The following is a 60,001-nucleotide window of genomic DNA, read 5'->3' as shown; positions in this document are numbered from 1 at the left end:
CGGAGCGCAAAGTTGCCGTTTCCTCAGGCGCCCTCTTTTCAAACAGAGGCCGGTTCTCACTCTCGTCCGTGGGCGGGGCGTCTGCATGTTGACGTCGCGGAGACATAGCATGCTTATTGGCCGATAGCCGGATCAGATGCGCTTCTTGCCACGGGGTGCCGCCACTTGCCCGCGCCGCACTCCTCAGTCTGCTAACTTTACACGGTAGCCGCACTCGTGCGTGTGAATCACAGCGGGAGAGCGATCGCGTTTCATGACGCGCGCTGACGTAACTTCTTACCCCCGTGCCATCCCTCCCTGTCTAGCTTCCAGTGCGCTCGTCGGCACGAGATAAGAGAGAAAGCGCTGAGAGCGTGCGCCAAACCCCCGTAACTCCGCTGATTCTTGACATATTCGAGAAATTTTTGCGGCAATCTATTCGGGAGGCAGTAAACTCCGATACTAAGGTCATTAGATCATTACTTGGAAAAGTGGTTCATGACCCCTTTAAGTCACTATGCAACTTCATCTTTTTTTTCTTTGGTGCAAGACTGGACACTTTTCAGAGCTCTCGGCTTGTGACCAAAATTTGCAATGGGGCCTGTTGTGGGGCCGTTTAAATCACTGCTGCAACATCCTGTCGCAACGTCCTCTTTTGTTGTGCTTTGGTGCAAAATTGGACACTTTGCACAGGTTCTGACTCAGCTGTGATAGTTTTGTTTTCTCATTTGAGAATGAGCAGCAGATTGAAATTAGACAACATACTCTATTTCTCCTTTGCCCACTCTTGGGTTCATGCGCTGCCTGCTTGCAACAGAGGAACAACAATCTAATTTCCCTGAAGCAACTAGTAGCTGCGACTTCTGGCCTCAAAGTGCCAGGAGGCTGCAACAAATGGCACGAACGTGCATGCCCACTGTTCCTCTACGCCCCATGCAGTCGTGTATTCTTTCCCCTGGGAATTGGTATCCTTTGTATTTGCAAAGGTAAAACAGGCCCAACTTAAGGGGGGATGAGGGTCTCGAAAAAACTTTTTTTATTTATTGTCCTATCTTAATGAAAACTGGTGTGCATGTGTATAATTGAATGGAGATTTCAAATCTGCAAACAGATTTCAAATATTTCATTTAGAAAGGAAGTTATGACAAATTTTCTCATTGTAATTAGGTAATTCCTTACGGGTCGTTATGGTAACTTAGAATACAAAAAGTTCCTTTTCAGGACTACGTGGTTCTGCTAAAAGGTCCACCTCACAGGCTAAAGCAAATTAGATGTCAAAACAGCTGTTTCTTTGGTCAGAAATAATTTTCAAACTTGGAAGACAAAAGTTAGCTTCCAGTAATTAGCTGGTACTTATCAAATAATTACAATTACATCAACGTTCAGAAAAAAAGAAAAGCTTTAGCCTGTAGTTCAGGTGCTGCTGAAAAAAATGATACCAAGTTTGTTTAAATATGTTCATAGAAACCTCCTCAAAATTTCCGTAAGGCAGATTCACTTCACAAAAATAACAATGCTGAGAAAATTGCATTTCAAGATTTAAAAACATTTTAAATTTAATTTTTTGAGCATGTAAGAAAAAGAAAGGCCATTTTGCCATAACATAGTATTTTTCCAGAGCATAATTTGGACTACAAATACCTGAAATAGTGATTTCTAAAAGTTGACAATTTTTACAATTTTTTGCTATTTTAAGACCCTCGTCCCCCCTTAAAGGGACTGTCTACCGCTTGGAAACATTTTTTGGATTCTGTTAAAAGGACTGTTTGTCACATTGGTGGAAATGACCACCATGCTCGTACCCCATAAACAAGGAATTATATTTTTAATTTGGTGCTGAAATTGGTTAAAAAATTACTGCAACTGTCACCCAGTAGCGATGTGTGTCAGCCAATCCATGTAGGAAGAAAACCCACACAGGTAGGCTCATTTTGATTGAAAGCAAAAAATGTATTGCTTAAAATTTATTTTGTGCCTTTCTGGCAGCTTTACTTTGCGCCATAGAGTAACTTTTGCTCTTTTATTTTTCACAAGTTGAAAGGTGATGCTGCCTTCGAGTTCGGCTGCCTGAACACGATCGTGAGACCCTGCATTAGTCGTGCATGTGATGCTGTCTTGTTTTTAGTATGTCTTTTGGCCCAAGCAATGGAATCTTCCTTACCTCAGTAAGGAAGCATTCATTATAGTGAGGGACCCGCGGTGAATTGAGGTTTCCATGGTGCTTCCTCGCCCGTCATGGTATTCTAGTGGCTATGGTGCTTGAATGCTGACCCACAGGTCGTAGGATCGAATCCCGGCCACGGTGGCCGCATTTCGGTGGAGGCAAAGTGCTAGAGGCTTGTGTGCTTAGATTAAGGTGCAGGTTAAAAAAACCCCAGGTGGTTGGAATTTCTGGAGCCCTCCACTATGGCGTCTCTCATAATCATATTGTGGTTTTGGGACGTAAAACCCAAAAAATTATTATATTATGGTGCTTCCTCAGCATTTCCTCAGCATAGGGTGCATGAGGTACCTTTATGTGCAAGCCCCTCCTGGACCTGAATGAGTTTGTCACCTCACTGCTGGCCCACATGATGTTTGCTTGTGCCTGCACGCTGTCGCCCACCTGCGAAGAAACGTGAGCCTCGCGAGTATGGCGCTAGGCACCAGCAGATTATACGTAGTCACGAAAAATAAGCATCTTGGGCAAACAGCAGCGCAGCTAACTTCACAGAATTCTCGAATCATGCCTGTGAGTGTACAGACGTTCATCTGCAATAATAATAATTAGGGGTGTGCAAATATTCGAAATTTCGAATATTTTTCGAATAGTGTTTTCTATTCGATTCGATTCGCACTGGAATTTTGCTATTCGAACTATTCGAACTTCCCAAAAACAAATACAGTCAACGCCCGATTGAAAGTGACCTCTTCAAATTTTCAATATGCTCCACCTCATCACACTCTCGTATTGCGGCAAAGCTGCCTTTCAAGCCCCGTTATGGTCAAACTTTGCCAAGAGACAACGTCCGATTGGAAGTGGTCCTTAGATATTCAATATGCTTCACCTCATCAAACCCCAGTATTGCGGCAAAGCTGCCTTTCAAGCTCCGTTACGGTCGAACTTTGCCAGGACACAACGTCCAATTGGAAGTGGTCCCTAGATTTTCAATATGCTTCACCTGATCACACCCCGGTACTGCGGCAAAGCTGCCTTTCAAGCTCTGCTACGGTCGCAAATGTATTAACTCAAGAAAACGCTGGTTCCAACATGGAGATGAAAGATGTGGCAGAGGTGGGGTCTCAATTAATGCTGTTTTGAACCTTTGGGCAGGAAGTCCGAAAAATTGGAAGCCGAAGGTTTTTAGCATCCAAAATTTCAGATGTTCTTATATATCGACGTCTACGAGGCAGGTTTGGAAATCCGGACTTGAAGGGAGCACACCCTTGTCCGCCACATCAGTTGGGCTTCCACAGAAGTTGAGAGAGGAGGAGAGGCTGAGGAAATGGCATCTATGCCTATCACGTGTAAAGTGTTGTCGACAACACTTTGGTTGCACCATAAATACAATTCGGCCTCTACATTGCCTCATTCTTGATAAGACAACTATGAAACACCACCCCGCCAGTGCTTCATCAACCTAGCGAAAAGAAACACTTTCATGTTGCTATCTCATAAGAATATGCTTAGGAATCCTCTCTAACTTTTTTTCTGCAGTTTTGCTTCGAAGTATTCGAAAAATATTCTAGGAATATTCGAAAAATATTCGATGAGATTCGCACTCACACTTCAATATTCGAATTCGCTTCGCACCCAAAATTTTGCTATTCACACAGCTCTAATAATAATATCTCGAGTTTAACATCCCAAAACCACGATATATTAATGTTAAAAATGAACTAACCCTGCAAAAACCACATGTGCTTCCAGTTTGTGTCTTACACCGGCACAACAATTGCCCTCACTTCAAGTAGCCAGTGTTGCGTGCCTCCCTACACAGTTTGAAGAGACAATATGAAAAAAAAAAAAATGCTGTTTTAAAAATTTCTTCCCTTGTTCCAGAGAAATCACTGCAAGGTTAGACACTTCAGACAGTATGCTTTCTATTGTGATACCCTTTGTTCTGAACTCCCGTAAGAGAATTCAAGCTGTAATTCTCCAGTGGCAGGCTCTCTCCGGCTGTGCAACTTCAGCTGGCGGATTTTAGAGCAAGATATTGTGAAATCGTTGCTTCAGAGTTTTCCAATTCGGTACACCTTGTGTCAAAGATGGTCACTCTCAGAGGCTTTGCATAAAGTTACCGTAACCGGTGGCATTTATGAACTTAAGAAAGCTGAAGAATCCATTTACGGCTGGACCTTGGCAGCTGTGCTTTCAAGCTGTCTTTTCTAAATACGCATGGGTGTTTGACCTTGAATTATTATGCTGAACATGCAATATGAAATTGAGCATTTGGCATGATATCTGTGCCAACTCTTTTGAAAAGCTAGGGTGCCGTAACTGCTCAGGTGACATGAACAACCAACCTAAGTCACTCCGACTGTTGTTTTTGGTGCCACATTGAGCATTCCTGTGTGATTATTCAGTATTTGAGTCTCTTAATCATTAGCATCCAAGTTGCATTCGGTAAAATCAAGCTAGCGCTTTGCCAAAGGAAGCAAGTGTACTTACAGAAGATGGCAACGTCGTCTACAGGCGCAGTGTTTAAAATGTAGGGAGCACTCAGCTCATGCCCGCATTAAATTTAACATGCGCATGTGTGACACCTTGCAACAACAGAAATTTTTATTGTAAATTTTTGTTGTTGGGATTGACCCTCTAATAAATTTTTGTTGACAAGTCATAAAATTGGGCTGTTACATTTTTCCAAACATTCTCTGATGTCGTAGTATGCCTTAGAATTGGCCACCGAGTGCAACATTTAAGCTGCCATGCGTTGTTGCGTTTTATCGCTCCTTTACTGGTTGTTATTGCTAGCGTCCACGCCATCTATTCATTGCTGAAGAACTTGAAGTACTGCCATGCATGCTGCAGGTATCCATTCGCTCTGGCACAAGAGCATGGAGGCCTCCGACACTAGATGCAGTACATTCTTGACAAGTAATTAAGACGAAAGCTTATTATTCTTTACGTTAAAGTAGCAGTTGCAGGGATTGCCCCCTACTCTCACTTATTCATTTTTCAAATTGTAATCTTTGTTCCTGACATTGCTTTCTGTGTCTCATCTTGTAGACACTAAATACAAATTAATTGCCAAACTCTGTTGGTTAGCTAACACTGACTTTTTGTGCCAGAGATTTTCACTTCTTAAAGTAATCGAGCTAATGTGACAGCACACTACTTTCTGCCGCAAAAGATCTTTAATACACTTGAAAAAAATTTGCAGTTGAAAAAATTGGTCGCGTATCTGCGTGCTGCGCTGCAAATGTTGTCGAAAGACGGTAGTCTTCTGCGGGCCATACTGCATGAGTCCTCCTCCTCTATGTTGAATGGCCGCACCTGGCTCATAGCGTCGCATTTGCAGCGCAGCCCAAGAAACACTAGCATTTTCAGCGCAGCCTAAGAAACACTAGGGTCTTTAGAATTACGTATCTATGTGTTTTCTAGTAAAGGAACACACCACCTAGTACTTACGTACTGATGTTGCGCCTCAGATATGCGTAATATTTGCTTTTTGATCGACAATGTTCACAAGTATGAACACAGCTACCAGTTCAAGATGGCTGGGCGTTCAGCAAGTGTCTAAACTTTGGCCGGGTGGCCGAATCGGGTGACAGACAGACAGACCAAAGTTTCTGCGTTTAAGTTCGCGAAGAAAGACTATCGTCTTTAAAAATAATCACCTAATATATTCACAATGTAATAGCAAAAAGTAGTAATAATAAGGATGGTGAAATGAGCTAAAAAGCTGAACTGCTCTTTCTTGCTTTCTCTTTATGCTATGGTTCACATTGTTCCATGTTTTTTTCATGTTTCTTTAACATTCATTGCTCCATTAATTTTGTCTATTTCCTGCAGGTGGCAGATCTCAAGCTGGTGCACTTGACCCTATGGTGATGCATTCCAGGATTCAGGTGAGGGTTGGCGGTGTGTTGTGTTGTGTAATTGACATGTTGTGGACACATGAAGGTGTTAACTTAAGAGCAATGGTTTTTTGCAAAGTTTGTTTTCTCAATTACATGAAACATGGACCTTAGTGGCATCCCTGTATTCTTTCATGTGGCGTTTATTTTATAACTAGCACTTTTTTTTGTGCCAGTTAAATGTTGCACAAAATATTTGCATATGTTGCACACTGATTTCTTTCTTTTCTTTTCCTTTTTTTTAAGGTTATGTTTTTTCTTGTTTATCAAGGTTCCTGAAAAATGTTCAACACAGGAAAAAGATCCGTGTGTTTTATGTTTCTCATTAGACGCTCCCATTTGTGATGCACAGTAATATTGAATGTGCGCAGTGAAAGTGTGCTAAAATATCAAGCCCACATACTTGTTCTGTGAGGGTTTCTGTTCCTTGAAATGGGTGACATAGTGGCAGTCAATAAAAAATACTCGTTTCTGAATTGTCGAGGAAATGTGTGCAACTTTGAATGGGAGCAGTGTTTTGCTAGACTGTTTCTTGTCTCTTGTCATATTTCAGTGCGCTACTACAAACCCCACCTGCCACAGTGGCTCAGTGGCTGTGGTATTCCACCGCAGAACACGAGGTCATAGGCTCAATTCCTCGCGACAGCAACAACAGTCGCATTAAGTGGACTGGTCAGAAATAATTCGGAGCCCTTGCGTCAGAGCCTCAGTGTTGCTTTGGGCATTTAAAGCCTGTCAGTAAATCCGTTTTCCTCATATTTTTGCACATCTGCAGCAAAGTAATAGTAGTGCATACAGTCAAACACGGATATATTGAACTCGAAGGGGATCGCGAATTAGTTCGATATATGAAAAAATCGATATAAAAAAATACAGGCCTCGAGACCTTACCAGTGGCGGACGATCACCTACAATTGGCGCATTCAAGAATGACAACTAATTCTACACACACGATGCAACAGAATGTTTTATTTGCGCGAAAAAAAAATTGCTTATCTTGGCCTGCTTCTTCGTCTTCGAAATGAAGTTGAAGACGCTGGCCTCAATCTTATTGAGACTGTCCAGGTGCGACAGCCCGGTTCACTCCATGTTGCCGCATAAACGGCGAATCGAGCAGAACGCTGCTGTCACTTCAGCGGTGGAGTATGCTTGTGTAGCCGCCACCTCGTCCGGACGATCTTCGTCACCACTTGAGCTGTCGGCCTGGGCATTTGAATGGCACCAAGCAGGTCAACCTTCAGCTCACCTTGCAGGACTTGATGATGCCCTGGTCGAGCGGTTGCAGCTTCGCTGTCATGTTGGCCAGCAGAAACTTCAGCTCGATGTTTTTGAGCTCGCAGGGGAGCACGCACGCAAAAGAGGAATGTGGTAGTATGCGACAACTCACTGAAGTGAACTCCGCCAACAAAGCGCTCCCGATCAGTCACGATGGCGGCGATGGCTACCCGGGTGCCCGGGCTACCTGCGAGGGCAGCAGTGATGTACGAAAGGCGCGAGCTGTGGTTGGCTGAGCAAATACGAAAGGGTCGGGCTGTGGTTGGCTGATCAAAACTCACAAAATAGCAACAAAAAAAAAGAAAGAAAAGGCGAAAGGAGGAGGCTGGCGGCTCCTTCGTTCCTGCTTTAAAAAAAAAACGAAAAGAAAAGACGAAAGCCGCCTGCTCCTTCGTTCCTGCTCTCCGAGCCGACGGCAACACAGAGAAAGCATGAGAGAGAGAGAGGGAAAAAAGAAAAAAAAAAGCCGTTCCACAAGTAGGAGAACGCACCCAACAGGAGTACAGTCCAAGCCCTCTCGCCCGCTTGTTTTTCGAGCGTTTCGGGTGTCTGCTGAGGTGCAGTGCCACGAAGGTTGCGGGGCTCAGCGAGTGCTGAAGTGCGCCTTCCAGCTCGCACGGCGTTCGATATATCCGATGACGGGTAAAAATACCGTTCGATATAGACGTGTGAATTTCTATACTTTTACAAAGGATTTTCAAGGGGATAATTTACGAGTTCGATATAGCCGAAAATTCGATATATGTGGGTTCGATATATCCGTGTTCGACTGTATTTGTAGCACACTTATAGCACAGCGGTCTCTTTTGATGAACCACGAAATTTGCCGACACGCATGGAAAGTGCTGAGGAACACCACTCCTTTTCAGCCGACAGTCAGTTACTTGTTTGTCGTTATTTATAAAGCGAGAGCTTGAGCACCTCCCCATTCTCTGTTTTGTGCAGTCCCTGTGGTCGGGACCCGGCCCCTCACCGCTCGAGCGCCTGCTTGAACAGCAGAAGCAGTGGAGAGATGGCGCTGCACAGTGAAAGCATTCGGTCCTCCGCCCCCCCCTTTCCATCTGTGAAGCAAAGCACTTGTTGGGAATGAGGCTCTTGTCACCGGAATGCCTATATGTTCAGTCGCCCAAGCAGTGTGGCAAGCAAGGCCGCTGGCTGACAGCAGCCAATGGAGCACTGGCCCTGCCAGCAGAAGGAAACTCTTTTGGCTTTCGGGAAGTGAGCATCGAGGTGTGACTTGAGTCAGCAGAGCACCCAGGCCTAGCTGAAGTGTGCAAGATTTGATGTCTGCATGCTTCTCAATCAGTCCTGGACATGAAGTGCTCGTGAAGGAGTGTTAATTCGAGTGACGGGCATCCTTCCTGGCCATCATGAGTAGTCAGTGTGGCTCAGGTCGGGTTTGTCATGTTTTATTTGCCTCCTTTTCCCAAAGTTTGTGCGCGTACAGCAGGGCCCATGGGCAGTCTCCATGGGGGTCTTGTGCTAGACCACGCGTGTTTGCCTGCTACGAACGAGAATGAAAGAAAAAATTTCAGATTTTCTTGTCTTTCTTGTTTGGCTTGGTACCTTTCCATGTAAGTCTCAAAAGCGCAGTCTTCAACACCATAGCTGTGCACATCAAAGACAAGATTTACTTGGTTTATGCTTATCATTTTTATGCCTTCCTTAAATTTCAAGTGCACTATATATTTTTTTTTACATTATTTGTGTGGTTCACTGTTTGTGGCTGCAGAAACAGGGTAAACAGGAAAGAAAGGCTAAAGTTGAAGGTGTTGTGAAGCTTAGCTCAGCTCTGCTCTGAGCAAGGCATAGCTGTGGCTCATGAAAATTGTTGCTCAGTTCTGCAGGCCAGTTCAACTATTGTAGCAGTACAAATCTTTAGTATCAGGTTTTAGCTATCTCACCTGAAACACTGGACAAAAAATGGCAAAAGGTTTTGTTCAGCCATGCCTTTTGTTTTATTCGAACCTGAACCTTTTGTGAATGTTTTTAGCATTTGTTACGCATACTTTCCTGTGCGTGCATGTGTTTGAACACTTGTAATACAGCATAACTGAGACGCCAGAAAGAGAGACACTGTTTTTTGTAGGCTTCTTTTTTTTTTTTTTTTTGCCTTCGAGCACAGTGGTACGGTTCAGTGCACAAGATTTAGGAAACATCGTATATGCCAAACAGTAAATTCTTTTTGTGCCATATCTCCATGCACTTGCTGCTTTTAAGACTCAAGGGTTGCCCTCCAGTTTTTCTTTCTTTCTTTTTTTTTTTTCCATAGGATTGGGTCAAAGGGATTCTTGTCATGCATGCACGTACAGATATACTGCAATTTCTTTTGTACAAGCAGCATTGCTGTTGCCACAGCTTTGTCTGCAATGTCCTTGTTTTCTGGTCAGCAGGCTTCTGTATTGTGTCTGTTATTTGTCTCAGTTGTTTATAAGGGCATTGCATTGCCTATGTGAGTGTATGCGTTATCTTCAGTGAGCTCGGAAAGCACACAGTGATTTGCCAGCTGTGCAAAAGGCTCTACATTTCAGTCCTTAAGGTTTTATGGCAAATGGTACTTTGAGTTTTTCATATACATAGGTCATTGCTGATCAGATCAAGTAAAGGGCAGCTGGTTGACATCTTTGTTTGTTTGCTAATTTTGTTGGTCATTGCTTAAAAAGTTATTCAAACGATTTATTGCTCATTTTCATCTGTAGATTACGTGGGCACAAGTGGGCACTTTTTGTGCACTTGTTGCTCATCTCGGACACAGTGCTTGGCCATGACAGCTCCAGCTTGATGTAAATTGCGCCACAATGCACCAAAACGAGCCTAGAAATTTTATCGCATCTGCAGTTCATGCAACCCTCACAGGAAGGTATGTTCTTACACACAAGTAGAGGTCAGCATCATACAATTGAAAATTGTGGTCACTGGCGTAAAGCAAGACAAACAAAGTATGAGTATTCTAAGATGGCTTTATGTTTTTCATAGTGTCGAATGTTATCTAATGTGTAAGTGAAAAGTGATTAATTATATGTACGTACTCTCTCCATATATGATTTTGTATGTTTTTGACTCAAAGCACTTCTAATGAATAGTGTTTTTGTGGAACAACAGATCATTCAGCTGTAATATGCCGACACCAGCGCATTGTCAAAAAGTAAATTTAATGAAAGTTCTATCCAGCTAGTTGCAAAGAGGTGTGTGTTTTTGGCCAAGTGTTGTATTCTTTTGGAATAAAGTATAAATTGATGGCAGCAACTGCAAAAGCCAATTTGTAATATTCTGTATACCTTAGTATTTTTAGACAGATTTACTTAAGGTGTATTCAAATGGTCGCTTTTAGATTCTTTAGAGCTCTTTGAAAAGTGGTGGTGTGTTTCGGTGGTTGAATTTAAGCGCTCCAGCAATGTTGGGTAGGTTCTCTTGGACTGTGAACCTCCAACTCTGAGTGCTCCCAACTGCTCCGATTTCAAATTGTGAGCATTTGCACGACCTGACTGAGGGGCTTGGGTAGCGTGTGGCAGCTTCCAATTGCTACTGCATTATTGCTGAGTGACACAGCATCAACTGCAGCAGCAGGAAATGGTGGAATCAGTCTTTGCTTCATCTCGCCTCACGTTGAGGACGAATTATTTGAACGTTTTCATCATTATATGAGTTGTTTTTATGGATCCGAAACACCTCCCCTGAAATTTTGTTTTCTACCTACCTGGTGACATGACAGCAAGTAATCTTGCAGCCGATGATGGCATATAAAACTAGATCTCCGGAAAAAACATCAGCCTGGCGACGCTTTTGCAATTTCTTTTATAACAGCGAAGCTGTTTGTGGCTAGGTTCTGGCAGATCACGTCCGCGGACAAAATGCATAGAACAAGATCTCGTCTGGTGACAAAACAATGCGCAGAACAACAATTTTCGGCGGCGGGTATATGTCGGTTTATAACACTTTCTGTGAAGGCTAGGTTGAATATTGTAGTGGAAAGAAAGACCTCTGCAGGACATGATGCAAAATCCCCCTGGTGCCCTCTTGTACAAGTTTCGCCACGTCAGTCAAGTCTAGGCACTGCATTGGCACGGTCGTCACGAACAAATATGGGACAGCCACGCATTTTGGAGCTCCTCGGGTGTTGACACAATGCGCGGCTCACGTCGGCGCTTTGAAGGACGCGGACGACAGCGGACAGGAGTGCGTCCTCAATATAGTCGATGATGATAATATAAGTTCACTATAGCAATATTCACTAAAGCAGACCCACCATAGTCACAGCTTTGCTGGCTTCGATCTTCACAGTAGTGGAAGGGCTCTGAACTTTTACGGGCATGTCATTGCAGTTATTCAGGCAGCAAAAAAACATCTCTTACATTTTTTCATGTCGCTTGCATGTAGTGGCACCGCAGTGCAACAGCGTGGGATTTATGAAGCAAAAGATCTACGACAGAGTTTGCATGTTGCATTGATGGTCATTTAGATATCTTGTGCATGCGGTTTAAAGAGATGACTGTGTTCACACATGTCTGAGCAGGAGGCTGCCATTTCTCAATTGTCGCACACAAATGTTTGCAAACAGTTCTGTGCCGAGCACGTCGTGGTGCTGCAGGTGCATTGCTCCTGCTGAAACTGTGCGTCTGGCACTCCTATTGCAGGCTGCCCACGCATCCACCTTCTCTGAACCAGAGCGACCAACCGAATACACCATTACGTCTCGCAAAAAAGAAAAGCTTGTTTGGTTCATACTCAAACTTGGCCACTACTGCACTTCACATAGATGCACCAGTCTCTTTGCTTGTGATATGTAGTTTTTTTTTTGTAGTTAACAAGTTTTCAGAGTGAAAGTGAGGGCACACCAATTTAGACTGGTCGGTAGACAGGGACACCTAAAAATATGACAATGAAATGTCAGCCAGCTGTCCTTTGTTTCATCTTATCCAAAATAATCCTCATGCTCCTCTCATGTGATCACTTAGTTGAGAGTGTGCTTTGTTTAAAACTTCAGAATGTAAGCACTATAACTTTTTTAGTCAACTAAATGAAAACCCATGTTATTGTTCCTGCAGGATCAGTCAGTCTCTATACCATTTTTTTTTTCTTAGAAACTACTGTATTTTTTTTTTCAATATTGTGGAGCAATGTTTCTGTTGAGCAGCATAACTAAAATGTTTTGAAGTTATGGTTCCTGCCTGATGTTGGGTTTCAAAGTACCCTTGCAACATCCAAATAAACTTTTCCTTCACTATAGCAGAGAATTTCTTGCAGTCAGTAAGCTGCCTTGGAAGTCTCATCTTCCATGTTTGCCACTGCTGCTGATATGAAATACTGTCTGTGCATGGTTTTCTTATTCATATTTGTTTTGCACACAAAGTAGTGTGAACTAGAGCACTGCACGAACCGTAATTCTCGGCCCGGGCCCGGCCCGGACCCGGAACTCGTTCAAATTTACCTGCCCGAACCCGGCCCGGTGACTCAAAATGAGTCCCGGGCCCAGCCAGAACCCGAGAAAAAAATCCCGCCTACCCGGCCCGGCCCGGCCCGACCACAGATCAGGCCCGACTGAGGCCCGAATCAGTAGTCTAGGTGGCGTTGCCCGAACATGGAATCGACAGTAAGGTGTTTTAAGTGGCAGATACCTACGTTTGTTGGCGTGTTTCGCTAACAATTATACTTTAACATACGGTAATTTCTTGTAAAAAGGGGCTCGCGGTGCAAACACTTGAGCGGACATATTGGATACAATGAATGTTTGTTCGGCAGTGGTATAGTGTACCCATCGTGAAGGGCGTTTTGTAGCAGACATTGTAGCAAGGAAAGTGATTTGCAGTACGAGTTCAGTTTCGATAAGGAGTGCAATAACAACAAAGGATGGATTGATGGATGGATAAACTTTATTATGGTCCATCAGAACACGCTCTAGCACATTGTGGGCAACTCGGACATCGGAACAGAAAGACCAAGTCTCTCTGCTGCGTCGCGGGCCCGTTGGACTGCCCATACAGCTGTTCTTCTAGCGCGGAGCTGGTAATAGCAGCCTCCCATTTAGACGGCATGATGACTTCGCCGCCACGTAACACGGAGCACCGCCAGAGCATGTGTTCTAGATTGGCTTGGCAGAGAACAAAACGCTCACTTCACTCTGTTTTTATTGCACTCTATAGCCTATTGAAATTTATAGCATGCTCTAACCACAACGCCAATCGTGCACCCTTCTCGATATGTAGCACCTGTTTTCACCATTGTAGCACCTTGCCACAGCAAGAGAAACAGAGGAAAAAAAAAAAACCAAATTTGTGACCGTATGCTTTAAATACACTAATCTAGGTAAAGGTATGGAACAGCGTGCACCACGTGTATGCGTATAGGCGGCCGAAAGGAAGAAAAAAACTATTTGTCATAGCATTATTTTCATATACCACATGTCATTGCTAGTGTATATATATATATATATATATATACAGTCTATAAGTTGCTTATGGCATAGTTTATAGTTTTTTTAATGGCACAAGGGGTAGTTTATAGTATACTTCTTCACATGTTATTGCGCGGAAAATCGAGGTATCAAGAGATTCAAGAGATTAAGCACGCCATGCGCTGTTGCATCACACATCCTGCCGCGCTAAAGCTTCTTGCACTGCTCGCGCTGGCCGCACGGGCGCACCACATCTGCCTTGCCAATTGCGAAGGCGTCGGCAGTCGTTCTTAACTTCGACCACTGTAGCAAATCTGAGATCTCTTTGTGGACCTCTGTAGAATGACCATAGCTGCCCAGCTCATCCCTTCACTTCTCTCGTTCTCGAACGTCGTGCCTCTCTTTGCCTCTCTTCAATGTCATCTATAAACCTCCTATTTGAAGGCTTTTCCTTGCAATTTTCAGCACTGTATGTTATGCACGGTTTGCACCGTGCTCGTTTTTTCCATATAATAATGGCTTATGCCTTCCCAGTGATGTTGTACCGGTAGAAGTTGGCCATTGGACTACGCGGTTAGGACTGGCAGGAGGTGGACGAAGCGATTTCGATATATTTTCGGGGTTTGTTCGAGTTTGGTAATAAAGGCGCGACTAAGTTTCTCGAAGCTTACTCACTGCATGCTTATGGTTCGAGGTAAGGGGACACCACGCGGCACGGAATCTGTCATTGTCCTTTTTCAAGCCAGATATTTCGTCAAGCGAGTATACTTCACCCCATGCATTGTATAATGGATCTATTCTATTCCTGCACATTCCAACGCTGTTGCGGCAGTATCATGTAGCTCTCGCAGTATACAGGGTGTTTCAAGAAATGTGTCCAACCTTCTCAAAAAATCAGGAAAATGCGATATTTGATTGCTGCCTTCAGAATTGGTTTTTCTGTAGTGGCAGGGATTTTAAGATGGTTAAAGAAATTATTTGGGACTTTAATTTAAAAAGTTAAATTAATTAGTGGAGTGAGGTGGTTGTGTCAAATGGGGGAATTGAAGTTCTTCATGCCAGAAACCCAACCCAACTTTAGGATTTCGAAAAAGTGGCATGTAGTAATAATTACGAAGTAATGAAATTCAACCACGTTCAATGGCGAAACCTAAACAGAAACATGGAAGAACGCAACTGCCATATTCTTCTGAGACGTCCAAAATGAGTGAATGACTTTTTCTGTAGCGCTAGGCATCTTAAGATGGTTAGAGACATGACTTGAGAGAGTAATTAAGAAAGTTAAATTAATTAACTTTTTAATTAGTGGAGCTAGGTGACTGCGTCAAATTCAGGAATTGAAGTTCTTCGTGCCAGAAACCCATCCCAACATTGAGATTTCGAAAAAGCGGCCTCTAGTAATAAATACGAATTAATGAAATTCAACCAAATTCGATGGCTTTCGTTGTTGAAAGCCTTTGCATTTCGTTGAATTTCATTACGCCACAACAATTACTAGAGGACGCTTTTTCGAAATCTCAAAGCTCGGATGGGTTCCTCGCATGAAGAACTTCAATTCTCCCATGTGACACAGTCACCTAACTCCACTAATTAAAAAGTTAATTAATGTAACTTTCTTAATTGCTGTCCTAAATTATGTCCTTAACTACCTTAAGGTTCCTGCCGGTACAGAAAAAGCAATTCTGAAAGCCCCGAGCAAATATCGCATTTTCCTGATTTTTTGAGAAGGTTGGACACATTTCTTGAAACACCTTGTATAGCACACTATATAGGGCCTCCAACACGCTGCTCGTGGACTTCTCGCTAGCGGACCTCCGCCCGCGCATAACTGTCTTCATCCCATTTTTTTCTTTATAAGAATGTTCTTGAGATACACGCATCACAGATCAAAAGCATGTTTTTCGTGAGGCACCCCCAGCAGTCACCGTGTGTTGATACATAACCGTGAAACAAAAGCTATATTTCAGAATTGGCGTCCAGATTTTAGTCATTATGGGTGATACGAAATGACTGGTTCCCCAGACGTGAAAGAGAAACGTCCGTTTAATGGCAATACTAAAGACGAACTGCTGCGCCGGCCATGTGCACGTGCCCTCGATGCCCCTCGGTTTCCTCTTCTTCGATAGAGTCTGGTGCGCTCCAAGTTGCTTCGTCCCACAGTATTATTGCGATAGCAATTATATGGACAGTCTCGACGGGTTTTTGCCGTCGCCGTTGCCGTCACCGCCATGTCCTTCCGGTATTAAGTCCAAATTGATAAGATCACCCCGCGCACTGTGCGTTCTACCGCGGGTAAAAGCGCACGAGCGGGGACGACGAACGCGGCCGAAGCAGAGTTCAAACGAGCCGCCCATTTCCGTCGCTCGGAGGGTGCGTGCGATAACATCACCCCGCTCGGGAGGCCTGCCGTCGAAGCAGACAGGAAACGCCCCGCCCGTCTTTAACGAGCCTTAATAGACGCGGAGACGCGAGGGGGAGCAACTTTCAACTTTGAATCTAAGGGCGCGGTCGCGATCACTGACGCGCGCGCTATCTCGAAAGCCATCACAGCGGCGGCTCGTACACCCTTCTACGTGCTGCGCTCCCAACCCGAAGAGACTATACTCGACGACAACTTATCTTGACATTGGAGCGAAGGCTACGGAGGCGGGGCTTCCGCACATTCGTGTTGCTCCGCAAGTAGTGCGGCAGCTTGCGGCTGATTTCGGTTTTGCTCGCTCGCATCATTAACGCGTTTAGAAAACATATTCACGAAAAATGTGAAGGGAATGTGAACGGGAGAGACATTTCGATTGTTCAGAGCACATTTTAGTGTCATATTACGAGTACATTTTTCTTGGGGAACTAAACGGTGCGTTTGCGGCCGCACACTGACCCACTACGTCACGGACGCCATGTTTACTTTGGAAAACGGGCATGCTGAAAAGGTGGTGCTGTCTAAGAAATGGAAAGAAAAGGAAGGCATTCTTGCGAGGTGAACAATAACTGTATTTTACCTACGACTTCCCGCAACTGTTTCAGTCTCATAATAAATAAAGCAACATTTATTTCAGCAAGAAAAACGAGAAAATTATCAGTAAACGTAAGTACTATTTCTTGGCGCGGTAGCAGGCAAGCACTTCGGTTCTGTAGCTTCCACAGTGCTGTCAAGGAAAGTTGTCGCCGAGTATATGCGGAGAGCATCTCTCCCTGGAGTAGCCGTATTTTCTTACACCAGCGTTTTGTAGTTACGCGAGATTGTATACAAAACAGTTAGCTGCCAGCCTCACTTCGTGTAACACTACAATTTGTTGCTATCGCATTCATTGTTTCGCCCTTACGGTGAAACTGTGACTTTTTTTGCAACAACGGGTATCGATATGTTGTTGGACTCCTGCCGCCAAATCCCCTTCAGAAATGATCCCGCATATGAGATATGGGAAATGCTGCTGTGAAATGACGGTAGTTTTGAAACCTGTTCCCCCTCCCAGGCTCTATACCTTCGTCATTGCCCTAGCCCGTGCGGGAGTAAATTATCGTGAATGCGGCCCGTTAGCTGAGGCGAGTTTGAGACCCCTGATATGGCGGAACAAGACGAAAGCTCAGACGTTAACAATGTGGGCACACAAAGCAGGCTGTGCATGTCCATCTCGCGCCACATGACCACTGGCAGCCGTCACAGTCACAGAAAAAGAATGTGCCTTTTATAGGGATTCCATGTATCAAGGGCCCGTGCGGTCCTTTCGTTTTAGAGAGGGGCTCTAACTTTCAACAACGTTTCCCTGCTTTGGAGCTCTGTGATCGCTCTTGCGATGACATCTCATAGGTATAATTTTTTTATATTACATTTATTACTGCGATTACAGAGTAACATTTGGAATATACAATAATAACGAAAGCAAATAAAGCACGGAATAGCGAGATGTTACATGTAAGCGCCCGGTCTATTTACTTTTAGCTCGCCCGTTTCAGATAAATCAAGTAACTCATATGCAAGAAGCAAAAGCAGTTCAGTACTTACCCCTCATAAAACTTCTCCAAATAGCTTACCCCACATAAAAAAGCGTTTTTTCGAGATAAAATGTGGGACTTATATGTATGCCAGCGTATGCGGAACAAGGCACATTAAAGAGAAAAACTATTTTTCTATTATCAGTAAATTACCCTTTTACCATTCCAAAAGCCCCACGCTCGGCGCTACAAGACTCTTGGTAAGAGAGAAAACTCGCAGGAAAATGCAGGTAACGACGCCAACTTGAAATTCACGCAGCAAACGCCGTGACATCATAAATTCTGACGGCATCTACGGGGCCCTATGTAGTTTATAGTGGGTAAAAATGAAGTACATTGACCTCTGAGGGGCCAAGTTTCTGGAAATTTCATTGAGCCAAGGTCCCCAAAACTCGACGAACACAGTTTGAAATCCGTGACATTACGTGCGGAGATTTCAGCGGGAAATTACAAAATGGAACTTTGACCTTGATTTTCTCCTTTATTAATAAACTCGTTGATGGTGAAATTCATGACGTTCGGATTCTCAGAGCACACTCTATCGGTCTAAACCGATTCAGTGTTTCACTTTAGTGACCCTTTAAGAACGGAGCAAAGTCCAAGCCCGGCCCGACCCGAGCCCGCCACCTCAAACCCGGGCCCGGCCCTAAGCCCGGAGCTTCAGACCCGAGCCCGGCCCGGGCCCGCCGTGAAAACTACTTTACCCGGCCCGGCCCACGGGCCGGGCCGGGCTCGGGTTTTCGGGTAGGCCCGAGCCCGTGCAGTGCTCTAGTGTGAACAAAAGTTATTCTTTTGGTCTTTAGGACCAAAAGCACTTGAAAAATATTTCGAGTTTATCGGCTGTGTTTTTGCCATATTTGCAGGTAAAGTCCTCGTTTGTCGACACCCATTTTTACCCTTTGAAAACATGAAATTTTTGTCGGAATGTTTTTTCTTTGCACTTGTGGAACAACGTGAAGCAGGATTTTGCAAACTGCATCTCTTTTCCTTACCTACATATTTGTTCGGTAGTGAAGAGGTTAAAGGGACACTACAGAAAAACGAATTTTCTCATGTTAGTAAAGTATTCACCAGGCTTGCCGCGAGAATACGCTTGGTAAGCAAGTGTCACTCTTGCTTTTCTCTTCCAAACACTTCCGTTTTATTACAAGAAGTGCTTGGAACACAAATGAATGATCAATACCCAAGGTTCAAAATATCAACGAATCACGATGAGAAAAGGCACCGCAAATGCAGACACGGCTTAGTCCCAGCCACAGGCTCGGCCACAGCCGCCTGCATCATGCCAGCACAATTGGTAGGGTGGCCTCCATAGAGTTACTGTATATGCTACCTTTTGGAAGCATGTACAGCAACTCTACGTCTCCCCTTCGTAGCCTGCTCTGCTGCAGCAGAGACGGCTGGTCTCCACCTGTCGGTGGACCTCCTGGCGTCAGAACCCCCAGGGTGCCCCGTGGTAGAGTTACTGCGCGCGCGCGCGCGCGCGCACACACACACACACACACACACACACACACACACACACACACACACACACACACACACACACACACACACACACACACACACACACACACACACACACACACACACACACACACACACACACACACACACACACGCACACACACACACACACACACACACACACACACACACACACACACACACACACTCACACAGTAACTACACCGTGGCTGTCGTGTGCGACTCAGGCGGCCGTGGCGAGAACGGGACTTCGGAGCCCAACTGCTCGCCACCGAGTTGAGTCGAGTGAGTCGAAAAAACTTCCGAGCTGAATGTCCTCCTTGCCACTGGCATCGATGTCTCCCTGCATTGGGTCCCATCTCACGTAGGAATCCAGGGAAATGAGCAGATAGACGCACTGGCAAAAGAAGCACGTCGCACCAATGCAGCGGTCTGCCATGCTGTGATCGGCTGCTGCTAAGTCGCCACCCTGACGAACGTGTAACCAGGATGGAACCATCGACCCGGCTGCCTTAGCGGGGACTCTCCAGGAATGAGCGGTCCCTCCTACTACGCCTGCGCATCGGCTGCTCCTGGCCTGCGCAGCCCGGCGCCATCGACTTGGCATTGCCCGTTCACTTGCACGCCCCGCGCTTCAAGCTCAACGACGTGTCATGGTCACTGCACTCCGTCGCCAAGGTCTACCAGTGGCTACACAGATGGCAGGGGCGTAGCCAAGGGGGGGGGGGTGCAACCCCCCCCCCGTATTTTTTCAATTTTGCATGTATATATATACACGCACACATACAAACGCACGCACGAACATACATAAAGTATGGTTGAACCCATACTTTATGTATTACATTTGTTACAGTGAACCCCCCCCCCCCCCCCCGAAAAAAATTTCTGGCTACGCCCCTGACAGATGGACCTCCTGTTCCCTATCCACAGCCACACCAAGGTCTTTAAAGCAGTCCTTCACTTCCTTGGCGACGTTGGACTGAAAAACCGGCTGTAGAGGCCGCCCGCCACGTCCTCGGCTATCGACGCCACTCTCCTCTCCTTACGTTCCTATTTTCACTTCCCATCTTGTCTGTCCCTTCCCGATCCCACTACAGACGCTGAGCCGTGCTCACAACTAGGCCTGTAGAAATAGCGTTTTTTCCTTTCTTCAATCTCCTCCTCTTTTGTTTGTCCGTTACCACCCGCTTGAGGGGCCAGTGATCGGATCCTACGGGGAACTAGTATGGCGTAAGGTTTGTGGGTATCGTGGTGCCTGTACTGCGCCTCGTCGCCCAGCTCGCACGTTGTGCCGGCCTTGAGCCATCTCGATCTCCGAGAACCGCCGTCCCAGCGGCAACATGGCAGGCATGCCTAGCGCGCTGGACCCGCGCAAATCGTGCTTCACGCGAGCCACATCCCGGGAAGAAACTACTGTACGAATGCAGTCGCGAGACAAGAGCGGCAGGTCCTTGCGGCCATAGTCAAGACGCGATCGTTAACCACCGCAGAGACAGTGGCCATTGCGATGGCCATAAACTATCCGGGCAAAAAAGGCGCACCTGCCCACGTGCCGACTCCCAAGCGGCGTGCAGAGCGTATCTCAAGGGGGTCCTGCCCGCTGCGGCAGCAAGGCTGTTCAGAAAACCTCTTCAACTGGACCACGGAATCGTATGGTGTCCATCGCCTTCAGGGAAACGAGGCGATAGACGAACTACTGAGCTGCGGCGTCGACCCACGGGTCCCCTGACAGTCAACTCAACGCTGATCGCCCAGCGGAAGATCCCTGCCTTCCAGAGGAGCGAGTGACGAATATATGCAAACACACGCACGAACATACATAAAGGGAGACTCTCTACTGAAAAAATAATAAATTCTGGCTACGCCCTTGCTGCAATGAGTTGGCTACTGGACCTTTGCTCCGTAGCATCTCGTTCGCGTGCTCGGCGTCCCTTTGGTCAGCCGATACAGCGCCGCAGGCGAGCGTTCTCGATCGGAGTTGCAATGAGCCTTCGTTTGCCCGCGATCCGAGAATGCCGCATCTTGGGCCAATAAAACCGTGTTCGTTGACGATCTGCCTGTGGTCCCTTTTATGCGCCGTGTCGGCGAGCCCGGCCCAGCGGCCCTTGTTCATTGCAGTGTGGAGTATAGCATGGCGTCCTTTCTTGACGCGCGAAGCGTTCGTATGGCAAGCCTCGCGCAAATTCGTTTGCACAGGTTTTCAATAAAATCGTAATGCAACGTGAATCGTGACGCATACTGTGTGAATAAACATCTTTATTCACATAGAGTCGTCTTAGAGAATGTGGGCTGCCAGTGTCGGTGGAATCTACTGGTTTACTGTGCTTTGTAAATAGAGCTATGGTACCCTGGCAAAATGGTCTTTAATATACTTATATTATTTAGAACTCACTAGCTCTGTTTACGTATACTCCACTCAAGCGGGTCGAACTGACCCGATCGCGTTTACGTGGGAATTGGTGATACATGTACTCCTGGTGGCGCCATGAGCGCATCACCAGGAGATCGAGCAGAGTCGGCACCTAGCGGCGAGCGGACGAAACCCCGTGGTGTGGATGGCTCCTTGCGTCGTCTGCTAGCCACAGCTAGCGTGCTCGCATGTGTGCGTACGTCATGCGCGTCCTCAGATTACAGCTTATTCTGTTGTGCTAGCACAGTATCAAATGCTTGTACGTATGCCTACACGATATACATAACCATTTCGCCCTACGAGACTTGTATGCACTCTAATAAGCGAGTGCATGCACGTGTCGGTATGGCGCTAGGTCTAACCATCGTACCCTCCATTCGCCAAAATCATATTAATTTGGGTACCACTTTGTCGTTCAAGCACTTCACATAGTGCATTTGGCATCGTCCTAAACGGCAAAAAAAGGTACTAAATGTCGAGGTGTCAATGCAGAATTTTAGCGACACCATCTCGTGAAGTGTTGGCGATTTGGAAATCCTTGTGATACCGCAAAGCATGAACTAGCGTGTGCAGAGGCCGGTTAGCGGTAAAAAAGACCTGGTGCCACGCATTTCTATAGCAGTACGCGTATTCATACAAATAGAAAGGCAGAGTGCACAAAGTTTCATTTCATCTAATTACGCTGAAATACAGGCTCTCTCTGTTCTGTAGCCGTAGAGCAAGAAGTAAATAGTTAATTGGCTCAGTCGCGCAACACTATTTATATTGCGGTGTGGGCAAAACACAATTTAAGCACGTGCAAATAAAGCAAGAAAAAATATCGAGCACAGTGCAATACACGAATGTGACCAAAGGCCAGTACCCTATTGATTGGCAGATTGCGCTTCTCTCACACGTAATAGGAACATTAGGCTAGTTTCGTGCATTAATTTGGCAATGGAGGGCGTATACATCACCATTAGGCTGCAGTCAACGCGCTTTATTCGCCGACAATCGACTCAAACCGCTTACGGCGAAGCGCGGCTGTGTACATTTGTATACGCGCCGCCGACGGCCTATCCACACTAAAGTCCCTAGATTTTTCCCAACAGGGAAAAATCTAGGGACTTTAATCCACACAAACGGCGCGACAGTGCTGCCACCTATACGTGACATGCATCTTACGGAGCAGGAAGTACACCTCGCGAGCAGAACAGAACTTGTCTCGACACTCGCTCGACCCCGTCTACTAGCGTTTACAATGAATTCGACGCCCTGTTTACGGTTTAGCAAGGCAATTCGACCCGAATTTATCGGGTTTTTGTGAACGTAGCTGCTTCATGCAGAGCCTCGCCAGCAGACCCAGCTGCCGACAATGGGAGTGCCACAACAGGAAACATGCAAAGGAGCGGCACTGGGCGAGTGCTGACATACTGACAATACAAAATTCGAGTCGACGCTGTCGCAACTTTTTTTCTTGGCCGCTTCGAGAGAGAGAAATCATGCAGTTACGTTAACAAAAAAAAAAAAAAATGTGGGCAGCTTGCACTAAATGGCGCAAGGCTGAATCACAGCGGAACTGGTGATTTCCTAGCTAGTCCGGGCTCTCACTGGTCACTCCTAGCTACTGATAAATTGAAACGTGATAAAATGTGATCCATGTTTAAGCCGACATTAAGCTTATAGGCTTAATTAGGTCTGGCTATACTTCCCTTGGCTTAACTAGCCTCATCGAAGCTTTAAGTAGGCTAAACGTGGCAAAGGCGAGCTGGGCCGAGTTTGTGTTCACGCCACGCGGCGTAACGAAAAGCTTGAACGGGGATCGATTGACTATCGATTAGTATCGTTTGCTCATCGTTCGGCAACAATAGGAATTGATTTAGTGTCAGTCATTCGATTACAAAGCAGTGTTAGGCTGAAATGGACCTAATTAGGCTTAATTAGCATAATGGTAACCTTCTTTCTTACCTCTTTATTTCTCTGTATCTCTTCCTTTCCCTCCTCCTAACCCTCACTTCTCTTTCCGATCCCTTGTAGCTCCTAGCATAGCATGGCTATGCTGTGCTAGGAGCTGCTCAGCACATATATATACCCGCTTGCTGTGGCGCATACCCGCCCAGTTTCTGTTCACGCCACGCGGCATAACGAAAAGCTTAATTAAGTTAAAATTGACAGTCCCTTTAGGTAACGTTAAGGAGAGCACAGGCAAAGGCCTACGCTTTCGCGAAACGCTAAATAAGTTCATGTACTGACTTTCGGTACCATTCGTTTTCATGCCGCCGATACCGGACGCCGGATTGCTTTCCTCGTGAGCAATACAAAGCTTTCACCTTCATAATGCATAGTTGTGATTGTATACCTTGCACAGGTTAACGGAGTCAGGGTATTGAAAGAGGAGCGCACGCAGGCCACTTACACAGTCCAGTGCACTGATACCATGGTATCGGACACTATTATCGAAGTCTGTTATGTAGGACCATCGACCTCTGGACTTGAGCCAGAATAAGCAATGCAGCGGGGCATGTTCGTATCGTGCTAATCCAGAGAGTAGACGTAGTTCAGGGAATATCGAAAATAATCGTTCGACACGGGAAAACGCTTTAAGTCTCGTATATAATCAAGCATAAGCCGTTATCTCTTTCAATTGATTCGTTTGTCTTTGCATCGGCAGTTGCGACCATATGTTGCAAAAAAAGTCCCCTACTGCAAATCGTGCTCGCTGACGTATTTTCGACGAGTCAGTTTCGCACCGCGACGTTGCGATTATCCAAATGTGTACCGCGATACATTGCTAAAGCAGGTCACGGGCCGATAAATCGTCAACTTTGATTAAAATACGCCTATTCATAATTTTGAGATTTTTTAACTCTTAATATTCAATACTACTTTAGCAAGGCATTACTCACACGATCTCACAAAATAATTAGCGTGTGCAACTATGCACGACACCCTCACCACGCAACCAAGCACCGCCAACGCTTTGTTCATTTAACACCATGGCACCGACGATAACACGGACGAACTGTCACTTCAGGAAACTTTCCTCTCCACCTTATATTTGTGTAGTTACGTAACGGTGAACCACGTAATTGTAAAAAATCATTAAAAAAGAAAAAAAATTCGGCAGATCCCACGCCTTATGGCAATCGGTTTCATGCGAAGCAGTCAGCGAGTAGTTCTACGCTGCATTTTTTGGCTTTGAGCCAAGCGTTACGAGGTGGATCGACGTGTTTTTGTAAGTGTAGTAGCTGCGTGCACATCGTGGGCTTACCAGGCACGTCGACAACACTGGCGTTTAAAGGGTAATTTATGGTCCGATCGTAACGTCAGCACTGACAGAGAGTGTGTGAAGGCGTCTATTTGCGTGTACTATTTCCCAACTGTGCTGGTATGGGAACAAATACAGCAAGCCAACTATAGCTGGTCTGCCGTATTTGCTCATATACCAGCTCTGTTGGGTAATTATTTTGGCGATCGAGGTAATTTAAGGTAATTAGAGGCAATTTAGGGTTTTGCACCACTTGTACCAGTGATCCATCCAATCAAGTATAAATATATCGTGGTTTTGGGACGTTAAACCCCACATATTATATTATTATAATCAAGTATAAATGGAGTTAATATGATCCCAGGTGAAAATTTGAAGTGGGATTTCAAGTGGTTCCACTTGCTGCCAAGTGGTCTCTAAAGTGGTACCACTTGCAGCCAAGTGGTCCCTTAAGTGGTCCCACTTGCTGCCAAGTGGTCTCTCAAGTGGTACCACTTGCTGCCAAGTGGTCCCTTAAGTGGTCCCACTTGCTGCCAAGTGGTCTCTCAAGTGGTACCACTTGCAGCCAAGTGGTCCCTTAAGTGGTCCCACTTGCTGCCAAGTGGTCTCTCAAGTGGTCCCACTTGCTTTCAAGAGGGACCACTTCAGAGCAAGTGGAACCCATTAATAGGTCCCATTTGCTGCCAAGTGGTCCCACTAAAGGTTCCACTTGCCACAAAGTGGTCCCACTTGCTTTCAAGTGGGACCACTTCAGCGCAAGTGGAACCTATTACAGGTTCCACTTGCCACAAGGTGGTTAAATTTCTGCCCCACTTGTTACGGAACTGTTCCACTTGCAGTTTCTGAAGTGGTCCTACTTGCTTTCAAGTGGATATTAAGACGGTACCGCTTAGACCATAACAGGTTCCATTTGCTGCCAAGCGGTTTGGTATTTTGTGCTTCTGTAATCATGCTTTACAGAACGAGTTAAACATGCTCAAGTTTTGCTATATCAAATGCATGCCACATGCACTTGCAGTAACTATTGACACTTTCCTGTACTTCAAAAAATTTATTTATTCGGCACAAAAAGGCACAGACAGATATTTACACGATTTACACAAGTAACAGCATAAGTAAATGTGAAAAACGGAACTTATAAAGCTTTTAGTTTCATATACACTCACCCAAGCAAAATAATCAACAGTAGAGCTTATGTATATGCGTAATTGAGTACCATTAAAGGTGGATGCATATAGAAAATCTGCAACATATTATGACAAATTTTCCAAACAAGAGGTTTCTCAGAAATTGATACAGTCACTTTAGCTAAGCAAGAGGTAGGGCCACGATAGAATTTGAAAACGTGTAGTCCTTTCCACAGCACATGCCAGACACAATGTTGCGCTCTTAATTAAGCTGCCACCCGTCTTGGCCAGCAGCCGATTACAAAACGGGCAGTAAAAGTAGAACTTCATGTCTTCTGGTGAGGTTGCACAGAACTTTCGGAAAAGGTACTTGCTGTCTGGAAGCACACTTGAGCCTAAAATATTATTACACAATCTCAGGAGATCTTCTACAGCGGTCCATGACAGCTAGACCATGCTTTATGGCGAAGTCCAAAACAAGTACAAGTGCATCCCCAACAGACAAGGAGTTTGTGTTGCCAAGCGGGCGCGCAAACTCCAATCGGAAGAAGTCCGAGTTTGGGAGTCCATCACACGGCTGCGTCGCATTAGACAGATTATCTTCGGCGGGTGCGAACTCATCGTCAGTAGTGTCGCAGTCACTAGCCGACTCATCTCCCACAAATGAACTCACGTAGTTTTGTCGTCCAATATCCTCGGCTGACTCACCAGCTTCATTATCGTCCGAGGATTCAGAAGCGCTTGAGACCGTACGTTCTCCCGAAAAAACGTCCGTAGAAGGCTGTGCAGGAGCATTCTTCCTTACTTTGTGTTGCGTCGATTTTGGCAAGCGGTCATTCCACGCTTCAGGCTCCAGATATCGCTTGCGGGTTTTTTGACTCGTGTTCATCACGCCTACCACAGATTGTCTATTTTTGCTGATGAGCACGCTGCAGCGGTCTAAAGACGTCCAAGTCAACAATGAATAATAAAAAAGTCAACGGTAATCGAACATCAATAGCCATGTACGCACGCGTGCAAAGACGGTGGCAAAGATTACCGACGTTGCTTGACACGGCTTGGCCTTGGCTTGACCGTAGATGCACAGAACACTTATGTAGATACGTGGACTATTTTTTTAGTGCTAGACAAATTATTATTAGGCCCCTGCAAGTAGTACTTTATATTATATATTCTGTTCATTTCATTAAATCAATAGCAATTTATATTTTGACGTTATGACTTGTTTTAACAGTAATCTCTAGCCAAGCCAAAGACGAAGCGCCATGTTTTGACTTTGTCGACGGTCGGACACTTTTGTCTCGTGGTGCACGGCGTGTGAGCAGTGTGAGCGTCAGGATGTTCGCGTTAGTGCGATTCTTGAACAGTTTTGATAAGAAAGAGTATATAATACCTGCCAATAACATTAAGGACTTTTACCCAGAAAGCAAGGAGGACTTCATTAAAAGTAAAGTCTACAGGACAGAGTGGGTTGATCATGAAGACCCGGAAAACACAGGATCGTACACGTGTAGAATTCTGCTGCTGGCAGGTAAGTAAATGAAGCTAGATATTTATTGCGATTCGACACATGCTATATATATAGGTAGCGTCATTGCATGCCAAACGCATCACCCATCATATCGGGCTCTGGCCACAACCTGTGCCCGCGCTGACGCGATAGCGCGTGGGCGATCGAGAGGCTGGCATATGATTCCACGTGCGTACAGTCATGTGATCTACAACTAACGCTATTCGTTATTCGTATATGCTTGCAGGATTAATATAGGAGTCATCATCTAAATTATGTTGCTTGCTGAACAGTGCCGGCCGCGTTGAATTAACCAGCATTACTCTTGTTGGGAAAAATTCGGACATTTTTATTGTATCGCAGGGTATGTCCTTTCAGTAATGTCGATATATTATGGCTTGTTGCCTTTTTTATCTTAAATTTAATACCTATGCTGAATTGCGTTGCGCTTTTCACTGGCGCAAAACTGCTAAACACACACAGTGTTTATACGTATAGCAGCTTTTCCAGACTAATATTGGCGCATTTTGACTTCATACGTGTGCCTAACAGACTCGGAACAAGAGCTACATAAACAAAGGGGCAGCAAGCGCCTTCCACGGCCTCTGATACACCAGTCAGATATTGACCAAGAGGAAGAGCTCATTGACCTGCAGCTGTCAGCAGTAAACACCAAGCAGACTGCAAAACAGGTACTACCCTAATTGCGCTAAACTTTTGCCACGTTTCTGTCGAAAATTGCTTATTGGTCTTCATTTCTTTTTGCAGGCACACAAAAAAATGAAACAGGATCAGGCTGCATCAAGAAGTGCTGTTTATGAGGAAATTTTGAGCAAGCATGCCTCTCGTGCCCTTGAAAAAAATAAAGCCGCCCGAGCTTTGCAAGTAGGCATTAAAATGTACACTTCTCAGTTTTATTCAGCACTTTTCAACTCCTTACTCTCTTTTCTTGTGCACAGACACCCTCAAACAGGCGTGTGGAGTTCAATGAAGACACCACGAACAAAGAACGCAAGCACAAGCAAATGAGGAAAGAGACTTGACAGGAACCTTATGAGAGTGTGCTGAAAGAGCGCAATGAATTTCGACAAGCGGTTGCCAAAATCAACGAAAGAATTGATCGAATAGACGTGAAGCTTTCAGTGAGTAAGTATACTGCCATTTCTTATATTGCTATATCTTTGTTGTCAAAGGCTGCTTTGGTAGAACCTCTAAAAAAGTGTCAATGGTCTGGACAGCGTGCACTATACCATTTCTAATGCTTGCGGCTGTTCGTGCTTTATTTGACACCGATAGCATAACATCTTATTCTATGTGCTCTTTAGATTTATTTATAGTGTTACCGGCATATATTTCTTAAGTGTTCTTTTCTATACCTGCAGTTGTAGAAATGCTACTGGCGAGAAGTGCCCCTCAGCCTCAAAAGGCACAAAAAAGTGCCCCGCTTCTCGAGCAAGCACAACAGTCCCCTACAGGTAAAGTCTGCAAAACTGCATGAACATTAATGTTTCTAAACTTTTTTTGCTGGTCAAAAAGCTGAACCCTAAGCTTTTTGACTAGATATTGAGAATTAGAGTTGTATCTTGATAACAGCCACTGTAAATTGTTTGTACACTTCTCTACTGTGGGTGCAGATCTGTGGGAGGATGGCCAAGACCTTAATGGTTTGGATTACGAAGTTGAACCGTCACACACAGCCCCCACACCACCACCAGCAGCACACATGGACACTACATCCAAGCCTGCTGCAGACGCACTCCCCACACGTAGAAGCCCAAACGCTTTAAATGCCATTATGTTGCTATTATTTTGCTGTAAACATCAACTTCACTCCTTATTTCTCATCAGCTGCAGACCCAAAAGCCCACACTCCTTTTACTGACATTGGTGATGGCAAGGTAAGTGCACGACTGTGTTCCCTTCATTTCTTTTTAAAGATTTTGTTCTCATTTACAGTATCACGTGAAAGACGGCCTCATGATTGGAAGCAAGCAGGCGGAAAAAATCCTGGGCCATAAAAAACCTCCACTCGTTGTAAAGGATATGGCCCAAGCCATATGAGGTCGCGAAGGATTGGCGGAGCGAAGTTATGGAGGCAAATTAGCCCCCAAGGACTACAAGAACCCCAACGCAGTCGTGCGGAAGCAACTGAGTCTACACAAGGTTGCTTTGATTATTGGTAAGATTGTGGTCAATTTAATTGTGCTGTACATAATTATGTATCCCACGGCTGTTTTAATTTCTGCCTCCTTTGCAGACACCGTGACACATTGGGGGTCGAGGAGCGGAGTCCCAGTTAAGGAAACGCTGGACAATTTGTCTACCATTTTTTAAAAAAAATTCAAGACGTCAAGAGGACAAAGAGAAAGGAAGATTGAATGCTTCCAAAATCTTTTCTTTTGACTTCACATTATTTCCTTTTTTTAAGTGCCATTCACTTATCAATAAATTATTGTAAAAACAAGTATTTGTTTCTGATATTTATTGAAGTGCACCAGTGGTTCCTAAGACCACTTGGCAAGAGGATACGTTAGGCAGGCGGTCCCACTTGCGAAGTGAGACCACTTGGCAAGTGGAACCACTTGAAGTGGATTATTGAACCTGGATTTGAAGTGGAACCACTTGGCAAGTGGTTCCACTTTGCAAGTGGGACCACTTGCCAAGTGGGACCACTTCAAATCCAGGTTCAATAATCCACTTCAAGTGGTTCCACTTGGAGAAAATTTTCGCCTGGGATTAGATTTAACTTAACGCAAGCCGCGCATATGTTTTTTTTTCAGCCCTTTTTTTGCATTATAGCAATGAACCAACTCGCCCAAGCTTGCGTTTCAGTTAACCACAAAGCTTGCACGAAATTGTATTATCGGGTTCTACGTAGTATGCTCGTAGGCAACTTGGTTCAGAGTCTCGTATAATGCGGCAACCACCTGCCAAAAAATAACGCACAGAAAAAACAAAAGCTATCAGACGTATTCAAGAAACATTCGTTACATTTTTCACAATGACTATGAAGCAGCCAGGCATGAAATGCGGCCGCGTCAGTGTTGACTTCACAATCCAAAAGCTCGTACTCTAAGCACAGGGCTAGAACATGAGCAGAACACGGGAGTTGTACACAGTGTGTTTCACAGCGAAGCGGTAGTGTATGACTTGTTGATGGGATTACTTCGTGTCCGGAGACAGGAATTAAAAGATAACGTTCGCGCGGGCTGCCGCAGGAGGAGGAGGCAACCGGCCTTTGCGAACCGTGGGGAATTAAGTTCCTCCTCCTCCCAACCGGAGAGAGCATGGGAAAGGAGGGTCTCCGAGGCAACCTCCTCCCCCCGCAGCCACGAGGGCCTCTTGTTCTTCCTTGTTCCTATCGTCTTTGTCGCGGGGGTTCATGAGGGTTGCGATCAACATAGGCGTGCGCAGGGTTCCCCATTAGGGGGGGCAAAGGTACATCGCAGCGCCCCCCCCCCCCCCCCACTCTACCAAGTCATCGTATGGGGCAGATTTTGCGCCCCCCCCCCTCTTAGGTGACTAGAAGGGTCAATATACTCGGCAGATTTCGCGCCCCCGTCTTTGATTAGGCCCCCCCCCCCCCTGCCCCCCCTGTGCGCACGCCTATGGCGATCAAGGAGGGTTTTCTACCGCCATGGTTAGGACTCTAGAAGAGTAATGTGCCTCGGCTGAAGACGATGGGAACAGCCGCCTGGTGGCAACGGAAAAGAAATAATCAAATAATTAAAAAAAAGGTCCTAGGGTCTTCATATTTTGATGTGACGTCTTATACTGCCCCTAGAAAAATGGCTTCGCGGCAATGCATTTGTGTTTAGAAGTGAACTCCTGTAGTGAAGTTTGCTGGGCAAGTTGGTGATTCATGACGGCGCTCGTGTCGCGCTGTCGTGCGCGTTCCTTCCCCGTCCGCGCTGCTCTTATCGTCGTTTAGAAGTGAAAGCGCCATTAAGGGGGCCGGTCTAAGCTTTGTCTTTGTAAACTGGCTTTCCCACATTGTGTTACAGTGAGGCCTACTCACAATGAAAAAAAAAAAAAAGTCGTCTACGCTGGAGCACAATGGCATAAATGAAACCAGCAGCTGGCGAATATTCTACAGTAGCTATGCTACATTAACCTAGGTTTAGGGCTTCCGAAAGCCACATGATTACGACGAAAGACGAAGAGAACAGAAACGCGGGAATGTGCACCTCAATGGTTGATGGGCAGGTTCACAACCTGGCCTTCGATAGCAAACTGACCCCCGCCGTGTCGCGTCTGTGTCGTGTGCGAAACAGCTTCGCGGGTCATCCATCTTCACAGCATGGAATGTCTCGCAATTTTTTTAGACGGTACATATTTTTAAAAATAAAAACCTTCCGATAGAATGGCGTACTACTCATACCTAAACCAGGCAAGCCCCCACATATCGCCAACTTGCGGCCTATTTCCCTTACTTCATGCATCGGAAAGGTTGCGGAGCATGCGATACATAACAGGTTAACTGGACATATAGAAAATAAGGAGCTATTTAGACACAACCTCATTGGCTTTCGACGGGCGTTGTCCGCCAGGACGCTATGCTTCTGCTTAAGCGGTCAATTTTCGATAACACGACTCGGGACGTGAGGGGAATCCTCGCACTGGACCTATCCAAGGCCTTCGACAGGGTATCGCATAGACACATTCTGACTGAGATTTCCACTCTTAACCTGGGCCAGCGTTTTCATGACTACACCCAATCTTTTCTCGCAGATCGCAAGGCACACCTCCGAATAGGCACGGTCTCAGAAGGGCCTTACGAACTAGGCAACTGCGGCACCCCACAGGGTTCCGTGCTCTCCCCACTCTTATTCAACATCGCCATGCACAAGCTCTCCACTCGCCTCGCTGCAATCCCGAACGTGGGACACGCCATTTATGCGGACGATATCGCGATCTGGGCACCGGGCGGATCGCTAGCCATGCTCGAACACTCGTTGCAAAGCGCACTGGAGGCTACGGAGGACTTTCTTTCAAACACGGGCCTTGAACTCTCCCCTGATAAATCAGAGCTACTGTTATACCGACCGTCTAGACAGGGGGTACGAAACCTTGCGCCTCTGGAAACATTGCCGATAGAAATTCGAGCTAAGAATGGACAGCCCATACCGAGGAGGGACTCGGTAAAGATCCTAAGTCTCCTCATTGATGCCAGGGGCTGTAACTCGCAGGCCCTCAACAGGCTCACTGGACAGGCCAGTAATATACTAAGACTTGTATCCCGCGTTTCAAATCGAAGAGGTGGTCTCAAAGAGGACAATCTGCTCAGAGCTTACCAGGCATTCTTTCTCAGTAATGTTCTTTACATTGCGCCGTACCTTAATTGGGCTAAGGCGGAGAAGGCAAAACTTGAATCCCTCATCAGAACTGGTCTCAAACGCGTGCTCAGCCTTCCGCATTTCACGAGCACCGAGAAGCTTCTGGAGCTAGGCCTCCACAACACCGCTGACGAGCTAATAGAAGCTCACACAGCGGCTCAGATAACGCGACTTTCATCCACTAAGCCAGGGATTAAGCTTTTAGCAGAAGCGGGTATTCAGCCTAGACATGAACAGGCGACGAAAGTTAGCTTGTCCCGAGAGAACAGAAATCGCATCATGGTTAACCCCGTCCCGCGAAACATCCACCCAGTGCACCATAAGGGTCGAAGATTCGCGAGAGCCAAGGCCATCCTTCAAAAGATCAATCAACAGAAACTATAAGCCCTCTTTGTCGATGCTGCCAGATATGACGGAGATAAGTTTGCTATTTCGGTCGTTGACGCGGGAGGCAACATGCTTAATGCAGCCTCTGTTTATACTAAGACTGCCCACGTGGCGGAGGAAGCGGCGATCGCTCTGGCTTTTCACAGCGCAAAAGCTCCTGCTGTTGTATTCTCGGACTCGCGCACGGCAGTTAGATCCTTCTCAAGCGCCCTCGTGTCTGAACAGGCGAACAATATTGTGAAGAAAGCACTGCAACGAACGCGGGAGAACAGCGAAGGGGGGTACCACATCACGTGGTTCCCAGCTCATCTCGATGGCTTAGTTAACCCACTCGGATGTAATCCTAACGAGCAGGCTCATCGGTTAGCGCGCGATTTCACGTACCGCGCTGCCACGGATAGCCAGGCTCGTAACGAGGTCGACATCCATAAAGATTCACTATGTACTTTTCACGAAATTATTTCCCACTACCGCCTGGCCAGGAAAAAATTTCCACTACCCCACCCAAAACTGAACAAGCCTCAGGCTACCACATGCAGACTTCTGCAAACCCGTACGTATCCCACTCCTCGGTCCCTTAATAGGATAGACCCCGACCACTTACAGTCGTGCCCCAAATGCGGCCATGACTCATGCTCTTTCGACCACATGCTCTGGCTGTGCCCAACCCTTACTGCCTCTCCACCCTTCTCGAAGGATCAATGGGAGGAATCCCTGAAGAATAGTGATCTCCACACCCAACTCCAGGCCGTCCAGAGGCCCCACGACATCGCGACGGAACTTGGACTTCCAGTCCCATCGTGGGCGGAGCCACCAACTTGATCTGGGGGCCTCCGGCTCCCCAGATTCGAGTTCCAGGTCTCCAATAAAGTTCTTGTCATGTCATGTTATAACAGTCGGCTCCTGCTGTTTTCGCACACGAACTCTAGGTCGAGGCGGAAATACGTTGCCGCAGCTAAAATGACAGCCTAAGGAATAATTAATGAAAACTCGTTAATTAGATATTTCAATTGACGTTAGGGCAGTTGTTTACATTAGGAAGTTGTAGTCTGTGACAACTGTATGGCATATCCTTTTTTTTTTTGGAAATCACAAAATTTGCACCTAATTTGAGATATTCATAATGGAATTTTAATGGCGATATCGAAATTGACCGCTCCCGGCACGCAGAAAACGCGAAACGCGCCTAGTCTGTTACGTCAGACCGGAACTTCCAGTGACAAGGAAGTGACGAAATTTGAATGAAGGCGCGTCGCGGCAGCATCTTGCGGGAAGCGGCGAGTCATCTCACTTGAACCAGCGGATCGCTTAACCTTTGCGTGTCATATTTGGGGCTTATCTGTTTCTTTAGGGCGGTGCGCAAGAATAAAAACGTCATATCCACGTTTCTTTCCCTGTGCAGCATAAAACTCAGGGACAGCCACTGCTGCACTTCTTGCAGACAGGCGAGTAAATTCTTTGCGTCTGTTTATCTGTTTATCTGTGGTGTTTATCTGTTTAAGAAACAGATGAACACCACACATCGCACGCATAGAATAAGCGATGTACCACGTGTGTATATAGGACTATACTTGCCGTTTTCCCTGACCAAAATCAGCCTCGACGCGACTTGATTCAATATTGATCACTTCCTTGTCAAGACAAGTTCCGGTCTGACGTAAGAGTGACCGCGCTGCTTGCGCGCCGGGCGCGGTGACTTCTGATATCGCCATTAATATCGTACGAAGATTATATCAAATTACGTGCAACTTTTGTAATTTCCAAAAAGGGTTGAGCCATAAATTGCCACGGGCTAAAACTTTCCCATATGAACTACTGCCCTCAGTTCAGTAATGCAAAAGTTAATTAACAAGTATTTTAATATTAATGAGAACTAACAGACAATAAAGCCAAGGGAAGTATAGGGGGTGTTATCTGTAGCAATCAGAATATAAATGTGAAGAAAGTAAAGTGGACGAAGAGATAACTTGCCGCCGGCAGGGACCGAACCTGCGACCCTCGCGTCCGATGCTCCACCACTGAGCTCAGTGGTGGAGCATCGGACGCGTTGTTGGGTCGTTTTATTATGATCTTATGAACTTTCTTGAATCGTTCTATTATGATCTCGTAAAACTTTCATCTTTGGTAACCAATTTTCCAGCATAGCGATTGCGTCCCGGCCGGTTAGAAGGGCTCAATATCTTTTTCTTACAGTACACTCTTGCGTCGAGTAAGAATTTTCAAACAAAGCGCTTGTGTAAGGAAAGAAAAGACCCTAGTTTGCAAGACGCCGGAACTCTGGTTTGCAAGACGCCGCGAAGGTATTGTGTGCATTCTGAAGAGCTTAAGAGCGCAAAGAGAGACCGTTAAAACCACTATGACCATCACTTCCTGTTGTTCCGGAGCAGCCGTAGATTGAAACCGTTCTGAGCAGCCCGAAACTTTAACCAGAGCATATAAGCTTTTCGTTACACGACATCTTGATTGAGAGTGCAATGTTTTGGTCACCCATCGATCCCATATTGCTCAATGGCGTCTCAAATAAAATCGGCCGCCACCATTCAGCCTGATTAGAGCTTTTCAAGCGATGAGCATTGTACAAATGCCGTAATTAATAGACGTACGTCCCTCCTCAAAAGCGCTTACGTTCGTGATCATGCGCTGCTTTGTGCCACTGAAGAGCGGTCTTTTGCCTTGAATGAACTGCGAACTTGCAAGACGTGGTGACGTCATTAAAATAGGCGATCGCGACGTTCGTTATTAATGAGGCTCTGCAACAATTTTCTAAGTAATCATCGAACGACAGCACTATCGGAGTTTATTGCCTCACGAATCGCTCACATGTTTCCTTATGTATTGGCGTAAGACGACTCGAAGGCAAAAGCCATCTCGAGTGGCTATATTACTGTGAACTTTATATCGACGTCCAACGTTCACGCATTAACGCTCACTAATTAACTGTCATGAATGTGATTATCACTAATTAGGTGTCCCTTACTAACATTGAGTAAATGACTTAGTACGCACTTTATTTGTTTCATCATCCTATAAGAAACTTCCACTAATTTAACGTTAAGCTTGCTGCGCCAGGGGATCGCCTTCTTTATATTAACACTAGTTGCCAGCGTCAACTGATTTTACTTCATAATAAGCATAGAATGAAGCGGAGATGGCTAATAACATAAAGCCTGTAATTTTAAGCACCAATTGTTGTGCGCCTGAATAGCAGACTATATAGAAATGCGAAGGCGTTACCAAACCTTTGTCGCCAGGCGACGCGACGTGCCGGTTTTCTGTAAAGCCCCTATTGGCCGCGAGATCGACCTATAGGTGACAGCTCCGTCGCCGCGTTAGTGTGGATGGGCGGTCGGGGCCGCGTATACAAATGCACTCAGCGGCGCTTCGTTGTGAGTGATTTGAGCCGATTATCGGCGAATAAAACGTTTTGACTGCACCTTACTGGTAATATATACGCTCTTCATTGTTGAATTTGTGCACGAAGATCATCCAACGTTACTACTACTAGTGAGAGAAGCGGAATCTGCCGATGAAAAAGGATGCTCGCCCTGGATGACAGTCTGCGCTTACGCACGGTATGACGTTTCTTGGCTGTTTTCTGTGTACGTGTTTAGCTCGTGTTCTGTGTAGTACGCACTGCTGTAGCACGACTGAACTACTTAAGTGTTTACTTCGTGTTCATTTGTATACCAACCCATATTCCCGTGCAATTAGCACTGCTTGCGCAAATACGCATTTTTATTACTGTTCAGTTCTCCATGAAATGTAGGACATTTGATAAGTTTGTCAGGAAAGCTACGTGGTTGACAGCGCTTTAGCACCACGGAGGCGCTCAACGCGTACGCACTTGTTCTTGCTCAAGTAACAGAATAAAAAGGTAAGAGTTTAGCACAGAGCTTTCATGGACACGACATGTGCACGACAGCGATGCAACAAAGGTTCGGTTATAATATGTAATAAGTGATTTTTTTTTTTAATTTCAAACTAATAACGTCCGCTTCCTTCCATCAATTTATAACAGCTCGACAAAAACGCTTAAGATGTAAAAAAACGATGAGGTTTCGCTTGAAATTATACGACATAAGGCACGCCGTCGGAATTACGAACATCTGGGTTCGTCAAAGCGCACCTAAATCTAAGCACGCGGGTGGTTCTGCATAAATTTCGCCCCAAGTTAAAATTGCGCGCGGCAACTTCGTTTTATCACTGCCGTGTCATTCCATTGTCTGTTTTTTTAGGGGACAGTTTGAGTACCGAAATGTCAGACTTCACTTGATAGGAATATTTCGCTGTAGTGGGACCACGATCGTACAATAAAAGGACATCTCAAGCACAACTAAGCTCAACGCATAACCGATGAACTACAGCGCCGCAGTTATACACCTAACAACAACGCGAAAGTGCATGGCGTAGAGCCTCGTTTTTGTTTACCACCGAGTCGGTAAAACGCTGCGTTCACACATTATTTAATGCTCCTCATGTTTGAGACTATGCCAAGAGCACTTTACGATGTGCTTGAACCAGAAAGCGGCCCCAACACTGAAATTATTCTGGCGAACGAAGGGTACGACACCAGTACACAGCCCTTTCAAAAGTCGCGCTCACTGATCTTATTACAATACGTATGTAGCCTAGCAAGCCCATTTGCTTCTGTACACCATGTTAGGTATACGTACAAGCAGTTGAACTCGCGCTAACATAACAGAACAAACCGCCCTTTGAGAACGTGCATGACGTACGCGCACATGCAAACACGACGTAGCTAGCAGACGATGCAAGGAGCAATCGCCGCCAGGCGGCGACTCTGCTCGATCTCGCGGCCAATAGGCATAGGCGTGCGCACAGGGCGTGCGCACGTCACCACGTCTTGCAAGTTCGCAGTTCATTCAAGGCAAACGGCCGCTCTTCAGTGGCACAAAGCAGTGTATGATCACGAACGTAAGTGCTTTTGAGGAGGGACGTACGTCTATTAATTACGGCATTTTCCGATGTGTGTACTAGAGCACTGCACGGGCCCGGGCCCGGCCCGCGGGCCGGGCCGTCCGAAGCGTTTTCCGGCGGGCCCGGGCTGGGCTCGGGCTTGAAAGTGCGGGCCCGGGCCGGGCCCGGGCTTGAAGCTGCGGGCCTGGGCTGGGCCCGGGCTTGACGCTGCGGGCCGGGCCGGACTCGGACCCGCTCATTAAAGGTGTAAGTCGGGCTTCCGAGCACACGCGAACGTTATGCACTGCATGGTCTAAGGTATACTGTGCCAAGCTGAAGTGACACGTGCAAAGAGCTGGCTCTTGGTAAAGCTTATATATATATATATATATAATATATATATATATATATATATATATATATATATATATATATATATATATATATATATATATATATATATATATATATATATATATATATATATTATGAGACGACGCCCAGTTCGGTAATCGAAAGGTTATATTTCAATGTCCCAAAGCGGCGCAGCCCGCGTGACAAACGAAAATGATGATTACAATGGTTTCTGTACAGATGAAGATGAACTATATAGTCAGCGCTCACACTATTTTCCCCCTTCGCGAAAGCGGGCGGCAGGTTAAGGGTAGGAACGCCGAATATATGGTTTCAGGCGAGAGACATGAGCGATCTCGGTGCTGCGGCGACGACGATCAGTAGCCGCGCTGGCTGGAGCGACGCGATAGTTCACGGCAGATGTCCTTTCCAGCACGGTGTATGGACCGAGATATCTATGAAGAAATTTTTCACAGAGCCCAGGGGTACGAACAGGTGTCCACAGGAGGACTTCGTCGCCTGGACGGAACGAAACAACTCGACGTTTCGCGTCAAAACGGACTTTCCTCTTGTCCTGAATGGTAGCAGTGTTGGCGCGGGCAATTTCACGGCAGCGGGCGACGCGAGCAGCGAACTCTTCTGGAAGGGACGAAGATGGAACAGAGTTGGGCGTGGATAAAAATGTGGTGTCCAGAACAAAAGTCGGTTCACGGCCAAACACGAGGAAAAACGGGCTGTAATTCGTCGTGCGTTGTGTGGCAGTATTATATGCAAACGTGACGAAAGGGAGTACAGTGTCCCAGTTTTTGTGATCTGGCTGAACATACATGGATATCATGTCGGACAAAGTTCGGTGAAAACGCTCTGTAAGACCATTTGTTTGCGGATGATATGCTGATGTGGTCTTATGTACGGTGTTAGAGGCCTGGAGGACTTCAGCAAGAACATGGGAAAGAAATGTCTTGCCACGGTCACTAAGGAGAACACGAGGGGCACCGTGGCGCAAAATAATGGCGCGCAGGACAAAATCGGCTACTTCCGAGGTAGCACCAGAGGGAAGAGCTGCCGTCTCCGCGTAGCGGGTTAGGTGGTCCACGGCAGTAACAATCCAGCGGTGACCGGCTGGCGTAAGCGGGAGGGGTCCGTATAAGTCGATGCCCACGAAGTCAAAGGGAGCGGACGGGCACGGCAGAGGTTGTAAAGGGCCTGCGGGAAGAGATGTGGTACGTTTTCGGTGTTGGCATGACGCGCAGGAACCGACGTACTTCGCCACACTTGTTGAGAGGCCAGGCCAAAAGCACCGAGTTTTGATGCGCTCGTAAGTCTTGTGAAAACCCAAGTGGCCAGCTGTCGGGTCGTCGTGCAGGGCTTGTAAAACCTGGAGACGAAGTGAACGAGGGACGACTGGAACCCATTGGTTACCGAGAGGGTGGTAAATGTGCCTACATAACGTTCCGTCTCGAAGTTTAAAACGTTCAAGCTGTCGTCTTAAGCGGCTGTTGGGGGCACGGGATAAGCCTGTAAGCCGATCGATGATTGTGCGGCAGTATGTATCTGCATGTTGGAGCGAGGTGAGATCTGTGGATGAAAGAATGTCCACTGAGGCAACGGACTCTTTCGGACTACCGGCCGTCTGCTTGGTCACTTGGCTGGTTGGTGATGAACAGATTGAAGGCGACACTTGGGCGCTTGGCGAGAGCGGGCACCGCGACAAAGCGTCAGCATCTTGGTGTTGCCGACCCGACCTAGATGTGACACTGTAGTCATACTCTTGCAAACGTAGTACCCAACGGCCAAGGCGTCCCGACAAATTCTTGAGAGACGATAACCAACACAGAGCATGATGGTCAGTGACGATTGTGAAATGCCGGCCGTATAAATAAGGGCGAAACTTTTGTACGGACCACACGACGGCGAGGCATTCTTGTTCGGTGATGCTGTAATTTCGCTCAGCAGGAGAAAGAGTGCGGCTCGCGTAGGCCACGACTTGTTCTTCGGAAGCGTGGTTCCGCTGCAGCAGGACGGCACCGATACCATGTCCACTTGCGTCAGTGTGTAGGACAGTAGACGCTGCAGGGTCGAAATGCCGAAGCACTGGCCGCGATGTGAGGCATCGCTTGAGAGTGTGAAAAGCGGCTGCGCATTCATCCGACCAGACAAAAGGTGCGCTCGCGGTCAAAAGCTTGTGCAAAGGAGCTGCAATAGTGGCGAAATCACGCACAAAGCGGCGGAAGTACGACGCTAAGCCGAGGAAGCTGCGAAGGTCTTTAGGTGTGGTTGGTGTAGGAAAGTGCAGTACTGCAGCAACTTGTCGGGATCGGGCTCAATGCCATGCCTGCTGACAACGTGACCTAATACCTTGATGCTGCGGCTGGCAAACCGACACTTCTTAGTGTTTAGCTGGAGACCGGCCTTAGCTAGACAGGTCAGAACTTCGTCTAGCCGTTCCAGGTGCTGTGAGAAGCTGGATGAAAAGATGACGATGTCGTCCAGGTAGCAAAGGCAGGTCTTCCATTTTAATCCACGCAGTACCGTATCTATCATTCGTTCGAATGTGGCTGGGGCATTGCAGAGGCCAAAAGGCATTACATTGAATTCAAAGAGTCCATCAGGTGTGGCAAATGCAGTCTTCTCTTTATCGGACTCGTGCATCGGGATCTGCCAATAACCAGAGCGCAAGTCGAGGCTCGAAAAGTACTCGGCACCTTGTAAAGTATCAAGAGCGTCGTCGATCCGAGGCATAGGATAGACGTCCTTACGAGTAATATTGTTCAGCGCTCTATAATCAACGCAAAATCGCACCGAGCCATCCTTTTTTTAACGAGCACAACAGGAGAAGACCACGGGCTTGCCGAAGGCCTGATAATGTTGCGTGCGAGCATATCGTTGACTTGTTCTTCTATAACTTTGCGTTCAGAAGCTGATACACGGTAAGGGCGGCGACGAATGACACGAGATCCGTCTGTGTCGATGCGATGAGCGGCCACTGTTGTTTGACCCAGGCCATCGGAACAAACGTCAAAGCAAGCGTTGTGTTTCATTAATATGGTCAGCAAGGCATCAGTCTGGGTCGGATTGAGATCTGTACTCAAAGTGGCCTTTAGAGCACGCGATGAACCTTCCGCGGGCGTACATTGTGGAAATGACGAGTCAGTTGAAACAGTAACGACACATACCGGTGCGTCTTCGGTAATGCTGGCAACAGTAGTCCCCTCTGGCAGCAGTAGGGCTTCTGGCGTCGTGTTGTAGGCGGTGATGCTTGCATAACCACGTGTGAACCGCACTAGACAAGATGCGATGGCGATGCCTCGAGAAATACAGCGCTGGCAAGGTGTAACCACCGCGTCGCCATCTATAACGTATCGTGACCTGATCGTAAGTACACGTTCTTGCCCTGAAGGCAGGAGAAAATCCGCAGCTGTGACAAGGTTGGGCGGTGAAAAATCGGCAGCAGAAGAAAGCTCAGTGTCCGTAATACGAATGAGAGGTTGACCGCAAGAAATGACAGCCGACGAAGCCGATAGGAAGTCCCAGCCTAAGATTATCTGATGAGCGCATGAAGAAAGCACAGCCAGCTGTACATGATGGCGGACTCCGTCGATGAGAACGCGCGCAGTACACTGTCCGGTCGGGCAAATCGGATTGTCATTAGCGCCGCATAACAGGGGACCGACATAAGGAGTTTGCACTTTCCGTAGACGAAAACACAATTCGCGGTTAATGACTGAAATTGCGGCTCCAGTGTCTACAAGGGTGTCAACACAAACACCTTCCACACAAACAGGCAGTAAATTTGCTGGGCGAGACGGAGGAGTTGTGACGTTTCGACAACGAGCAGTTTCCCCTCCAAAAACTGCAGCTTCTAGTTTTTCGAGTCGGCTGTCCAGAGAGATCGGAGCAGGACGCAGGGGTGATGTCGTACGCCGAAATGGTGACGGAGAACGGCGGCGAGGTGAACGAGAAGGACGAGGCATGGCTTGGGCAGTGGAGGTGAGGGCGACCGACGTGAGGAGGATGGATACGGTGCTGGAGCGTAGGCATCAGATCTTGGGGCAAAGTCTCTTTCATAAGCAGAATAGCCACGTCGTTCATCCTGCTGACGGCGGCTGCAGAAACGGGATATATGGCCCGTATGCCACAGTAGAAACAGACGGGGCGCGAAGGACGCCAGGTAGAGTAGTGTGGTTGCCTTGTGCCTGTGCTGCCATCGAAGCCAAATGGTCGCACGAACGTCCGCAGGCGCAGATGACATTGGTGCAGGGGCCCGTGATGCAACTTCTGCGTACGAAGGCATGCGAAAAGGGTACAGGAGACGGGGCACGTGCGACGCTTGTCATCGATGCCAGTTCGTCCTTGATAATTTCACGCAGGTTGGGAGGAGGAGAGCGGACAGGCGAAGTGGCTGTGTTGCCCGGAACAAGGACCGTGAAGTTCCTCTCTGACAATGGTGCGGATCAGGGCTCGCAATTCTTGTTCTCCAACAAAGCGAGCGTCAGAGGAGGCGTGTGGAAGGCGCATGGAATAGAGCACGTCCAGGCGTTGGCATGTGGTGATTATGTCCTGAACTGTATTTGGGCTCTGAATGACGAGAGCATTGAAGGCCACAGAGTTCACGCCTTTCAGTATGTGACGGATGCGATCGGCCTCCGTCATGTCACTCTGGGCACGGCGACAGAGAGCCAGAACGTCTTCAATATACGACGTATATGATTCGTCGGGCCCTTGGATGCGGGTTGCGAGCTTCTGTTTGGCTACCTCAGAGCGTCCTGCAGATGTACCAGAATATCTGACGGAGTTGTCGCCGTGAAGGCTGCCCAATCAGGAAAGTCACTTTCATGGTTGTGGAACCAGGTTTTAGCCACTTCCCTGAGGTAAAAAGGAACGTAGCGTAGTTTGTGGGCCTCGTCCCAATAATTACAAACACTGGTTCTGTCATAATTGTCGAGCCACTCCTCAACGTCTTCACCGCGAAGGCCGGAAAATACCGGAGGGTCTCGTTGCGACGTACTCACTGTGTAGTTAGGCCCAACTGGCTGAGCAGAAGCGGTTTGCGGCAGCGGAGGCGTTGTTTTGTGCCATCACTGTCGTTTGCGAGCACAACCGTCGACCAGACCGGAGCTCCAGGGGTGACCGGTAGAGCAAGAGGACGTGGGAACCACAGCACTCTCCACCACTTATGAGACGACGCCCAGTTCAGTAATCGAAAGGTTATATTTCAATGTCCAAAGCGGCGCAGCCCGCGTGACAAACGAAGATGATGATTACGATGGTTTCTGTACAGATGAAGATGAACTATATAGTCAGCGCTCACAATATATATATATATTATATATATATCTATATATATATATATATATATATATATATATATATATATATATATATATATATATATATATATATTATAAGCCACAAAGAAAAATAATTCAGAAATACTTTCGGAGGCGCGGAATCGAGCGGGCGAGGTCTCTCTCCGCAGCGCGCGGTGGTTAGACGGCTAGGCCACGAAGAGTACCGTCTCTCGGTATACTAACCGGCGAGCTATTATATATACCCATTAACTTCAGCGTGCTTTGTTGCTCACCAGCGAGATGGCACGAAGTGCGCGAGGAGCGCCCTTTAAAGGTCATCGCTCCACTCGTGGCGTTGCGCGCGCGCCTCCGTGCACTTCGCCCTACAGGGCGTGTCGCCTGCGTGCGCGCTTATCTTGTGGAAGGAGGAGGGGGGTTGCATGCCTCGTGCTTTCACCTCGATGTCCGCGCTGAAGTTACAGAGCGTACGAAGCTCACTTCGCTCTTTGCAGCGGCCGCGCTTGCGAAATGAGCACGCTGTTCAAACAGGAATAAGTGTCAACTGTGACCTTGATAGTTCGCGCTCGTCCTGTGTGTGTTCTTTCGTGCCTCTTTTGCGCTTGAGCGACGCGCTGTAAATTTCCAGCTGCTTTCCGCTTTTCTTCGCATTACATTCTAATTTGTTGCTATCGCATTCATTGCTTCGCCGTTGCGGCGAAATTGTGACATTTATTTCTTTTGCTTTCTTCGGGTCAGCGAGCGCTGCGAACATGGAGCTAAGAGTTAAGGTGACGTACAATAGATGGAGCTGTTTGTTAGGTAGATCTAGAGTCACTGTATATGCTACCTTAGGTAGCAGAGTTGCGCATAGGTCCGGCTAGCAACCAACGCTATGCGGTGAAGTCGCACTCCGTTTGTGCAGGCGACATGCTACCGTGTCGGCGATTAACATGTCTCGCGTGTCGAAGATCGGCGATAAACATTGGCTGTCGATGAATAGTGTTAATTCATTTCGCTGCAGCGGCGGCGTCGAGAAATACAAAAATTGGCCCGAGCGCCAGCTTCTCCGCTATGCGTGTTGCTAGCGGCGTTTGGAAGACAGATGCGCAACTCTGCTACCTACAGGTAGCATATACAGTAACTCTAGGTAGATATAGAGTTGAGTTGCGCATAGGTCTGACTAGCAACCACAGCTATGCGGCGAAGACGCACTCCGTTTTTGCAGGCGACATGCCTACCGGGTCACCGATCGACATGTTTGGCGTGTCGAAGACGGGTGATTAATTTTGCTCTGAATGACTAGTGTCAATCCAGTTCGCTACAGCGGCGCCATCAAGAAATCCAGAATTTGCTAGAGCGTCCGCTTCTCCGCAACGCATGATTGCTAGAGCTGTCTGGAAGACAGATGCGCAACTCTGCTACATAAAGATAGCATATACAAGGTAAATGTAACTGGTAGCGAAGCTTCCATTGAAGCCCATACGTTCAGAAAATGGATGCTCATCAGCTGCTCATGGGGCTTAGCGCCATCTGTGTGAGGAGGGAGCACTTCCGGCGGAACAAAAAATAAAGCGGATGTGACGGAATATCCGGTAAGAAAGTGACGTCATTTTGTTTGCACTAGCGCGAAATTTGACCTCAATATATTTTTCTTAGGCCCCTGATCGCTAAGGACTCGCGCTACGGCGAGCCGGCAAGCCCTCGGCGAGTGCGCTTGAAGCCAACGCTAGCTAACCTAATATCGACCCGTGACTAAACGGGGGTATTTAAGTGTACCGCCGTTCAATTCGCCTTCGTTTTACCAGGAAACCTTATTCTTGGAGCTTTTATTCTACGTTCGTGTCATCTTCCACACCGTAGAGTAGGCAGCAGCGTACCTCTCATGTTTGGAGCGTTGCTTATTTGCTTCGCACACGCGCAGGGGACTTAAGATCGCATTGCACGTGTGCTTCAGTTCTAACGAGAAGAAATGATGCCTGATCACGCCAAAATATTGATATTTCAGTTTTACTGAAGGGTCATAATAACGCACTTTTATAACACCCTACACAATGAGCAACAAATGTCGTAATAAGTACAAAAAGTGCGTACAGTACGTGCACTATGTTTTGCCATATGTTCCCGATAATTAACCTTACGTGTAACGTATCTAGAGATGCAAATTGTAGCGCGATAGATAACTTAGTGATCTGCTCACCGATAACAGGAAATATGGTAAGCACCGCGTGTTTACGAAGGAAACCGGGCAGTAGGAATACTGATCCATGAAAATCCAGCAAGCACACTACTCCGAACCGTTGCCCCGGTGTCTTATCTAGACGAGAGGGCTCGCCAGGCATCCGCGTGTTGCTATTGAATCCTTGGAACACCACATCGTTTCCGCGAGTACCGAGGAAAGCGTCCGGAGTGAAATGTTAGCCGCGTCGTGCCGTTGCCCGTTGAACACCGTAGCCAACACGTTCAACGACGATGAAACGCACCTCGCAACTTCGCGCACACCAAAATAAAATTATCACCACAATAATTCACAGAATGCATGCAAGTGCGCAACACCAGAACGCGTGAGGGGGAGTGTCGTCGTAGACGAACTTACGAGCGTGCATTTGCATGCACCGCAAGAGCTGCACTGAATAACAATGACGTGCGCCTCTCTTCAGGGGGCGCTAAGAAAAAGGTTTTTCGTAATAATTAAACACTGTCAGACATTCCTGCCACATTGCACCTACATAATATTTTTTGGGAAATAATGGGAAATAAATGTCATTTGCAAAACATAAAGATTACTTTACTCTTGAATAAAACTTGCTTTTTCGCTATTAGTGTTTGTTCCCTCCAAACATCGTCGCGCTTCAATCGCAGCACCCATGACTCCCCTTGCTGTTGTCGTTGGCAACAGGTTCTGAACCGCTTTTCGCCCGAAGCCTCGCGACCTATTTGGATCGACCTTGGCATATACAGTAACTCTGGGTAGATCGAAAATCACGGGAACGGGAAAAGTACCGCATTCGTTTTCTCTTCGCCGCCGTGCGCTCTCCGCTCCCCCCTCTCGCGGGGCACTCGCGATTCGCTTTCTCTAGTCACGTGGTTATTTCGTGCCACAAATGTTCCTGCTCACTTGTCTCGCTTGTTTCTCGCGGCCGCCAAAGCATTGTGCTTTGAAGGGAGATTTTTATAGCTTCAGGTAAGCGTACGCGAACTTACGGTATTGTTCTACGCTCGATCGTTAACGAGCCTACCAAGACATCGAATAATGCCAGGGTGGCGCGCTTTTGAATGCAGCAACTGGCGTGAAGTGTGCGAAACGCGGTTTGCTATTCCGAGCGGGAAAAAAAGATGCTGAGCAATAGCCTGTGTGATGGTGGCGGTGGTAAAACTCCAGTAACGAAGGAGATCCTGAAGGACACCGACTGTTCGCCAAGGGGTAGAGGGCACCTCTGAAGTCGAGACGGGGAGCCATAGGCTCTCCGCGCTTCGCGGGTCTTCTGAACAGCCCAGATTTGGTCTTGTAGCTAACGGGATTATTCGATTGTGCAAAGTATATTGGGTATGTGAACATGGGATGACTGTTTGGCCGCGCAAAATACGGCAGGGGAAATTTTGTTCCCGCGAATGATACCCGCCTTTGTGAGGTAAAGGTTTCTTTGAGTATTCGCAAATGTTGTTTCGGTGAATGTTTACGTCGCCCCTACACTAGTGCAGCGTGCTCCGCGTGGTTGCCGGAGAAGGTTCATGCACAATACGAGTGCCGGCCGCTCTTACGGTTGGCGTAAGATTTACGCCTGTTTAATCACAGATAACGATTAGCGCGCCATGGAAACTCACTGCTGCAACACTGCCACTGCAATCACTTTCTATTAGGCTCACTTTGGATTGCTGGTTTTTTGATGTGCATGCTGTTGTAGCTCGTATTCATTCCTTTTGAGCGCAGCGTGCACCGAGCTGCAAATTCTTTTTGACAGTTCGCTGGTTTTTTTTTCCCTAGCCAACGAAATATGTGTGGCATACCTGTTCTTAAAGCTCCTGAAAGTGAATTGCGACCTCATTTCTTGAATGACAAGAGGTGTGTCGAAAAAACGGCAAAAAGGGGTAGATGGAAGCTTAAGATGAAAAAAATGCGTAAAGAGCGGGTGGGTGCTCTAGCCGACGTTTCGGCAAGTGGACTTGTCTTCTTCAAGGCTCAAAAGTCAGTTCAAGTCTTAAAGAAGAAAAGTTGACTTGGCGAAACGTCGGCTCCAGCACCCACCCACTGTTTACAGAATTTTTTCGTTAAGAGGTGAGTATGTTCTTTAGGGTGTCGGCTTCAGTCCTCCTTTATCAGCTTCACGAAAGAAAACATCGCTTTTTTCACTTCGCTTCATGCCTTAAGCCAAGGAGGTTGCCTTAAGCACACAGAACTGCGATATTGTGTTCTCGTCGATTTGTGATAGCACAGGGAGGTCTGCTGACCATTCGGCGCTAGATGACGAAAGAAACAGCCACATTTTCTTGGTCCGAAAGCTCCGCCAACGACTGCGGCTCAGCCTCACCGTGGGCCCTCCTTATGAAGACGTTAGCAGACGATTCCACGACTGCGCCCAACAAAAAAATGGCGGACGCGCCCAGTGTTGTTGGATCACCAAACAGTATGAATATCCTCTATAACCTCCATGTCCTGTTTTCAGCATTGTGACGATGCTTTTTCAGAGGAGGCATTGTCATACATGCCTATTTATTTTTATGTGATAAGGCTTCAGCAGCAAAAGACTAGCTATCGCTAGGCTCAGGTCATACCAGATTGCATGGGAACTCCAAAATTGCTTCGGAATTTCCTGATGAGAATGCGCACAACGACTCGAGCAGTTGAGTTTATTTTGGAGGTAATCCGATTACGAGCAAATTCGCTGGGATATTAGATCGCACGTGTATAAAGGCCAACGTGTTCTGCGGACAATCAGATTATTGATGACCACGGACCTTTATCGCCGCTATCGAGCTGTGGTGACTTTTACTCGTTTGAACAATGAGTGGTGCTTCATTTTCTGTGCACAAGTTTGCCCAATAAAAGGTTTCATCGTAGACCATCTGATTTCCACTTCCTTCACCGTCAGAACGACGTGACAATGTTCGTGACATAGGTATATGTATTATAGTTACACGAAACTGAAGTTGCAACAACGCGGGTAGTGGTCTTGTATGGTTTCGACACAATCATTCAGTCTTTCTGTATCATGTTTGTACGTACACAAAGTATGCATCGTTCTTCTGCGAACTGTTGTGTCCTGTCTCAACATGCGCCTGGACGGCAACGGCGGCCCGCTCGGGAACGTCCGTTCTTGATTGCGTTAACGCCCGTCCGGGTTCAGTTGGACCTGCATGAGCAAAAGTGGGAACAAGCATGGCTCTTAAGAGCACTTAGCGCACAGCATGGTGTAGAAATTGCGCCCTGCAACAAACAGCCGCACGAGCGCGGAAGGTTAGTCGCGTACATTAGTGGCAGCTATCGTACACAGCTTCATGCACCTCCACTGCACACGATGTGTGAACCATGCCTTACGTCTTGTGGGAAACGAGCGCCCGATCAGGCGAGAACGCCAATCTTGCCACGTGCTGCGCAGTGACTCTACGCGTGGTCCACATCTCGCCTACAAAAGCCTAGGGATGGTAAAATCGATGAACGATTATTCGATTAAAAGTACGCCACAAAACGATTAATCATCGTCGATGCCCACCTTTTAACTAATCGAATTAATCGATTAAAACTGTTCTGGCTTTTAATCGAAACTGGCTTTTAATCGAAAAATTGATTAAAAGATGGCACAGGCGCTATGGCGCCTGTACCGTCTCTTTCCTGTGTCCCTGTGTGTTTCTTGCGCTATTTCACAATGCATTCGTACCAACTAGCTCGGCTTTCCTTACTATTGTGATGAAGTATGAGGATGGCGACAGGTATAAGTGATCCGTATATACTTATTAAGACATAATTACTAGAGTAAATGGGACAAGGACGCTAATAATCATATTCTATTATGCTATATACCAACTAGGTCAACTGTCCGCTTTATAGCATATGTTATACTCTTTTCATAATTGTAAAGCTAGCTTTCCTGCGATGAAGTTACCCCAATTCACGGCTGTTAGTCACTTCGGTAAACAGCGTGTTCAAGTGCAGTTTGCTTGCGCTATGGCGTAGAAAATGTAGACACAGTTCTCTTGACATGAACACGCATAATAGACAAACCTCAACACGTGCAACTAGGTCCTCGTCTCCACTTGAAGCACTACAGGTGCCGCCTTAGTTGGGCGAATATGCAGCGCAAGGAAGCGCACTCGGTGATTATGAAAAGTTCCTAACTAACCCTTTTCATAATCCGCAACTTCAGCATCGATTTGCCAGACTCGCCTAGCATAGAGTCCATTAATATTGAAAAAATGCCCTTGTAGCATTTGCTAATAGTGTACGGTCTCGTATTTCGTAGGAACTTCAGCTTTCAGCTAATGCTTGCCCTCCCATATCAGCCAGCCTAGAGAACCCCGTCTTGCGCTGTGATACGTAGGAAGGAGTCACGAAATACTATGTGTTCTAATGCATAACACCTTTGACAGCTCTCACAGTTCGGGCTCCACGGTGGTCTATAGTGGTTATAGTGCTCAACTGCTGACCCGAAGGTCGGAAATCAAATCTCGGCTGCGGCAGCCGCTTTTTCGATGGAGGCGAAAATGCATGAGGCCCGTGTACTTAGATTTATGTGCACATTAAGGAACCCCAGGGTCTCGAAATTTCCGGAGCCAACCACTACGGCGTCCCTCATAATCATATCGTGTTTTCGACGTTAAACCCCACCAATTCCGGCAGCGGTTGTACGCGCGATTGAAACTTTGCGCATAGCACCGAGTAAAGGCAACGACCAGGTGAAACCTGTCGAGTACACTAGCGCAGCTGCCATCTATTGTAGCCGGGACGTAGCAAGCGTCGTATTTATTTCCTCTTCCGCCTCGTCTTCCTTTTACCTTTCTCGGGATTTGCTCACCCTCGGCCACGCTGCATAATTTGGGTGCGACTTTTCGACCAGTGTGGTCGCCGAAAGCGCCTGCGATTTCGGTGCGCTCGAGTAAGGCAGGCTTCGAGGAAACACGACCTGCTGCCGAATCATCCATGGATGATAGCCACAGATCCTTGAATCCGTGACATAACTCAAAGACTAACGACGGGCCCCTGTGTCCAGCGGATGAAGGTGCGAATTTTCATGCAGGCGCCAATGCACACATCTGATCTACAGCGCGTCTGGTAGTAAGGCTTGGGTAGAGATCAAACACAAACAATGCCTCGCAAGCAATGAGATATCCTTTTTATTGCACCCTTCAAAAATATCAATTAATCGAATAAACCATCACATCGAAAGCAATTAATCGATCAAAGGCAAAATCGGCGAACTAGTAACGGATAATCGATTAAAAATTTTAATCGACCATCCCCACAAAAGCAGCAGCCGACGCGCTGCCCAGAGTTGGCAGCGGACTGGCCGGAGTGGCGGGGCCTAAATAAGTGTGCTAAGGGGCAGTGTTCGTACCCTAGAAGTGTTCGCCGAAGTTTAACTTTTTCCCGTGTTTGTTCTACTAATAAACCTTCGTTTTTGAGTTGGCATTGGTGGCTGCATCATCATTCCTTGGGGCATTGGGGCAAGTAGCCCGAAACCTTTCATCTGGCGCCCTACGTGCGAGGATCGTCTGCTCCAGCAAGCATGAGGGCCGCTCTACAAAAACTCCTGGATGCCGTGGAGGGCCTCGACGTGGCCTCCGCAGCGTACTGCGTGGCGAGGGGACATACCGAGCCTGCAGCCTATTTTCTGCCAATCATTGAATGCAGACGATGGCCAGCGGCGTCGATTGAGCGTTGTGGCCGGCCGACGCAAGTGACTTGGCGAGTGCGTCCACCAGTACCGACGGATCTTCTGGCAGCAGCCCGCCGACAGAGACGCCGGCCATTACGCCATCCAGCACGAGTGACAAGCCGCGTTACAGCCCGGGCAGTGAGCCGAGCAAGAGCGCAACGGGGCCGTAAGCAGGCACACACCCACCCCTCTCTCCTTCGGCGACGCTATTTTCTGGAAGCAATGCAGAAGCCAATGAGCGTGAGTGCTAGAACCGCCGCGCTGGCGGAGTCGCTGTCCCGCGGACATTCTGCGCAAGCGACCGATCCCACTGCTACCTCTGGCACGTCTTCGTCCGAGATGGACTTCGCTGTTGTTCTTGAGGCCACGATGGAATGTGTTAGCGGAACGGGAACTCTTTCCAAGTTGACGTATGCTTCCTCCGTAAGTCCCGACGATTGCTTCCCGCCTCCATCAGCAATGTCAACGCTAACCAAGGCCCCGCTTGGTTTCACCAGCCCAGACCAATGACGGAGAAGCGACCGCCGTCACCGGAACCAACGCAGTTTCGTTCACTGCAGCACCGACCGCGCCACCTCTGTGCCGATGAATGTGGTGGTACCAGAATACGGCACCGAACCGTCCTCCTTTTACAGCGAAAGCTGTTATGAGATCACAACAAGGGCCGTTTTTGGCGCCGTATTTGTCCGCCGCCGCCGGTGTCCGTACCCACTATCGCGCGAAATAAGAAAAAAAAACTAAACAGGAAACAATATCCGGGATGGAACGAGGTTCAAACCTGGGCTCTATGCGTGGGAGCCTAGTATTCTACCTCAGAGCCATGCCGGTGCTTGAAACTGCGTTGCAAACAGACCTTATACAGGCTTCATGCCGGGAAGAAATCACATTAACATACGTAATGTAGTGTGGTAGAAGAGTAAAATAACAACCAGGGCGTCACACAACGCGAATTCTGTAACCAGCCGTTACAGAATGCGAATTGCGCAACGAGTGGGTTGTTGAATGCTTCCAACCCGTTACAAAGGCCTCTGCCATAATTATTTATCGTAATCAGCCACAGCATCAACAAAGTGCACATAATGCCTTAAAGGTGTTTAGCGGGTGCCACGGTTCTCCGCAGAATGACGAAAAATTGCATAGTGGCTGCTTCTCTACTTTACAAAAATTATGATAATTCATAGCGTAGTGGTTTCCTTCCAAGTGCACTTCTATTGGTTGCCAAGGAAGCCCATAAGGCTCCCATGATTCATTTCTTCAGGGTCTCAGTAAAGTTAATTCTCTCTCTCTCTCTCTTTCTCTGTCACGTTAACGTACGTTATAAGCTGGCTAAAGTGAAAATGGCGCGAGATAGATTTTTCAATCATACCCTTCCTGATTTTATTAAAAACGCCCCACAGTAATTTTGGCGCTATTTGGGTCAATCAAAAAAAGCCACACAAAAAATAAACATTAATGGTAAAATTACAGAAGACCCCCAAGAAATTGCAGAACATTTCAATGATTACTTCCGGAGTGTGTTCTTTGAACTAGACTGTTATGAACTTTGCAATGAAAGGTCTGTAGTGCACGAGATTACGATTTCTCGAGAAGGTGTTTTAGAAATGCTTCTTAATCTTGACGTACGTAAATCTGCAGGCCCTGATGGGATACCGAATGTTTTTTTACGACGTTATGCGGAACAGATTTGTGTCTTCTTAAGAGAATTTTTCAAATTATGTTTACGCTTAGAGGATATTCCATCCGACTGGCGTAAGGCCAGAGTTGTCCCAATTCATAAAAAGGGAGACTACCTTGCGGTATCCAATTATCGTCCAGTTTCTATTACAAGTACTTGTAGTAAATTATTAGAACACGTTGTAGCAGGTTTTATTCGCCAGTATTTGAGTGATCACAAGGTCCTCTCTCCACAACAACATGGATTTCGAAAGGGGTTATCGACTACAACTCAGCTTGTGTCAGTTGTTCATGAAATCTCCGAGGTACTTGATTCGTCCGGACAAGCTGACATGCTATTGTTCGATTTCAGTAAAGCCTTTGATAAGGTGCCTCACGGAAAATTAATTTACAAGCTTGAGTCAATTGGTCTCCCTTCAAATATTATATCATGGATCCAGGCATACCTTCGGCACAGGCAGCAGTTCGTAGAAATTAAGCAATGTTCGTCCGATGCGCGCCATGTAACCTCGGGCGTGCCGCAAGGCAGCGTACTGGGACCACTCTTATTCTTGATCTATATAAATGATATCTCAGAAAACATCCCTCGTGACGTGCATGTGAACTTATTTGCGGATGACTGTGTCATATTTAAAAAAGTAGCCTCGCAAAATGATCACCAAAGCTTGCAGCAGTCAGTCACAGCTATATCAGAGTGGTGTAGACTTTGGGGAATGGAAATAAATGTACAAAAAACAGTTTTGCTGCGAGTAACACGAAAAAGAGAACCTAGCATATTTTTTTACGTTCTTAACGACACGATAATAACGGAAGTTGACCAGTACAAATACTTAGGCGTAACATTTAATAACAGGTTTACTTGGTCAGATCATATATCTCTTACATGCTCTGCAGCCTTGCGCAAATTGTGGTTTCTGAAAAGAAAACTTAGAAAAGCCCCGGCGAATACAAAACTTTTAGCGTATAACACAATCGTGCGTTCAAAACTTGAATATGCGGCGGTTGTATGGGACCCACACACCAAAAAAAAGACATTATGAATTTGGAGCGTGTGCAAAGAAAAGCTGTTAGATTTATTTTCGGAAAATATAAAAGAGAACATTCCCCGTCACTGCTAATGCTTACCAATAAAATAAGTTCACTGGAACATCGCCGTAAACTTAGTCGCCTTCAGTTTCTACACAACATCATAAAAGGGGAAACTGGCCTTCAGTTGCCTCGTTTTTTAGTACCCCTGGTTGACTAGACACAGACACAACTTTTCTCTTACCCCATTATTTGCCAAAACCAAGTCTCACATGAACACTTTTTTCCCGCGTACCATAACAGAATGGAATTCTCTACCTGTTCACGTCATACAATCAAGGAACTTTACAAAAGAATTAGAAAAGCATTTTTCTCAAAATTGAGTATAAATTTGAGCAGTGTTTCAAACTGTTCTTGCAATTCCGTCATGAATCGCATGCTGTGTACAGTGCCTTGCTATTGTCTGAAGAGTTTTTTCGCGTAGTTTTTCACCTGTGTAAACTTTGTACAAAGCAAGCATTTCGTTCTTTGATGGCTATAGTATTAGGCGTGTTCTTGCAATTCCGTCACGAATCGCATGCTGTGTACAGTGCCTTGCTATTGTCTGAAGAGTTTTTTCGCGTAGTTTTTCACCTGTGTAAACTTTGTACAAAGCAAGCATTTCGTTCTTTGATGGCTTATAGTATTAGGCGTTTTTTTTTATAGTATAGGTTTGTATCTTTTTTATGTACAGTTTGTTATTCTTTATGCATTGTCAGTGTTTTGTGAATACCTTGTCATTGTATTGCCCCTCCTGCATGGGCCAGCATATTGGCCTGCGGTATCGACAAATAAATAAATAAAAAAAGCAGGGGCGTAGCCAAGGGGGGTTGGGGGGTTCAACCCCCCCCCCCCCCCGAAATTTTTCAGTTTTGCTTGCGTATATGTACACGCACACATTAAACGCACGTACGAACATACATAAAGTATTGTTGAACCCCCCCCCCCCCCCGAAAAAAATTTCTGGCTACGCCTCTGTTATAAAGCGTGGTGGGAGAGTTAAATAACGACCGGGCGTCACACAATGCGAATTACGTAACTAGTGGGTCGTTTAAAGCTTACAACCCGTTACGAAGGGCTCAGCCATAATTCTTCATCGTCATCAACTGCCGCATCAACAAAGTGTACATAAAGCCTTATGGATGATACCTCGCTTCTACGCAGAATGACGAATAATGTCGTGGTGGATGCTTCAAAACCTCACGAAAATTATGATTTGTGGCCTAGTGGGTACGCTGCTAGTGTACTTCTTTTAGTAGCCACAAGAGAGTTTAAAGGGAGCTCTAGAAATGCCCCTCTTCCAACTTTTGCTGTCACTTGTGCTGCGCTTTCCTCGCAGGCGTGGCGTTTTTTTTGCAGCTCGCGCACCTGCCGAGGTCCGAGGAGTCGCCCTTACTGCAAAGCAGCACCGCCAGCGAGGTGAAGTCGTCCGCGGGCACGTCTGCCGATACCCGAAGAACACGACCCTCGAACACCTCCCACGGATACTTTCTTCACCGAGCGGGGGGGGGGGGGGGGATGTGTGGAAACCGCGTGCCCGGTCAGGAAACCAATCTCGCTACGTGCTGCGCAGTGACTCTGCACGCGGCACATATCTCGCCTACAATTGCGGTCGCCGACGCACGGACAAGAGTTCACAGAGGCATGGCCGGAGCGGTGGTGTCCAGAGAAGTGTGCGCGCGTGGTACGCGGCCGGAGCGGTGAAGGCTAAGGGGCAGTGTTCGTGCCCCAGAAGTGTTCAGCAAGGTCTAACTTTTAAGGCGAAAGACTTTAATGTCTCTTTTATTGTCTCGTCCGTCCCTGGAACGATGCCAGTTGTGGCCTCTCCCCCTCACACTCTCTGCAATCACGTACGTGATGGCACAGCGGCGCATAGCAACAGTTGCGCGTTGCCCCTGTTGCGCATCGTGGTGGCGTCCGTCCGTCAACGCGCAACAGTTGCGCGTTGATCCTTCCAACACGCGTTGCGCAATTGTTGCGCAGCGTGGCGGCGGCGTCCGTCCGTGGCCCATTTGGAATTTGCACACTTTGGAATTTGCAAAGTGTCCAACTTTTTGCCTGCGTTTGTTCTACTAATAAACCTTCCTTTTTGAGTTGGCATCGGTGGCCTTATCATTCTTTGTGGCAGGAGGCCCAAAGCCTACAGTCTACAAACATTCTCTTCCTCTTTTATTTCACGTTTCTACGACGTGTGACACTTAGCCATGTGCTAATATTGTGAATTTCGATTTCTTTTTTTTTTACAGCTTTACTACTCCGCGTGATTGCAGGAAAGCGGGATAGCCCGCACGAAGTCCTGGTATGGGAACGAAAACACAGGGCCACAGAAGAGCGAGCTTTTAAAAAGTGAAAAAAAACTGCAGTTCCACGTGAGCACTTTCTCCTGTCATTGCCGCGGACTCATACAAGTAGGCAGCATTCGATATGCATGTATTACGCAAAAAATCTGCAAAGTATAGCACTTAAAACATTTCGCTGTACACAACTTTAATTGAAGTCACAGCAAGTCCCTTAAGAGTTGAATTACCGCAACGTCACAGTGGAACTTCTCTGCGAATGTACACTATACTGCGACAAAACAATTCGGCGTTGTAAACAGCATTAAAGACGGCGGGGGGGGGGGGTAGCTCATTGAACAACTTCCAGTTTTTCTATAAAAATTGCCTTTAATCAGGAGCTCGCCAGAACAATAAAAGTTAATTGGCGTATGCATTTTAAAGAGTCTTGGAATAGCTGTCGTCCAACCTTTCATTTACTGCTAAACAAAATAGAAACAAATTCATGTCGTGAGCAAAAATTTTCATGTGGCGAAGTATATACCAAGGAAGCTCTAGGCAAAATTATAAATATTTCAGGAAAACAAGAAACTTTCGGAAGTACGGTAATATAGACATCAGACGTTATTTTCTGAACTTTTTCACGTATAGTATGATATCTGAAAATTCATTTGTCGTCCTCGTATATACGTAATTTTAGTTCGAGATAAACTACGCGCGTTCTGTCTTTTTTTTTTGCTTTGGCCTTATCAAAAATGAAATGTAAACTTGTGCAACATTTCCTGTGTCTGTGCCTTGCTCCATGTCCGATGTCTTCTTTGTGTCTTGTTACGCTTGTGCTGTTTTATCTATGAATATGCAAACATTTATTAGTTCTGTTTTATACAGAAATTCTGCTACATATTCAACCCAACAGAAAGCCTTTCGGCATTCGTGAAGCGTAATATCCTAACATTGCTTCACATATTCATTTAGTGCATATTTAGGCGTTAGAATCATCCTCATCTCAAAATCTCGTGAATGATCTTATCTTGCGCAAATAACGCCTTAAGGTTTTTAATGCCAACTCAAAAGCAGGGAAACAGGGCAGAAGTTTAGACGTGTCGTCTGCTCAGTGATGCCTGCCTGCCTCCCACCATCGAAACACTCGCCGTTCGCCGCCTATCAGCCTATTCTAGATATTCGCCACACCGCTAAAGCCACCATCAAACGTTTTCAGCGCACGGCGGTGAGTGCTGACCAATGAGACAGTAGCGCAGAAGGCTGGTTTTTTACGGTCGTGCATCCGCCTACCGAGGCCCGTCGGTTGTTTACAGTCATTGCAAAGACGACCATGGCGGCCGTCAATGACTCGCAGCTGTGTGACGTCCGAACAAAGCCACTGTAAAACATGAGCGAAAGCTCAGGGAATTCACCAAAACGCAGAAGGGAGTCGCTGCGAATGAACTGCAACAGCAGCTTAGTAGCGGCAATAAAAATCTCCCAATGCTATGTAAGTGCGACCGATAAAATGCAAAGACTACTGCATGAAGAAGCTTGTCTGGCGACAGGTGGTCGAGGAGATGAATGAGGATCCCGATGGTGAGTCAGGTGCTTAAGCCACACTGTCACGCGCGCATGTTTTACCCTTTCTGTGTAACTGGCCCATTACACGCACAAGCACTGCCTTGCGGAAACCGCGCCCAGATGTCGGGGAACCTTGCAGAATATTTCAAGATTTTCTGAGAGGCTTGAGCGCGCAAACATGAACAGTTGAAATCGGTCTGGTAATATTACGTGCAGGACGCCAATAGTCGCGTTCATTCGAGAGCTTACGCAAGCACCAGCGATAATGCTGGTAGGTTGGATGACTGCCTTATAAAATAAACTTGAGCAGTGTCTTGATTGGGCTGGTTGGTCCATATTAGACAAAGAATAAATCAGAGCTTCGGATGGGACGAGTCTGTCTGTGTCTTCTTCTCCTCCCGTCCTGAGCGCCGATGTATTCCTCGCCTGCTTTAAAAAGACGACGCTTTCCGCCGATGATCAGATTACCGACGGCCGACGCTTTGATCGCCGCTATCAGTCTACAGCGTCCATTGCTTGTACCTTCACTCTTGATTTTCCGGGCACAAGTTCGCCCCAATAAAGAGTTTCGTCTTGAACCCGCCAACTGCTGCCTTCTTCAACTTCACGACCACATGACATCTGGTGGAGGTGCTGTTCATGCTGTTCGGAAGCCCACGTCAAGCCGTGAACCCAGTCCAAATCGCGAAGATACCGACACTATCAGTGACAGTCGAGCCAGCCGCCTACTCAAAGGACTACACCCACTATATGGACTCGCACTGGACAAGCCAAAAGCCACGGCGACGAAGACAACAGGCGCGATTACGGCCGCGTTATCCGCAGCAGCGATCGTGATGCAGCCGCACAGGGAGCCGCCGACCTTCCGTGGTTCGCCATGTGAAGACCCCAAAACCTTGCTCGAGACGTTTGAAAGGGTCTCAATACTTTACAACTGGGACTCCGAGGGCAAGCTGCGCCACGTGTACTTTTACCTGGAAGCAGCAGCAAGAACATGGCTCGAGAATCGGGAGTTCATACTTCAAACCTGGGACCTTTTTCCAAGCACTTTCTTGGAGACGTTCATTCGCGTCGTCTGAAAGCAAAGGGCCGCGGCCTTGCTGGAGACATGAGTGCAACTCCCGAAAAAAAATGGGACCATCTTCGCGGAGGAAATGACCCGACTCTTCCGCCAGACTGACCCTGACATGCCCGAGGAGAAGAAAGTCCGTTTCCTCGTGCGAGAAGTCACGCAAGAGCTCTTCACTGGGCTGATGCGGAATCCACCCAAGACCGTCTAGGAATTCCTGTCGGAAGCACCAGCGATCGAGAAGACGCTGGAAATGCGCACATGGCCTTAAAATTGCCGCTCAGATCAAGACAGCGCGACCGTTCATGGCCTCGGCTCCGACGATTTGCATGAAATGATCCTAGCCATCTTTAAAGAGGAGCTCAGAAAGCTTGCACCTTATTCGCAACCTCAAGTGACGTCTATTGCTGACGTAGGGGACGAAACCCAACAGACACTCGGTATTCCTCTGCCAGCACAACTTAAGCCGCAAACCATAAGCTTTGTCCCTGCAGCCCGACGCAACGCTCCCCCTGAGCGCACACGTCGAGACGCCCCACAACTGCACCGCCATCACCAGACACAGCGGCCACCAACGGCGCCACATCGTCCGCCTGCTGGCCAGCGCTACGCACCAAGGAAAACAGACGCTTGGCGCGCCCTTATAACCGCCCGCTTTGCTACAACTGCGGGGAAGCCGGCCACACCCAGCACCGCTGCCACCACCGCCAGATGGGCC

General features: G+C 46.9%; 1 protein-coding gene and 1 long non-coding RNA gene across 5 annotated transcripts; both read left to right on the top strand.

Annotated features, from left to right (window-relative positions):
• The first annotated feature begins 5,889 nt into the window (after nt 1-5,889).
• LOC119376421 (uncharacterized) lies at nt 5,890-12,541 on the top strand. Its single transcript, XR_005180566.2, has 2 exons — nt 5,890-6,033; nt 8,263-12,541. It is a non-coding gene; the product is annotated as an uncharacterized LOC119376421 (long non-coding RNA).
• Nucleotides 12,542-27,251: 14,710 nt separating this feature from the next.
• Nucleotides 27,252-29,938, top strand: LOC119376419 (uncharacterized). 4 transcript variants are annotated; one of them, XR_007414585.1, is made up of 8 exons: nt 27,252-27,501; nt 28,033-28,172; nt 28,249-28,365; nt 28,440-28,626; nt 28,863-28,955; nt 29,115-29,378; nt 29,437-29,659; nt 29,738-29,938. XR_007414585.1 is itself a non-coding variant. In XM_049411412.1 (5 exons), exons 1-4 carry the CDS (start codon nt 28,871-28,873, stop codon nt 29,539-29,541), a joined length of 372 nt encoding a protein of 123 aa, XP_049267369.1. In that variant the 5' UTR covers nt 28,633-28,870; the 3' UTR covers nt 29,542-29,659; nt 29,738-29,938. The 4 variants fall into 4 exon arrangements, 1 of the variants encoding a protein (XP_049267369.1); XR_007414586.1 differs by having other exon boundaries at nt 28,249-28,379; XR_007414584.1 differs by having other exon boundaries at nt 28,249-28,626.
• The last annotated feature ends 30,063 nt before the right edge of the window (nt 29,939-60,001 follow it).

The sequence above is a fragment of the Rhipicephalus sanguineus genome, unplaced genomic scaffold (genome assembly GCF_013339695.2).
Source record: "Rhipicephalus sanguineus isolate Rsan-2018 unplaced genomic scaffold, BIME_Rsan_1.4 Seq1192, whole genome shotgun sequence".
In the NCBI taxonomy this organism is placed as follows: domain Eukaryota; kingdom Metazoa; phylum Arthropoda; class Arachnida; order Ixodida; family Ixodidae; genus Rhipicephalus; species Rhipicephalus sanguineus.
The sequence above is the reverse complement of the archived record's forward strand: the minus strand, read 5'-3'. Positions and strand labels throughout refer to the sequence as shown.

Coding starts and splice junctions, on each gene's coding strand:
- LOC119376419 (XM_049411412.1), top strand. CDS start 28,871: ATGCTACTGGCGAGAAGTGCCCCTCAGCCTCAAAAGGCACAAAAAAGT. Junction 28,956..29,114: donor AGCACAACAGTCCCCTACAG/GTAAAGTCTGCA, acceptor CTGTGGGTGCAG/ATCTGTGGGAGGATGGCCAA. Junction 29,247..29,328: donor TGCAGACGCACTCCCCACAC/GTAGAAGCCCAA, acceptor ATTTCTCATCAG/CTGCAGACCCAAAAGCCCAC.